Source organism: Lacerta agilis, chromosome 14 (assembly GCF_009819535.1).
Source record: "Lacerta agilis isolate rLacAgi1 chromosome 14, rLacAgi1.pri, whole genome shotgun sequence".
Taxonomy (NCBI): domain Eukaryota; kingdom Metazoa; phylum Chordata; class Lepidosauria; order Squamata; family Lacertidae; genus Lacerta; species Lacerta agilis.
In genome coordinates this window covers 8,891,393-8,946,032 of record NC_046325.1, presented here as the reverse complement: position 1 = coordinate 8,946,032, position 54,640 = coordinate 8,891,393, and the positions used below count along the sequence as shown (strand labels likewise).

Here is a 54,640-nt window from a genome sequence, read left to right as displayed (position 1 = left end):
ACCGAGAAAGCCTCAGAAATAAAAACGCAAAATAAATAGCAAAAACAAAAGCGCCAAACTTCATCCGTTCCGGAAGGCCGTTTGACTTCTGAAATGTTTGAAAACCAAGGCGCAGCTTCTGATTGGTGCAGGTGCCCTGGAAACAATAGCCAACAGCTGCATTGGACGTTCCGCTTCCAAAAAACGTTCGAAAACTGGAACACTTCTAGGTTTTTGGCATTTGAGAACCAAGGCGTTTGAGAACCAAGGTACCATTGTACACCTATCCTGGTTGGGCTGCACTGATTACCAATTAGTTTCTGGGCCCAATTCAAGGTGTTGGTTTTGGTGCTCGCTCTGACAGCACATATACTAAAGTGTTCGTTTAGACCAGGGGTCAGCAACCTTTTTCAGCCATGGGCTGGTCCACCATCCCTCAGACCATGTGGTGGGCCGGACTATATTTTTTAGGGGGAAATGAACGAATTCCTATGCCCCACAAATAACCCAGAGATGCATTTTAAATAAAAGCACACCTTCTACTCATGTAAAAACACCAGGCAGGCCCCACAAATAACCCAGAGATGGCATTATGCACTGTTGTTCTGGGGGACACAAACATGCCGTCTAGCGATAAGAAGATATCTGTGAAAACAAGTTTGGAAACATGAGGAACACAAAGAAGTAAGGCCATATGAAACTCTCTCTCTCTCCCCCCCTCTCTCTCATATCTATGCTTCAGAACTGAGACACAGCCTGATTTTAATTGGACCCAACACCTGTCCTTAGCAGAAGTAGTGATGGTAGGGGTAACGGGTCAAATAAGTTATGGACGCCAGTGTCTGACCACTAGGGATATTTTTCAGGTAAAATATACCATACCAGTTGGGAGGTCCAGGAAACCTCCTCCCACACTACATATGAACCAAATGAAATGATTTACATAAGAGAGGAGATGAAGTTGGGCAAATTTCCTCTATGCAAATTTCCATTACAGTATTCTTGTTTTAGTCTCCATTTATTAATTTCTGAATGACCTTTCACGTATGTCTCACAAGGTGTTTTACCAAAGTACCATAAAACAACTAATATAGTTTTTCCAGCTTGATGAAAACGTCTCTGCTGCAGGTGTTCATTTTGTATTATTTTAAAGCCTATCTTCTGTTGTGTTTTTTTCTGTTCTCTTGTTTGGTGGGATTTTATTTCTTATGTTTCAGACTTCCTGTGCCATCTTGAGAAATATGATTTAGTCCTGGGTGTAACTATTCCCAGTGCATATAATTTTAAATGCCCTGCCTTGCTTTTGTATGCTAACTTGATCCCATTTTATTGCTTATTTGTATTTGTTATTCAAAGCATTTGTATTTCATAGTCATAATATAAAATCCTATTAAAACAAAAGTACAAGGGAAGTTATAATACCACTCTATTCTGCCTTGGTCAGACCACACCTGGAATACTGTGTCCCGTTCTGGGTACCACAATTTAAGAAGGATGTTGACAAGCTGTAATGCAGGCTTCCTCAACCTCGGCCCTCCAGATGTTTTGGGACTACAATTCCCATCATCCCTGACCACTGGTCCTGCTAGCTAGGGCTCATGGGAGTTGTAGGCCAAAAACATCTGGATGGCCGAGGTTGAGGAAGCCTGCTGTAACATGTGCAGAGGAGGGCAACCAAGATGATCATGGATCTGGAAACCAAGCCTTATGAGGAACGGTTGAGGGAGTTGGGTATGTTTAGCCTGGAGAAGAGGAGACTGAGAGGAGATATGACAGCCATCTTCCAATATCATAAAGGGTGTCACATAGAAAGCTTGTTTTCTCTTGCTCTGAAGGCTAGGACCCGAACCAAGGGCTTCAAGTTACAAGAAAGGAGATTCTGACTAAACATCAGAAAAAAACTTTCTGACAGTAAAAGCTGTTTAATAGTAGAAGAGTCTCCCTCGGGAGTTTGTGGACTCTCCTTCCTTTGGAGGTTTTTAAGCAGAGGTTGGATGGCCATCTCCCATGGATACTTTAGGTGAGATTCTTGCATTGCAGGGGGTTGGATTAGATGACCCTTGGGGTTCCTTCCAGCTCTACAATTCTATGATCCTATGTTATGATTATTATTTTCCTTTTTAGTATGTTTGCATTTTCATAATACTCTTTTTAAACACTTTTTTTAATATATAAAAAGGATATATGCGAAAGCTGTCAATCCCGAAAGGACTGCAGTGTGGAAGATAATAATGTGTTACACAATATACTTGAACTTGTTAAGAGCTGTTTCTTATATAAGCAATCAAAGAGCCATAGGGATATGATCGCTGGGGTCTTAGACACTCCAGTTTACTAGAAATAGTAACATCTCAAAGATGTTTGCTTAGAGATGGTGGTTTTGTTCATCTCTGTGTTTCTGGTGTGATAGGGCTCTAAGGAATATAAATACATTTGGGGTTGAGGGAGACAGAGAGAGGCACCACACGGGGCCATATCCACAAACGATTCCGAGGGGATCATAGTGAGTTCAAATGCCTCATGTCAGGAGGAACCAGAGAGCATTCATCAACTCTTAAAAGGTCAGCATGTGAGAGTGCCTGAGCTGCGGATGAGGAGGAAGGGGAAGGGACAGGAGTGACACAGAAGAGGAGGAACACAGAAGAGACGAAGAAACTGTGACAGCTGAAAAGGTGAAGAAAGAGAGATGAGGGAAGAAGATGGAGGAGGTAGAGAGAAAAGAGGCAAGCTTCAAGGGGAATATAGTGCTGCTTCAGTGAGGACAATAATGAGCGGAAAAGAGGAAGAATGATAGGATGGAAGGGGAGCCAGAAAGCGAGAAAGGGGTGAAAAGGCTGGCAGGAATGGAAACTGTACAAGATGAGATAGGAGAGGAAACTCTATAAGGAAAGGGAGTGGACGGAGGAAAGGCAAGAAAGAGGGAGAGGGGGGAAATGAAGGCAGGGGAGAAGATGTATAGAAATCAAAGAAAGAGTTTCATCCTGTGATGAAAGGGAGCAACCAGACTCTTTGAGTAAGGTCTGCAGAACAAGAGACCTTCTGGGGTTCTGCAGACTTCTGGGTCTGAAGGTAGGGTTAGAGCTGACATAATGAAGACCATGAAAAGGATGTCAGGAACACCAGAGCTGAATGCAACAGTAGCAAATCGTGTCCTCCATTAAAAGAGGGCACGTGTTGCGGTGCGACCGGCAACCCGACCCAGTGTTGTGGGGGTAATTGGAAATCATGGCCACAACCCCTGATAGGTCAGTCCCATGTTGCTGGGGTGAAATCTGGCCAATGGGGCATCGTAAAATGCAGCAACGCGGGACCTATTTAAGCCCATGCAAGGCTGCTGAGCTTCCTCTTTGGGGCCTTTCACATCGGAACACCCACCCACCTCACCCTATATTTAGGGCTTGCGTTGACCTTGCTATGCCGTCGTGTATCGTCTGTCGTTGGGACAGGGGCACGGTAGGAATTTTCCCCACTTGGCTGATTGGCTGGTGCCATTTGGGTTTTGCCTGCCGCGACTGCGTAGCAATTAGTCACAACTTGTAAGTTGTGGATAGGCTCTGGTTCAGGTGATAGGTGTGGCACGTGATGTGGCCATGCCTATGCAAATGCAGGATATTCCGGTACAGGAATCCAGGGATTCATTGGTTTGTCGGTCCCCGAAAGGGGTCCGGCCGGTGCCTGAGTCCGGGGGACATCAGGACAGCTGATAGGTACCCCTACCAGCAGCTGACCCTGGTGTTCATCCTTGTCTGTCCTACGAACGTGGCTCTGGGACAGTGCTGCCTGCAAGGATGCAGGGAGATAGTAGAACCAGAACCTATGCAACCACTCACTTGGTTGTAATCAATAAAGTTGTGGCCTAAATTCTGCCAAAAACCAAACCAAATATCTGTCTCATTGTGTGAATTTATTTGGGGAAGGTTAAAGGTCTAAACATGCAAAAGAGGATTCTTGACTTAGGAAGAGCTGGACTCACCTTCTGAACAGATTCCATCTTTGGGGAGGCTTCTTCTCTCTGCACCAAGAGCAGATGGCCAGCAGACACTTTGAGATAAGGTGTCTTCCAATAATTTATTAAACCCAGTAGAAAGCTCTTCTCTTAACTCCCTAGCTGTGTTACCATTCTTCTTTGCTTTAGAGGCAAAGTCTGTGGTTGAGATATGTTTGTACAGGTACTAGAATAAAGGGCTGAGATCAGGAGTTATTGAAGCTTACCATCATTTCTCAAACAGAGAATGCTCTACCGGTAAGTTAGGCTGCAATTCTATACTCACTTGAATGGCGTCACAAAACATCTTAAGAGAGCCAGTGTGGTGTAGTAGTTAAGAGTGATAGACTCGTAATCTGGTGAACCGGGTTCGCATCTCCTTGGGCTAGTCACACTTTTTTGAAGTCTCTCAGCCCCACACACCTCACAAAGTGTTTGTTGTGGGGGAGGAAGGGAAAGGAGAATGTTAGCTGCTTTGAGACTCCTTTGGGTAGTGATAAAGTGGGATATCAAATCCAAACTCCTCCTCCTCCTCCTCCTCCTCCTCCTCCTCCTCCTCTTCTTCTTCTTCTTCTTCACACTATGTAGAAAATTTTCTGAAAGATGAGATGAAGCTGTTTGTGCACTAATTTGGAACCTTTCTAATGAACAGACTAATAGGTGACGGGTTCCTAGTGGACAGGACACTCACCTGAACATCTTGGTTACTGTTCTTCATTAAGATGGATAACCAGGATGCTTAGCATGCCCCGGTAGAGTAAAATTGTATCCTTTAATGTAAAGGTAAAGGTAAAGGGACCCCTGACCGTTATGTCCAGTCCTTTAATATATCTGTGTTCATTATTTATTTGGATTCTGAAGCATCCCCATTAACAAAAGCTTGGACCAAAAGGATTTGCTTATTAGTGTGGTGGTTAAGAGTATGATTCAGGAGATCCTTGATCTTTCTGTGTGTCCTCAGACGAGTCATTTTGTGACCTAGCTTGCTGAATTTGTCGTAATGTTAATACCGATAAAACACTTTGAGACCCTTGGGGTGGAGGGAAATGAAATATACAGAAGAGGAGTGGCTTGACGTATGTCCAGATTGCCTTTATCTAATCCCTGAGCAATACAGCCACAATATCTTCCCTCAAGTGGGACCTGCAACAAAGTGCTTTAGTGTATTCCCGTTCACGTCAATGTGAAACAGGGGCCTGATGTTGCTTTTAAGATCACATATAGTGTGTGGTGGTGGAGAAGGGGCACCTTTTTTCAGCCCCTTCTCACCCAAAGGACCTTTACCTGCTATGCTATGTGGTATTAAAGTATGCTGTGCTATACAGAGCAATACATTAGCAATCCTCATACAAGAAGGAAACCGACATTTAGGGCAGATCCACACCATATATTCAGAGCATCTCCAATGCACATTTAAAACATGTGACCACCCCACCCAGTCCTGTGGTTTCCCCCTCACAGAGCTACACTTCCCAGTACCCTTAACAAACTGCAGTTCCCAGGATTCTTTGGGGGAAAGTCATGTGATACAACTGTGCATTGGATGTTCTTGAAGTGTACGGTCTACATCTCCCCTAAGAAATTACACCGAGAGCCTGATTAGTTCATGACTCATAACTTTTGTTCTGCATGTTGTTGTTGCTAGTTCTGTTCTTCACCCCTTATAGTGACGCAGCACCTCCCATTAAAACAGCCTGGAGAGGCGTGGCTATGCAGCGTACCAATGCGATGCGGTTAAAATAAGACATCCCCTGAAAATAAGTCATACTGTGTTTTGTTGAGGGAAAAAAAATATAAGACGGTGTCTTATTTTAGGAGAAACACGGTACTTACTGACTATGCCCATGATTTTTTTTACATTACAGAGATGGAATACAAAAATCAAACTCCATTGACTGAGTTCGTCCTTGTTGGCTTTCCATACCCCAATAACTTGGTGGGTCCTTTATTCATCTTCTTCCTACTTATCTACTTACTGACCCTCCTTGGAAACCTTCTGATTTTGTTGGTTGTGGTGTCCAGTCCCCAGCTCCACAAGCCCATGTACTGGTTCCTTTGCCACTTGTCCTTCTTGGACATGACGGTCTCCACTGTGATTGTCCCCAAGGTGATTGCTGGGTTTCTAGAGGGTGGTGGGATCATCTCCTTTGGGGGCTGTGTGTGTCAACTCTTCTTCTTCCACTTCCTGGGCTGCACGGAATGCTTCCTCTACACCCTGATGGCTTACGACCGTTTCCTGGCCATTTGCAAGCCACTCCATTATGGCACCGTCATGAACCGTAAGACATGCCTCTTCCTTGCCATGGGTACCTGGCTTGGTGGCTGTCTTCACTCTGTGCTGGAGACAGCCCTTGTTTTCCGGCTGCCCTTTGGGTGGAGAAACCAGGTGAACTATATCTTCTGTGATATCCCAGCAGTGCTGAAGCTGGTTTGTGCTGACACGGCACTCAACGAGATCGTAACCATGGTTGATGTTGGCCTTGTAGCCACCACTTGCTTCTTTCTTATCCTGACTTCCTACGTGTACATTTTATCTGCCATACTGAAAATCCGCAGCACTGAAGGGCGCCGGCGGGCGTTCTCCACCTGCTCAGCTCATCTTACTGTGGTGGTGACTTATTATGTGCCACTTGTTTTCATTTATCTGAGACCAGGATCGCAGGATCCATTGGACGGGGTAGTGGCTGTGTTCTACACTTCGCTGACTCCACTTCTGAACCCCATAATCTATACTCTAAGGAACAAAGACATAAAAGTTGCCCTTGTAAAACTGACGGGGAGGACATTCTAGTATGGAACTCTGCGTGGTCCATGTGTGTAATGGATTGAAACACAGGCTGGTAGCTGCCATGGAATCCCTCAATGTGAGAAGCTCTTCTTTGTAAACAATTGTTTGCAGATGTAATCAACTCACAGGAATGGGGATGAACCTTGTGAAACATCAGACACTAGAGTGAGAGGTTTCATGAGTCTGGAGTCCAGCAGTGACCAGGACACCAAATCAGAATCTACAGGGTCACTGATTAGGTACCCAATGAATCTGACGTTGGGAGATGAGAGGCTGCTGAACCAAGGTCCATAGCTATTAGACATGATTGCTATGCTGGGCTTTCACAGTCAGAAGCACTAATGCTTCTCAATACCACTTGCTTAAAACCACAGGAGGAGAGAGTGACCTTGCGTTCTGGTCCTGCTTATGAGTTTCCCACAGGTATCTGGTTGGCCACTGCAAGAGCAGGGTTCTGGACTAGATGGGCTATTGGCCTGATCCAGCAATGTTCTTACATTAGAACCCGACCCAGGACCCTAATAAGAATCCTTCCACATGTCTTTCGTCCACTTCTAACGTATTTTAAAACCTAACGTGTTTACTCCCAGCCTGCTGGAAGACCTTGAGGTTACATGGCTACTGCATCTCAGTCAGGAACTGAGTCAGTAGTTTCTGAAAGAGGTTCCAAGATAGCACATCCTCAAGAGCACAACCCAGTTCACACTGCCCACAAAACTTGCTTCACTGGCTACAAAATAGTTTTCTTCTGGTTTTCCTTGAAGACTTCTGTTCTCTGTTAAATGTTCTCCATATGTGGTGCCATTTGGGCCATATGAGACCTGTCACAAAGCTTTCCACGGTGTGGCGATAACCACCAACGTTCATTTATTGTGAACAACTTGGGACCAGGATACTTGCAAGAGCCTCTCTCATTCCATTGCCCTGCCTAAGCATTGAGCTCAGCTGCTTTAAGCCTGTTGGTTGTGCCACAATCTCAATTAGCATCAGCCATGGGGAGGACCTTCTCTGCAGTGGGCTCCATTATGTGGAATCATCTTCCCTCAGAGCTTTGACATGTGCCAATGTTGATGTGTGTTTTTTGGCCATTGTGAAAAGCATACCTGTGCACTCAAGCTTTTCAAAGAGTTTAATGTCAGGTATAACACAATGCAGTTGCATCATCATCAGCATTTTATTTATATTTTTGTGATGTCAGCCTTTCATCATTTTTAACTTCTACACTGCCTTGAGGCAGATTGTAATAGGCGGTATATGACGAAAGAAAGAAAGAAAGAAAGAAAGAAAGAAAGAAAGAAAGAAAGAAAGAAAGAAAGAAAGAAACTCACCATCCTCCCCATTCTCTTATAAATATTCCAATATTATTTTCAGCGTTATCTCCCTCAGACCCCTCTTGCTGTTCTCCTCGGAGCATTAATACCGTTCCTTAGGATCCCAGCAAATCTGACTTTTGCTTTTTGCTTGACTCTTAAGCACGTCTGCATACAACAAAGAATGGATAAATCAGTGTATCTCTGGGCCATGCCAATTTTCCTGGTGTTCATTCCAAAATATTTTATTTCCTTGTTCTACATTAATCTGCATTTTAATACCCACACCAAATTTACATTTTAACTGTTGAATTTATCACAAAGTGCACACTTATAAAGTTTTTTTTATTTTAAATCTCAGTGTGTACTTTATCAAAAGCAAAGAAGAATTAGACACACAGGCTTTTAAAGTCCTTTTAAGCAGGCTGAGTTGAGGAAAAAGTGACTTGATTAAGGTCATCAGATGAACAACCGGCTGATTTGAACCTGGGGTTTTCTTGTCAACAGCTCACACTCTAGCTATGGCAACCTCAACAAACTAGTGGAGTGGTTCTCAAACTGTGGTCTTTTATTCAGGTGGGTCCACGCTGTGTGTCTGGGAAGAGTGATTGAAGCAGTGGCTGTGAATGGGGAGCACAGCACATTCACTATTCATCTTAATTTTTAATAGTACTTTTATTGCTTCTTTTCTTTCTTATATTGCATCTGAATATTTAGCATTGCATTTTATATTGCATTCTATGGAATTCATATGGCAACACAAGAAAAATACAATATAAGAAATTGAAGAAGTGATAAAAGTGGTCTATGAGTCAGTTGTCCACAAGCTTCATTCAGGTGGCCTGTGGCATGTCTACATTACATATTCAGGGGATGTGGGTGACGCAGTGGTCTAAACCATGGGCAGGCAAACTAAGGCCTGGGGGCCGGATGCGGCTCAATCGCCTTCTAAATCCGGCCCATGAATGGTCCGGGAATCAGCATATTTTTACATGAGTAGAATGTGTGCTTTTATTTAAAATGCATCTCTGGGTTATTTGTGGGGCCTGTCTGGTGTTTTTACATGAGTAGAATGTGTGCTTTTATTTAAAATTCATCTCTGGGTTATTTGTGGGGCATAGGAATTTGTCCCCCCCCCAAAAAAAATATAGTCCGGCCCCCCACAAGGTCTGAGGGACAGTAGATCAGCCCCCTGCTGAAAAAGTTTGCTGACCCCTGGTCTAAACCATTGAACCTCTTGGGCTTGCTGCTCAGAAGGTTGGTGGTTCAAATCCCTGTGACGGAGTGAGCTCCTGTTGCTCTGTCCCAGCTTCTGCCAACCTAGCAGTTCAAAAGCATGCCAGTGCAAATAGATACATAGGCGGGAAGGTAAACAGAGTTTCCGTGTGCTCTGGTTTCCGTCACGGTGTTCCATTGCACCAGAAGCGGTTTAGTCATGCTGACCACATGACCCGGAAAGCTATCCGTGGACAAACGCTGGCTCCCTCGGCCTGAAAGCCAGACAAGTGCCGCACCCCATAGTCACCTTTGACTGGACTTAACTGCCCAGAGGTCCTTTTACCTTTTACCTATTACCTATTCATATTGATTTTTTTAAAATTGTGTTTGTATTGTTTCTTTTATCTCTTGTATTTATTGCATTATAATTTAAATTCATAGGTCATAATACAATAAAAAATGCAAGGTAAAAATAAATAAAAAGCAGCAATAAAAATACAGTGGTACCTCGAGTTTCGAAGATAATCTGTTCCGAAGGCGCTCTCGTAAGTAAGTCGAAATCTTCGTAAGTCGAAGGCGCTATCTCGGAACGGTAAAAAAAATCGTAAGTCGAAAAAAACGCATTTAAAACTTAGTAAGTCAAGGTATCGTGCCGCCGCTTTCCCTTCGTAAGTCGAAAATTTCGGAAGCAGCGGCCATTTTTTCGCTTCCGGAGGTCATTCGGAAGTCAAAAAATACGGAAGTCGAGTCGCTCATAAGTCGAGGTACCACTGTACAACTAAGAGCAGTCCATCACAATGGCTACAAGAGGAAGTAAAAGCATTAAGTGGTCTATCAAGACCCTCAGCAATTTTTAAGTGGTCGGTGGGGGGGAATTGGAAACCACTGAGCTAGTGGGTTATAGTCTGAGTCACTCTCTTTGCCCCTGTCAGCTTAGTCAAAGCTGCTTTCACTTCTTTGTTCCGAAGTGTGTAAATGACTGGGTTGAGCATGGGTGTCACCACATTGCCAAAGATCTGCACAGGGGTAACCAAGATTTCACTTAGGGACGGCTGAGTATAGATCAAAGCACAGGGGCCAAAGAAGAGGGTGACCACAGTCAAGTGTGAGGCACAGGTAGAGGCTGCCTTTCGCCGTCCTTCCCCGGAACTCATCCTCAGGACAGAGTAGACAATGCGGACATAGGATGTGAGGATGAGGATGAAGCAGGTCATGGGCACAACACCAATGTTGGTGAAACTCACCGTCTCAATGATGAGGGTGTCGGCGCAAGCCAACTTGACGACGGGAAAGATGTCGCAGAAAAAGTAGTCCACTTCACTGGGCCCACAATAGGGTAGGGTGAAAGTCAAGGTCGTGAGGATGGTGGCATGGAAGGAGCTGGTGACCCATGTGCCAGCAGCCAAGATGGCACACACCTTCCAGTTCATGATGATGAGATAGCGAAGTGGGTGACAGATGGCGACGTATCTGTCATAGGCCATGACCGTATAAAGGAGGCATTCTGTGCTCCCTAGGAAATGGTAGAAGAAGACCTGGCATACACATCCGCCCAGCGGTATGACTCTGCTTTGCCCCCAAAGGTTGGCCAACATCTTTGGGGTGCTAACGGAAGAGAAGCCAATGTCAAGGATGGAGAGGTTGAAAAGGAAGAAGTACATGGGGGTGTGAAGACGGGAGTCGGTCAAGACAGCAGTCATGATCAATAGGTTCCCTAGCAAAGTGCACATGTAGAAGATTAAGAAGACAGGGAAGAGGATGTTCTGGAGACCTTCTGTATGGGGGATACCAAGGAGGATGAAATGGGTCACAACCGTGAGGTTTTCTCCATGGGACCTGTCCCTACAGAAGAAGGGAAGGGGGGAATACACCACAACAGAGAACAGGTTAATAAACATGGAAGCTGCAATCATAAAGCCACTTGCCAGGGATCAAGACCCACGGAGCTAGAAGATAATACTTTTTCTGGATTAAACATGCCTAGGATTGTCCTGTTAGTGAAACCAGTGGCACATGCCAATGATAGCACAGGTGCTTAATTATTTGGCTTTTCTCAGGTTCATCTTATTCTTCCTACTTCTTACACAGTGGAAAGAGTAACCACATGCTTGTAGTATAAAAAGGGTATGGCTTACTAGAGCAACAATATCTCCCTTTCCCCAAATGCAAAGAAGAAGAAGACGAAGAAGAAGAGGAAGAAGAAGAAGAAGAAGAAAAGGTTCCTTTGATTCCAACGAGGCAAAATGAAGCTTACTATTTAGATTGCTTGTTTGGGGCAGGATTGTGCCCTAGACATTTTAATTGTTAGAAAAATCTACTTTAAAGGGAGAAAAAAACTCAACTGAGACATACTGAGAACTCGTAAGCAAATATTATCTATAAGATCTCCTCGTTAAATAAAAATGACAATTTTCCCAAGGGAGAAAATAATAATAATCCCATTGTATTTAAATCTCTGCAGTATACCCAGCATTTCTCCTAGGGCGAAATGCAGGGAGAAAAGTTCACATTAAAACAACAACAACAACAACAACAACACAACAATAAATAAGTCTGATACCCTAACTCCACTTAAAGGTAAAGGTAAAGGGACCCCTGACCATTAGGTCCAGTCGTGTCCGACTCTGGGGTTGCGGCGCTCATCTCACGTTACTGGCCAAGGGAGCCGGTGTACAGCTTCCAGGTCATGTGGCCAGCATGACTAAGCCGCTTCTGGCGAACCAGAGCAGCGCACGGAAATGCCGTTTACCTTCCCGCCTGAGCAGTACCTATTTATCTACTTGCACTTTGACGTGCTTTCGAACTGCTAGGTGGGCAGGAACTGGGACTGAGCAACGGGAGCTCACCACATTGCGGGGATTCGAACCGCCGACCTTCTGATCAGCAAGCCCTAGGCTCCGTGGTTTAACCCACAGCGCCAACCGTGTCCCTCCACTTACCTGCACGTAAATCCCAATGAACCCAGTGAGATGTATTTCTGAGTACACATGGCTAGGATTGCATTGTTCCTGAGGTCTGGGTCTAGTCAGCACAATCCTAGCCATGCCTAATTTAGACATACAGTACCAGTACGTCCTACTGAAGTGCCTAAGGCTGCAATCTGAACCCTACTAAATTGGGTATCAGCTCCATTGAATTCAATGACTTAGTTCTGTGTAGACAAAGCTAGGATTGCTCTGTAAGCGTGAATATATACAGTACATGGTCACAAAATGGTTCTTTCCTCCCTATTCGCCATTGATTACTCTAAAAATGGCACATTATTCTTTTTGTTAAGGAATGGAAATGGGAAATGCTATGAATTCTGGAATTGTTTGTATTCCACCCTTCTCTCATATGACCTAAAGCTGCAGATGTTTCAATTGCATTTAAACCCTACGGAATTAGTTTCCCTTTCATTTATCTATGAGATGTGACAGAAGAGTTTGGAGTTTGGATTTGGACAGAGGTGAGGCATAAAACAATGCATTTAAAACACCCCCCCAGCTCCTTTTATCTGATCTGAATCTTCCAACATTCAGCTTTTTTGGATGCTCATGTGTTCTGGCATTATGAGAGGGGGAGAAAGATTTCTTTCTACCCTTAATTTTAAACACTCCCTTCATGTTGCCTTTTTACACACATTTCCTCTAAAACAAAAAAGTCCCAAATGTCCTTGAACGGGATCTCAGAAGAGAAACGAATACCATGTTCTGTCCTTCCTCTTCCTGGAGCACAAAACAAAACCTACTCTTTCCTCCAAACTGTCAATTTATTGGCTTTCACCCAGCCTGCTCCCCACACCAACTGTCCCCCCCTCCCCATTTACAGGTAGGTAGCCAGCCGTGTTGGTCTGCCATAGTCAAAACGAAATAAAAAATAAAAAAAATCCTTCCAGTAGCACCTTAGAGACCAACTAAGTTTGTTCTTGGTATGAGCTCTGCATTTTCAATCCCTTTTGTCTCTACTGCTGCCCATCTAGTGTAAGAGATCCAGGCGGGGAGACTTTGAGGGACAGAGTGCTTAGTCTTCGGACCACACTCAATTTAGGAGAACAGCCTTAATATTAAAACTCATCCTGTAGTTGGGGAGACAATTCCTCTCCCATGTCTTCTGCCCTCTGTTCCCATCAGCTTGGCACACAAAGGAAATTTCCATTTACTCTCCAATCCAACCAAAAGTTAAGAAATGAATGGAAACAATATGAAGACTATCTGAAAAAGTACTGCTCAAAAAATAATATGCTAATGTGCCTAGATTAGAGTGTGAGGTATATAAAGTAATGGATGAAAGATTATAAGCAAGGGATCTGAGAGGATACAAGGAACGCAAGTTGAAAGTATAGTATAGATTAAAGGAAATCGAGAAAAGGGTGGAGGGAAGGGTGAAGGGAAGAGGGTGGGTGAAGATTCATATGTATATAAATTCTGTATATTTTTATCGATGTACAATACCAGTTATAGACATATGGAACCTTGAATGTGGAATGTAATGATTGGTAAGCAAAATAAAATTTATTTGAAAACTAAAAAAAGAAAAAGAAAAAGAAAATTGCCATTTACTCTATGAACCCAATTATCTACACTGCTGAAAAGAGACATACATTACGGTTTACGTTCTCTGGGCACAGCTCAAGGGTGACACCGTTCCCAGACTACTCAGTGCTGCACCCAATTATAATTTCGCGCAGAAGCTTAATTTCAGTGCTCCTCCATAGCTTTCACTACCCTGGTATCTCAACAGTCCCATCTTTTAAATTGGTTTGAGTCCATCAGGACCCAGCTCCCTGCAGTAATGGTCCTTTGGGATACCAGTCCAAGATCTTCCAGGGGGTGAACAATTAAACATGTGTTGTTGTTTTTTAAAAAAACATTCCAGACAAGCATTGATTAGAGTAGACACAAGGGGTTCTTCAATGTTCATGAGCTCATTGATCTCTCTCTCTCTCTCTCTTCTTGCTTCTTGCAACAACTAGTTAGGCCTCATGCAATGATTGGGCTCCAGTGTGCATATTATATATTTTCTCTCTCTTTCGGTAATTATGAGGGGAAATAATTTCAAATGTTGCTTTTGAAATCAGATTTTAAAAACATTAGAATTTGCGTACTGTCCAGGGAAAGTTTAGAGTTTTAAAGCCTCTTCAATGATGGAGGCTTATACAATTATGTTAGGCATGAAGAAAGTGGATAGAGAAAAGGTTTTTCCCCCCTCTCATAAAACTAGCTCATAGACATCGAATGAAGCTGAATGTTGAAAGATTCAGGACACATATGCTATAAGAATTTTAAGGTCTCAAATACAGAATAAATATTCGTAAATGCACACATATCTAAATATATGAAACAAGTGTCTGAAATAGTATGGGAGAGCAATCCTGAAGCCATTTTGACTTTCCTGATGAACTCAAATATTCTTTTGCAGTAAGGGAGGCAAATGGGAAAAGGCTTCCAATTGTCTTTTTGCTTGCAAATCCTGTCTTAAGGGTGTATTTGTGTATGAATAGGGTGAGCCTGTGACCTGGATTCAGGAACTAAAGGGTTAAGCACCACAAAAGAATGGCCAGGTAATGCAGGCAGTGACCATTATCAAGTATCCTGGCAGACAGGATTTCTGCTGTAGACTGCCTCCTTCTGTGATGTGTGTAGGATTTTTTGGGAGGTGGTCTTGGGCTACAGGGTGGGCAATTTAAAAAGTCTGTATAAGGGCTTACACACCATTGTTCAAGGTTCTCCTCCCTCCTGCGTGTGGTGAGTGGGGACCGTGCTGCAACAGTTTAATAAAGATCAGGCTTGTTGTTGTTCAGTCGTTCAGTCGTGTCCGACTCTTCGTGACCCCATGGACCAGAGCACGCCAGGCACGCCTATCCTTCACTGCCTCCCGCAGTTTGGCCAAACTCATGTTAGTAGCTTCGAGAACACTGTCCAACCATCTCATCCTCTGTCGTCCCCTTCTCCTTGTGCCCTCCATCTTTCCCAACATCAGGGTCTTTTCCAGGGAGTCTTCTCTTCTCATGAGGTGGCCAAAGTCAGGCTTACTAGCCGCTTTTCTCTCAATATACTCTGGCTGGACTCTGTTTTCTCCTACTGATAGGGAACCCACTTAAGGACTCTATATGGGCTCCGGAAATATACCCCGAAAGGGAAAGGGAGCAGTTTTTCTTATAACACATAAAAGAAGCTCTCAGTGGCAGACTTTGGGCTGTGTGACGCTAAAATTTGGCACCCGTTGCTTCTCACGCTCTGTTCTACACTGTTGTTTTGTCACTCCCTGCAGCGCAGCGCCATAGCTGTCAATTTTCCCCTTTTTAAAGGGAAATTCCCTTATTCCGAATAGGATTCCTCGCAAGAAAAGGGAAAAGTTGACAGCTATGCGCAGCACCCAGTGTGCACCAGTCATGCCAATCTGTCTTAATTGATTTCGATGGCACAGCACTTAGACCAACTGTCAGGGGCCACTGGATTGTATGTTTGTGGGTGTATGTGGCTGCTGCCTGTGGTCAACCAATGAACTGCAGGTACCAGTGAAGAACTTTCTGGATTGATACTGCCCACCCAGGCTTCCCTTTATATTTTCTTTAACTAGTTCTTCTTCAGCTCTCATGATTCTTGTTGGTTCTTTCATGTTGGTAAAGGTAAAGGTAAAGGGACCCCTGGCCATTAGGTCCAGTTGTGTCCGACTCTGGGGTTGCGGCGCTCATCTCACGTTACTGGCTGAGGGAGCCGGCGTACAGCTTCCAGGTCGTGTGGCCAGCATGACTAAGCCACTTCTGGCGAACCAGAGCAGCACATGGAAATGGCATTTACCTTCCCACCAGAGTGGTACCCATTGATCTACTTGCACTTTTGACGTGTTTTCGAACTGCTAGGTGGGCAGGAGCTGGGACCGATCAACAGGAGCTCACCCCATCATAGAATCATAGAGTTGGAAGAGACCACAAGGGCCATCCAGTCCAACCCCCTGCCAAGCATCGAGGGGATTCAAACCACTGACCTTCTGATCAGCAAGCCCTAGGCTCTGTGGTTTAACCCACAGTGCCACCCGCGTCCTTCTTTCATGTTGAGCCCTGGTTTAATCCAGCTCATCAGTTCTGGCCAATGACCTGTCTCATATAGGTCCTGGTTTCTAGCTGCTGTCTCACCCCAGACTCTTGCTCATGACCAAGCTTCTTGTTGTTGTTCAGTCGTTCAGTAGTGTCCTACTCTTCGTGACCCCATGGACCAGAGCATGCCAGGCACCCCTATCCTCCACTGCCTTCCGCAGTTTGGCCAAACTCATGCTAGTTGCTATGAGAACACTGTCCAACCATCTCATCCTCTGTCGTCCCCTTCTCCTTGTGCCCTCCATCTTTCCCAACACCAGGGTCTTTTCCAGGGAGTCTTCTCTTCTCATGAGGTGGCCAAGCTTCCAATCTACACCACAGCTTCTAATCTACACCAAAACCATTGATTGCAAATAACTATTCCCCAGTGGAATTTATAATAACTATCAGTCTCTCTCCCCCCACAATAAACCATATTAGAAATGACACTGACTGGAATCTAATGAAACCGTAGGGCATAAACATGTTCTCAGATGTGTGTGTTCCCTCAAGAGGGAACGAACAAGGACCTGCTCTTAAACTCATTGAAGCTGCAGCATTATAAAGATACAGGGGGAGATGACATGGTGCCTCTCTTGGTCAAAAACATAGAGCTGATTATCCCCTTCAGCTATCCTCTATGCCCCACGCCAACGTTTTTTCCTTTCTGTGTCTCAGAAGAAACAAAGATGAATGAAAGGAAACCTGATTTGTGGGCTGACCTAGCCGCAGCATAGCTGAAAGCCTTTAAGGTGTTCCAACACCCTCCATGTACTCTCCTGCAGCAGATCACATAGCTTCAGGATTTCCTCTGCCTACTCATTTGCTGAAGTTATGTCTGAGTGAAGGTACATCTGGGGCACATCCAAAGAAATAGTTTGCACTGAGGGGCCACCTCGGCCGTTGGTAAAACATCAGGTGAGTATTCTGAACAGAAACAAACTGAAATGATATAAATGATTTAAGGTTAACAGCGACAAATTCGCTTCTCCCAGAAGTTCTCACCATTCCTCTCGGAAATACCACCAGGTTCTATAGCAAAGAGTTCATTTTGCCTGTCAGAAAACTGCATTGGATAGCGCCTCCCAGCTGCATTTATGGAAGAAGAGGGAACGAAGGACAGGATACGCATTTGATAAATAATAAGATTAAAAAACTGAGAATAGTATTTCAAGAGCTGTATCATGGCAAAAGCATTAGTGTGCTAATGTTGGATTATATGTGACTCATATGCATTGTTGTTGTTTTTCCAGCTTATCACTGAACTCCAATAAGCTGACTCAATGTGTTCTGGGCAGGAAATAACTGTTGAAGAGTGGGCCCTATGGATGTAGAAGCCCACTGAACTCAAGTGGAAAAGCCAGGCTATTTTTTCACATTTCTTACAAAGTGGTTTGTAATGGATACATAACTTGGTGAAAGGATGTCAGAACCACATTATTTCCAAGCCTTGGGTAAATGCATCCTTCCACACCAAATCTGACAACTGCTTTCCTAACTGCATGATGGACATGATGGCTGATTCTGACAAGGAGATTGATGTGCTTCCTATTAAGCCAATATTTTTTCCAGCCTTTTAAAACTGGCCTCTTCCTATTGCCTGTCGCTGGTTCCTACAGTTGAGTGTAGGGAGCCTTTCAGTTCTGTTCTGTTCTCTAATGCAGTTAGAAAGGAAACTCTCCTTCCTTCTCTCAGACAACAAGAGTGGAAAGCAGCACCTCTTTGTCTCTTGTGGTGCAGTCACCACCACAAATCCCGTTCTGTTCAGCAATGATGTGCCACCTGGGTTCATTAAAATAGTAACAAAGGTCTAAGTTGTTGCTGGGACAGTGGTGGCTGGTGCCCATTGGAAATGGTAGGGGGAAAGCAAGAAGACAGACAGTGGGTGGTGCCAGAGCCAATGACAGAGCGAACTAATGCAAGTTTTCCCTAGAACTCCTCTGGGCAAGACAGAGACAAATGAAGAGAAAGCAGGCCGGCCCTTGGATCAGTTGTGACTAGGAAGGCAGGCAGGTGGGCGTTGGCTGAGAGCAGACTGAGATAGGTTTGGCAGTGCTCCATTCACTTTAATGGACTTGTTTCCATTGTGCTGGGAGGAGGCCAACAACTGCTTCTATAGATCATGTCCTTCCCTAGGACTGTATAGGTGTCACCTACTTTTGGAAAACATTGTCATCTGTAGCGATATCTCGCCCTCTCATTCACTTCCGAAATGTTAATCAAACTTTATCTAACTGATATTAATATCTTACCAATGGAGTGTGCAAATGAAACAGCACCAACAGAATTCGTCCTCTCTGGGTTCCAATACCCACAAGAGTTGAAGGTCCCATTGTTTCTCTTCTTCTTGCTCATGTTCCTACTGACCCTGTCTGGAAATTCCCTGATCCTCTGGGTGGTGGCTTCAGACCTCCAGTTGCACAAGCCCATGTACTGGTTCCTCTGCCACCTGTCCATTCTGGACATGGCTTTCTCCTCCGTCGTCGTCCCCAAAGTGATTGCCGGATTCATCCCTGGCGGAAAGGTAATCTCCTTTGCAAGTTGTGTCTCTCAGTTATTTTTCTTCAACTTCCTCGGATGTGCAGAAAGTCTCCTTTACACCTTGATGGCTTACGACCGCTTCTTGGCCATTTGTAAGCCCCTCCATTACAGCAACATCATGAATTGGAAAGCCTGCCTTTGCCTCTCCTTGGGGACGGTGATTGGAGGCTGTTTGAACTCAATTATACAGACAACCCTCACTTTCCGTTTGCCATACGGGCAAAGAAATGATATTGACTATATCTTATGTGACATTCCTGCAATGTTGAAGCTGGCTTGTGCTGATACAGAGTTCAATCAGATGATGGTGTTGATAGATATTGGCAGTGTGGCAATGACTTGCTTCCTCCTTATCTTGACCTCCTATGTCTATATCATCTCAGCTATTCTGAGGATCAGCAGCAGGGAAGGGCGTCGCCGGGCCTTCTCAACCTGCACAGCCCATCTTACCGTGGTGGGAATATATTACCTACCTGTGGTTTATCACTACCTGAGGCCAGCTTCTCAGGACTCCATGGATCCTGTGGTTTGTGTGTTCTACACCACAATAACACCATTTTTGAACCCGCTCATATACACACTTAGAAATAAGGAAATGAAGACCGCTCTGGTGAAAAGGTGGGGTGGGAATGTCGTGTAAAGAACCTCCATGTGTGCAGTGCTGTTTTCTGTTCCTTTTGAAACATCAAGTCCAGTGTTAGAAACTGAGATATGAAAGCTAGGAGCTAAATGGCACATCAAATCTAGGTTATGGGTGGAACAACGGAATGTCTAGGTGCGCTTTTTTATAACAAGAATACAAAGTTGAAAATGAATGAGCTGCAGCTAAAATATTATGTTCATTTTTCACATAGTCTAGTCCTTCCCCTGCCCACCTCCTAATATTCTAGAGCAGTGTTTTTCAACCTTTTTTGGGCAAAGGCACACTTGTTTCATGAAAAAAATCACGAGGCACACCACCATTAGAAAATGTTAAAAATTTTAACTCTGTGCCTATATTGACTATATATAAAGTAATTCTCTTGAATAGGAATCAAATAAACACAATTTTTCCCACGGCACACCAGGCAACATCTCGCGGCACACTAGTGTGCCACGGAACAGTGGTTGAAAAACACTGTTCTAGAGGATCTCTTCTCCAGTATTCAGAGAATGACTAGAAGTGGAGAGGCAGAAAAAGGTCCTCCTTTCCTTCCACTCTGCAGTTTTAATCTGAAATCTTAGGCGCAGTACTGCACCCAGAGCTTAGAAACTGCTCACACTAATGAAATTCCTTGTTGCAAAATGTGCCTAGAACAATGGGAGTCTCAAACCCTGACCAAGTCAAGTCTGATTGGCTTCAACATGTGGGCCTAGGGAATGATCAATGCTTCACCCACCAGCCTTGAAAGAGACTGTGGTCCATCCCCTCCTTAAGAAGACCTCACTGGACCCAGAAGTGCTAAACAACTATTGCCCAGTGGCTCATTTTCCCCTTTTGGGAAAGGAGCTTAGAGGGTTGTAGCAGTCCACCTTCAAGCATGCTTGGAGGAGATTGAATTTCTGAAACTGGCACTGAAACTGCTCTGGTCATTCTGGTTGATGACATTTGCTGGGAGAGAGATGCAGGAAGTGTGGCCCTGCTCATTCTTCTTGATCTTTCACAGTTTTTATTTTTTATAATGTCATTGACAATTGTATCTTTCTGGAACAGCTCATGGAGGTGAACGCTGGGGGCATTTTAATTCATTTGATCTGCTCCTACCTCCAGGACTGTTTCTGGAAAATAGTTATGAAAGGTCATTTTTCAACACCACTAGATGTTCCATTTTGTCCCCTATGCTATTGAACATCTACATTAAGCTGCTGGGAGTTGTGATCAGGGGTTTTGGAGTGAAGTGCCATCACTTCAGCTCTTATCTCAGCTCTTATCTCTCTTCTCCATCTGACACTCAGCTCTTATCTCTCTTCTCCATCTGAATTTGGAGAGACAGCTGACTTGCTAGACAGGTGTCTGGAGGCAGTGATGGGCTGTATTTGGGTCAGAGATGACTTGGCTACAGTACTCCATACGAAGAAGAAGAAGAAGAGTTTGGATTTGATATCCCGCTTTTCACTACCCGAAGGAGTCTCAAAGCGGCTAACATTCTCCTTTCCCTTCCTCCCCCACAACAAACACTCTGTGAGGTGAGTGGGGCTGAGAGACTTCAAAGAAGTGTGACTAGCCCAAGGTCACCCAGCAGCTGCATGTGGAGGAGCGGAGACACGAACCTGGTTCCCCAGATTACGAGTCTACTGCTCTTAACCACTACACCAAACTGGTTCACTTCCAGGTTGGATTATTATCTGGAGCTGCCCTTGAAGATGACTCAGAATTGGTCCAAAATGCATCTGCCATTGGCTGGGGTTACCTTTAGAACTCATATATCCCCTGTTCTAAAACAGCTTCATTGGCTGTCAGTATGTTTATGGATGTCCATGTTAGTGTTTAACAACCTAAATGACTTATTCTCTAAATATGAGACATGCTTACTTTATCTCCACATACCCTACTGTATGTGAAGATCAACAGAGGGGGCCCTCCTGGTAGTTCCACCTCCCTGAGAAATTTGGGTGGCGGTGGCCCAGGAGAGGGCATTCTTTGTGACAGCCCCTAAGTTGTGGGATTCCATCCCAGCAGAGGTGCACCTGGCTTCTTCACTATGCAGCTGGTAGCAAATGCTAAAGACATCTCTCTTTTCCTTGGTTTTGACATCTGAGATGTGTGCATAAATGCACAGATTGGTGAAAATAACATGCAAAATGTGTCATATTAGGGGGCCATATGCTTTGTAGAGAGGTGTAAATTGAGGAAAACTGAATGCACAATGTTACAATAAATCCACGTAACGATGCTGGTGAATTTTCTGGTGTTTTTATTTATTTAAAAAGAATAATCGGAAACTGATGTGGGAACATGGGACTCATATTTGGAAAAATAAGAAACTGAGATTGATGTCCTGGGTATGCAGTCAAAATGGTCTCCAGCCTCTTCAGCAGCCTCTGCTTTTGTAGCTGGAATACACCAGGGTACTGCCCTCCCAGGTTCCACCCACCATTTGACCTGAATGCATCCACCATTGGCTACAGTCCCCAGTCAACAGTCCAAAGGTACAATGGTGCTGAATGAGGGACGGACACTCCTTTTATCCCCAAGGAGCAGACCTGAGGGAAGTCCTCTTGAAGACCCCTGGGTGTGCCCACCCCTAAACCCACCTGCCATTGGCCAATACACAGGTGGCTTGAATTCAAATTATCCAACTGCTGTGAGAGGCTCCTTCAGTCCTGCTGGGTTGTCAGTTCTGGCCAATAGCCCATCTCATAGCTCCTGGTTTTTGGCTGCTGAGGCCTGCCAGACCCCTGCCTGAAACTCAGCCTTTACACAAACAACATTGTTTGCAAATAATTGTCCCCCAGGAGAGTTCTTAACAAGAATCATAACTCAATGAGGGTTTGAGACCCACTGGCTCCCCTCAACTGGTTTAGCCAACCAGCTGAAGCTGTTTCCTGGGGTGTGGATGCTGTCGCATGCTGACAGCTTCTAGGAACCACAGGTGAAAGCTGAGTACAGAGTGGAGTACTGGAGAAGGATTATATAAATTGAGCTTTAAATGCATGCATGGAAACAGATGAGTGGTGCAAACAAATGTGAATTTGTGGTTACAGATTGTTATTCTTCATCTTGCAGACACCAGGTTGCAAATGACAGAAAAAAAGACAGTAGAGCTCAGGTGAGAATCCCATGCTCAAGAGCTTCTTACAAAGAGTGGAGATGTTCTTAACCGTTGGAATGCAAGACTAGGTTTTAGAAAAGCTCGTTTATTTTCTCTGTTTTTCAAGAAAACTAACTGCAATAAGAAGATCTCAGTTAGTTAAGTGAGCGCTGTGTTTTCTACTGCACAATTTCTTCACGCCAACTTTCACCTCATTGTTCCTCAGAGTGTATATGAGAGGGTTTAAGAGAGGGGTCAATGCTGTGTAGAACACAGCAACAATACCATCAAGGGAGTCCTGAGATGGTGGACGCAGGTAGTTGTAAACCACAGGCACATAATATATAACCACCAAGGTGATATGGGCTGTGCAGGTGGAGAAGGCACGTTGTCTCCCTGTGGCGGTGGGAATCCTCAGGATGGCAGAAATGATATACACGTAGGATGTCAGGATCAGGAGAGAGCAGGTAACAGCCACTACTTCAACGTCAACCGAAATCACCATCTCATTGAGGGTTGTGTCAGCACAGGCCAGCTTCAGAACAGCTGGGATGTCACAGAAGATGTAGTTCACCTGACTTCCTCGTCCATATGGCAAACGGAAGGTGAGGTAAGTCTCTACCACAGAATGCAGGCAGCCTCCAAACCAGGCGCCAAGAGAAAGACAGGTGCCCAGACGATGGTTCATGATGGTGCCGTAGTGGAGTGGCTTGCAGATGGCCAGGAAGCGATCAAAAGCCATCACAGTGTAAAGCAAGCACTCTGAACAGCCCAGGGTGTGGAAGAAGAAGAGCTGGGTTGCACATTCTACAAAGGAAATGTCCCCATTGCCCTTGAGCATCCAGGAAATCATCTTGGGCACCACCACTGAGCAGGTCATAATATCTATGATGGACAGATGGCAGAGGAACCAGTACATAGGCTTGTGCAAACGTTGTTCCAGTGCTACCACTAAGAGGATCAAGCCATTTCCAAAAAGAGACAATATATACATGAGGAAGAAGAAGGTGAGCAACAGGATCTTTAGCTCTTTGGGATATGTGAACCCCATAAGTTCAAAATGTTCAAGCACTGATGTTACATTTCCACACTCCATTCAGGCAATACTTATTTTTCTGAAACCTTTGCCAATCTACTGCCAATCACCCAGAGAGCTAACTTCTGCCTTTTTCTGCTTCAAATGTCACTATCCTAGCTCCCTATAGCACCCTCTTTCCCCCCTCTCCAGTAGCCCTTGAACAGAAACCGAAAGAACCAAAATGCTCAGTAAGACATTACTATTTTAGATACACGAGGATATACCCAATTAAGTTCTACTCAGACTGTACCTCTTGAAATTCATTTACATTATTCTCAATATATCTGCTTTGAACATGACTAACATTGGAAAGAACCTCTGGTATATGGGGAGGAAACAGCTATACAGCAGACCCCCCAACACATTTTTTTTCATTTTGTCCTTGAGAGCAAAAAAGCAGAAACATCCTGATTTTGAAACATAGACTATGAATGGGCTGTTGTTAGCTGGAATGTTCCTGTGATGGTAGTTTACTGTTCATTACATCACTGTTCATTACATCATTTTATCCCCCTTCCTCTGGAGCAACAACCGATGGCTGATATACCGATGGAACAAAGCAAAGGATCTTGAAGAGAAGTGCTGCCCTTTACTCTTCTTACTCCTACAAATAAAACAACTCAGTCTATCCAGATGTCACCTAGCATATAGAAAAACAGATACGTAGGTTTCAGTGGAGTGGAAAGAAGGCCAGTTAGCTGAAGATCTTCGGTGATAACCATCCTGTGCATGAATCTAGAAAGCTTGAAACAAAATATAACCTGCATTATTTTAACAGTCATTAGTACCCAATTGGCATACAAGATATCCCATCCTACTCACCCCCCTCCTCCTTAAAATAAAGGTTCTTTCAAATTCCCTTCATCAGCCTTTGGGTAAGAGATAGCTTTGTTGGCAATGAGTTATCAAAAATATTGGGCATATTCTTCTGATATAGTTGTCTGGGTTCAAAGCAAGCACCAGAGGAGCCTAGGCAATTGGCTTCCTCCCGAACACCTGTCCTCAGGTACTCATATTTATCCCCTACCTGCATTGCTTTCTTTTCCTTATCATTTTGCATGTCATGGGACATATGCTTGTGAGGCATATTCATGATGATAGAAGCTGAAATCCCAGAAGCCCTTATTAAAGTGTTACTTCCTTTGGGGGAACATGAAGGAACCGTTCCATGATGCAACCCTTTGAATATTTATGCACATCGCAATTATATTCATTTGAACACTTATTGGGAGAGAAAGTTGTTGTCCCATCCATATTTGACTTTCCACATTATAGCTCAGTGGAAAGTGGAGGTAACAAGGCGGCCATCTGAACACTCCACTGTAGCTCCAGCTGCCATGGCAAGTGCTGCCAAGAGCAGTAGAGAACGACATTACTCAACACACAGTAAACATTGCCAACTTCAGTAGCAAAATGCATAGTTCAGCTCACAGTACTGTTCCATTCGCATTCATTTCCCATCCTTCTGACCAAACAAGAGACAATTAGGGCATAAAATGAACCCCATCCCCCAGCAGTGATTGAATTAATCACAATTAAATAACTTATAACTATGTACCAGTTAATGATATTGGGATTTGACGCAGTCAAAGACAGGGATGACCTCAAATCTAAGGGATTCTCAGGCAACCATCTCTGCTGTTCTTCCCTCTGTTTCTGGGCCTTTCCTCTCTCCCCTTTCTCCCTTTCATTGCTGTGTCCTCTTTGAATTGGCCCACAGTCAGCCCTAGTATAGCATTGCATTGCCATTATACTGGACATATATATATATTGTGACACACCAGCCCAATCTCCATGAGCAGTGCGAGATTCCAGTGGTTCCAGATGCACTTGACCCAGAATCTGTGTTTCCGATTGGACAATGAGGCACAGTGGAGACTGTAGTGTCTTTGTGATATTTGGTTTATTTACACATATAAACAACCTGAGTCTGGATGGAGAGTGTGTGGAGCATTCACATTGCAAGAGGGTTTCTTGCTTCTCCCATTGGTCTCAGAACAGAGAAACCAGCCCTGCTCTTGGTCTCTCTGTTTCAGCCTGCCTCAGTCATCCCGCATGGTGCTCTTTGCCCCCTTCCTCTTCCTTGTCTCCACTAAAAGACTGTAAGGGATTTCCTCTCTCACCCACATCAGGCAGACTGAAATCCTAAACCCTTTCTTGGTCTCTGCCCACTAGCACACAGCTGGAGGAGGGACCCCAATCCTCTTTGTTGTCTGACACTTAATGCCCTCACTCACTAGGGGCTGCTGGCCTTGCTTGCTTTGCTCACCTGCTACCCTCCAACCCTTTTGCCACCCCGCTTCCCCCCATCTCACCAACCCCTTGTCCCTTTACACCTGACTGAACCTCTTCCCTTTACAACTCACACACTCCATCACGTATCTCCTCCCAGCTCACCCCAAATGCCTCCCCCTCTTCTCACAGCTCACCCCCAAACAGCTCTCCTAACAGCTTGCCACAACACCCACTCTTAAAAAAGAAAAAAGAAATAGGGAGGGGCTTCATATAATGGTTTTTTGAAGCAGCTCCTCCCTCCATTAGATGTTGCTGCAGCCATGTTTAATATAATTGGGAGAGGCATTGCACAGAGTGACTTGTGAAACGCTTCTCCCCTCTATTAATCCTTGCTGCAGCCATGTTTCACAGAGGGGAGGGGTACATAGCCCCTACTCTCCTCCATTAAATGGCTCACCTGGGTGGCTGCCACCCTGTTGTCATTTGGTTGACATACTGTAGGTATAGGCAGCCACATAAATGAAAACGTGATGGTAGCCTTGCATTTTTCTCTATGTAGAAAAATCTCTCTCTCTCTCTCTCTCTCTCTCACACTGATTTACCACTTTTTAAAATTTGGTTAGTAATATTTTGTATTGTATTTGATTTTTATTCTGTATACTGTTTTGAGGTGGTTGTCGTCGCCTTTGAGTTCTGTTTGGTATCCCGTTTTTATTTATTTTCTATGCACTTTGTATATTGAGTTAAGATTCCTTGATGCTGTGTTTGATTTTAATATTGCATATTGATTCGAGGTTTTATTTGCATTGTGTTTGATATGCATTTTGTACAAGGTTTAGATATTCTGTTGTATGATACTTGGCCATACTTTGTACAATGTTCTGAAATTGCACTTGATTTCTATTTTCTCTCATCTCTTTAAGAGTCTCTTGAATAGAGAGCAAGTTAGACATTCCCCAAATAAGTAAATATAAATATACATTTACATACATCTGTTAAAGCGACTCTCGCAGCATACCTGAAGGAGCATCTCCACCCCCATCATTCTGCCTGGACACTGAAGTCCAGCACCGAGGGCCTTCTGGCGGTTCCCTCACTGTGAGAAGCAAAGCTACAGGGAACCAGGCAGAGGGTCTTCTCGGTAGTGGTGCCTGCCCTGTGGAACGCCCTCCCTTCAGTTGTCAAAGAGATAAACAACTACCTGACATTTAGAAGACATCTGAAGGCAGCCCTGTTTAGCGAAGTTTTTAATGTGTGACATTTTAACGTACTGTATTTTTAATCTTTGTTGGATGCCGCCTAATAATAATAATAATAATAATCTCCAGACTGGGCCCAGTCAATCAAATATTTCAACCCAATTAGTTTCAACATGAGAGAGTTAAACACATTCCACTGTAATCTGTGGGACATGGATGTCACTGTGGTTGGATCCAGGAGTGGTATATTGGAATGATTGACATAAACATTTCAACATGGCAACACTCCAGGGCAATTCATTTGAGGAGACTAAAATGATGATAAGTGCCATTAAAATGAAGCATTCAATCATGAGGCTTGACAGCCATCTGTCAGGAATGCTTTGATGGTGTTTCCTGCTTGGCAGGGGGTTGGACTGGATGGCCCTTGTGGTCTCTTCCAACTCTATGATTCTATGAAATATGCAGAGGAAGAAATAGATGCTGTGATTCCTTTCACTTCAAGGGCAGAAGATGCTTGGGAAGGAGCACCCTGCATCTTGCACAATTGAATCCTCTGGTTAGCAGTTGAGAACAACATCAGCCTCTCCAGCTGTGATTCCTGAGTGACTTGCTTTCAAAGGCATTCTGCCTGTGATACTGGAGGAAATGAAACCATCATGACCACAGACAACCTTAAATTCACTCTATGATGGTGGCTATCAATACATTTTCTGTTGTGGTGGCTTTGAGTTTGAGTCATCTATTGTCACCTGATATACAATGGCAAGAGAGTCCTAGATAATATGCTCTTGTATTACGCACCTACCCCTCTTGTTCTGATCATACATCTTTATAATCTTCTTTTTGTTCCCTCTCTGCTCTCTCCTTATTTTGTGTCCCTCAGGTTACCAAGCCCTAACCGTTGGGGTGCTCTTGAGTTAATAACAGCTGAAACTCCAGAGGGCCTTGGAAGTTGGATTTTGAGGTGTTAACCACATGTTAACCACATGTTCTTATGTTCATGTTTTATTCTACCCCATTTCCAGTCCATGCTTTATATCCTATTATATTTTTTCCAAAACAGTTTATTAGAGAAAATTAGTATCTGAAAACATTATATAGTGCAATGCAGCAATACACTAAGAATATAACATTGGCGTCAATGCAAATATGTCTAATCCTGAGGACTATGATTTATGATGAACGAATCTTCAGTTTTTTACTGAAGAAGAGTGACTCAAAATATTTACTTAAAAATATCAATCTATTTTTTATTTGTTAGTAATAATGTAACAGAAATGCAAAACCTTTTAAAATAAAATAAAATAAAATTGTTTTTCAAACCAAGAATGTGGATAGTCATCAGGGAGATGCTAATACAATAATGGTAAGTAAAATTATACATATGTATATTAAACTAAAAACATATTTCAGGAGGACCATATTTATTTCTTCGGGGCAGGTAAGGAATTGTGCAGAAAAGCAAAAGTTATTCCAACTGTAAAACACCCTAGAACATGGCGGACACCCTGAGATTGCAAGGGATTGCACGGGGGCTTCTTCAAAGTAGAGCCACATAGTTTTTCATTTAATTATTTTTGCTTTTCAATCCTACCTTTCAACTGAGGAGTTCAAGGTGAAGTACATTCTCTTCTTCTCCCCCTTTCATCCTCTCAACAACCCTGTGAGGTTGCTGAGGCTGAGAGATGGTGACTGAGCCAAGGTCACCCAGTGAGCTTCATAGCTGACTGGCAACTTGAACCTGGTCTTCCAAGTGTTAGTCCAACACCCTAACCAAAACACGACCCCACACCTTAAACTGAGCATAGACAACACTGGCAGTCACCCCAGGTCCTACAGAACTGGTTGGCTAAGTTTCAGCCTATTCCATCATTGTTCCTGCTCCCTCAACCAATTCATCACATGATGAAGTCAATCCGACTTGAACTGACATTCTAAAAAGCAGCTAAAAGCTGTGTGAAGATAGGTGCTGTTTACTCTGCATTCCCACTCCACTTTTTCACCAGAGCGGTCTTCATCTCCTTGTTCCTAAGTGTGTAGATGAGCGGGTTCAAAAATGGGGTTATCGTGGTGTAGAACACGCACACCACAGGATCCATGGAGTCCTGAGAAGCTGGCCTCAGGTAGTGATAAACCACAGGTAGGTAATAGATTCCCACCACAGTAAGATGGGCTGTGCAGGTTGAGAAGGCCCGTCGACGCCCTTCCCTGCTGCTGATCCTCAGAATAGCTGAGATGATGTAGACATAGGAGGTCAAGATAAGGAGGAAGCAGGTCATTGCTACAATGCCAATGTCAATCAACATCACCATCTGATTGAGCTCTGTGTTAGCACAAGTCAGCTTCAACACTGCAGGGATGTCACAGAAGATGTAGTCAACGTAGTTTCTCCACCCATATGGCAAATGGAAAGTGAGGGTTGTCTCCATGATTGAGTTCAGGCAGCCTCCAATCACCGTCCCCAAGGAGAGGCCAAGGCAGACTTTCCAATTCATGATGTTGCTGTAATGGAGGGGCTTACAAATGGCCAAGAAGCGGTCGTAAGCCATCAAGGTGTAAAGGAGACTTTCTGCACATCCAAGGAAGTGGAAGAAAAATAACTGAGAGACGCAACTTGTGAAGGAGATGACTTTTCCACCAGGGATGAATCCTGCAATTACTTTGGGAACGACGACGGAGGAGAAAGCCATGTCCAGGATGGACAGATGGCAGAGGAACCAGTACATGGGCTTGTGCAACTGGAGGTCTGAAGCCACCACCCAGAGGATCAGGGAATTTCCAGACAGGGTCAGTAGGAACATGAGCAAGAAGAAGAGAAACAATGGGACCTTCAACTCTTGTGGGTATGGAAGCCCGGAGAGGACGAACTCTGTTGGTGCTGTTTCATTTGCACACTCCATTGGTAAGAGAGGCAGATTTAGGGGAGTGTGACTGGTTGGGTCGCATGGGACATGGAGCTTCAAGGGTGCTACCTGGGATTCTGCAACTATGCTTTAAAATGGAGTGTGAGAGATGGGGAGGGGGCTCTGAATTTTGGGGTTTCACAGGGCACTGCTGAAATTTGAGGCCCCAAGGTCTGCCACTGTTCGTAAGATACTTTGCAGTAGGTGGGATCATAAACTGGGGGGAATAACAGTGCACAATATTCAGAAATAATCCTAAACTACATAAATATGAGGATTTCATGCACATGAAGTTTTTGCCATGATCTGGTTCTTCAAAGACTATTTTGAGCTTATTTTATTTTATTACTTATTAAATCTTTAACGTCTTCCAGAAATGCATTTGGGAGCTATTTAGTCCAGTTTGCTGGTAGACACTGGCAAAATGACCTCTCTGATGAGATTATAGTTGTGCTATAAAATAATTGGTAGTATTACCTGAGGAATGGCTAGAATGTCTGGTGGATCATAGGATAATTCGATCACTTAACAAGACATCATTAGCAAAAGCTTGCTGGAGCTTAGTTGTTATTATATCATTGCAGTTAGTTTCTGTTCAGGAGACTGATGGCTATTTCACCAAGCTGTTTGCCTCAGACGTACCTTCACTCAAACGTCAGCTAGCTGAGTGTGCAGAGGAGATTCTGAAACTAACTTCCCTTTTCAGAGTAGTAGCTGCGTGATCCTCTGCAGGAGATTAAACAGAGGGTGTTGGAACACCTTAACTGCTTTCAGTGGTGTCGTGGCCAGGCAGGTCTAGAGCGCACAGATTAGATTTTCTTTTATTCATATTTGTTTCTTCTGAGATGCAGAAAGAAGGAAAAACCAGTCTGGGGAATACAGGTTGGCTACAGGATAGCTGTAGAAGATAATCAACTGAACGTCTTCCACCCTGACAGGCACCTTTTCCTCTCCCTCTGTGTCTTTATAATCTTGCAGCTTCTCTGGGTTTCATGCTCCCTCCTTGTTTGTTCTCTCGGGATATGTGCACATCTGAGAACATGTTTATGCCCTATGGTTTCATCAGAGTCCAGTGTGTATTATTAAAACTATTGTTTATTTGGAAGTTAAATAATTATTGTTGCTAGGAACTCTACTGGGGAACAATCATTTGCAAACAATGGTTTTGGCGTAGAGGCTTGGTTATGGGCAAAAGTCTGGGGTGAGACAGCAGCTAGAAACCAGGAGCTACGAGACAGGTCATTGGCCAGAACTCATTGGCTGGGTAGGACTGATGGGGAAACCAGGGTTTCAACATGAAAGAACCACCAAGAATACACAAACACATCAGAGCTGGAGAAGAACTGGTTAAAGAAGATGCAATGGGATGCCTGGGTGGGCAATATCGGTCCAGAAAGTTCTTCACTGCCCCTGCAGTTCACTGGTTGACCACATGGGGCACACACAAAACCAGCAACCACAGGTAGGTACCACCTGCACACTTACTACATAAACTGGACTTTAAATCCATGTGCACAGATAGAGGAAGAGATGTGTGGTATAACCAAAGGAGACTTTGTGGTCATGGATGGTTATTTCCTATCATGTGCACAACACATTGTAAATGGCATAAAGGGTTACAATAGAGTGAGGTGGGTATTCGATGCTCAGGTTGTGCACCATGGTGTCTGTCTTCTCTTGCAATGACCAGAAAATCAAATGTTCATAAACACCCAAGATCTACATAACAGTTGGACTGCATGGTTCTTTAACAATAAATAAATTAAACACACACACACACACACACACACACACACACACACACAGCAAACCAAAAGGCATGAAATGTTTGTTTCCTCCTGGTTTCAGCAAAACTCCTACTTAAAACCATCAAAGAATCATAGAATTGGAAAGGATCATCTAGTTCAGGGTTTCCCAGACATGGGTCTGCAAGTTCAAAAACAGCTGGAGATGCAAGTTTGGGAAACCCTGATCTAGTCCAACACTCTACAACACAGCAATATGCAACTCTCCCTTATGAGGATCAAACCTGCAACCTTGACATTATCAGCACCACGCTCGAACCAGCTTGTTAGAACCCTGTCATTTTGTACTGCACAGTTTCTTCAAACCCACTTTCATCTCATTGTTCCTCAGCGTGTATATGAGAGGGTTTAAAAAGGGGGTCACTGCTGCATAAAACATGGCAATGATGCCGTCAAAGGATTCCTGAGACGCCGGCCTCAGGTAGTTGTAAACAACAGGCACATAATAGATCATTACCAAGGTAATATGGGCTGTGCAGGTGGAAAAGGCACGGTGTCTCCCCTTGGCAGTGGGAATTCTCAGGATGGCACAAATGATATAGATGTAAGATGTCAGGATCAGGAGGAAGCAAGCCATGGCGACCAACCCCACATCAATGAAAGTCACCATCTCATTGAGGGATGTGTCCACGCAGGCCAGCTTCAGCACAGCTGGGATGTCGCAGGCAATGAAGTTCACCTGGTTTCCCCGTCCATATGGCAAATGGAAGGTGAGGGAAGTCTCTAGAGCAGAGTGCAGGGCACCTCCCAGCAAGGTGCCAGCAGAAAGGTAGAAGCACACACGGTGGTTCATGATGGAGCCGTAGTGGAGTGGTTTGCAGATGGCCAGGAAGCGATCAAAGGCCATCACGGTGTACAGGAAGCATTCTGTGCAGCCCAGGAAGTGGAAGAAAAAGAGCTGGGCTACACACCCTGCAAAGGAGATGGCCCCATTCCCTCCCATCAGCCAAACAATCAACTTGGGCACTACCACTGAGGAGACCATCATGTCTATGATGGACAAGTGGCAGAGGAACCAGTACATAGGCTTGTGCAAATGGGGTTCCAGTGCTACCACTAAGAGGATCAAGCCATTTCCGGAAAGACACAATATATACATGAAGAAGAAGAAGATGAGCAACATGGACTTTAGGTCTTCGGGGTACAGGAATCCTAGAAGTTCAAAATGTTCAAGTACTGATGTTACGTTTCCACACGCCATTCAGGCAGTACACATCATGGGAAAACAAAATACATGGTGTTGATGGTCACAACCAAGTCAGCATCTCTTGGCTGGATGTGTCAGCTCAGACCAGTTTATCCTGAGACGTTACCCCAGAGTGAACTATTTTGGGTAATGTTTAGAGGTTAAAATATAGAAATGTAATTTTAAGACACTTGTAGTCTAACAACCCCTTTAAAACAGCAATTATATACACTTGGTTTTCATGCTGCTCTGAAGAGAATCTGTTTCTGGATTGAAATCAATGCATTTTCCTAAACTGTACAGTTCCCTGTACTACTCTAAGGTATGGGAATTCACAAGTCTTGAAACCCATTATTCACCTGTAGTTCTTTATACATCAAACAAATCTTTGGGATAAAAAAAAATATTACAGTTCCTGGTCAACATTCCCATACTCCCATTGTTCTACCATGGTGGGTCTTGCATAGAAACCCTAGTGCTCCAAAACACAGCAAAATTAGGATTTGTAAGGTTGTGGTCAACTAAGTTCTACTCAGAGTAGAACCACTGAATGTAGCTAAGTTAGCATACCCATTACTTACAATAGGTCTATTCTGGGCATGATGAACATTGCATACAACCCATAATACATAAGGAGGTGAAAGATGCATAGAAGCTTCCAACCTAACATCTCATTCTATTCTGGAGATCAAAATAGCATACACTTCCTAATTCTGAAAACTATGCTATGAAGTGACTGTTAGTTGAAATACTCCTCAGACAGTACGTATTCTATCACTGTTCACTACATAATTTTATCCCCAGCAGGGGAGTAGCAAATGATGACTGCAATATTGAATGAAAGAATGCCCCCCATGGGTGTTATATTTATGACTCCTCATATGGCTACAGATGAACCAGTCTGCGATGGTACACACCCAATATTTGTAAAAGCAAGGCTACAAGGACCATCAGCTGAAGATCTTGGTGCAGATAACAATGGGAATAAATCTAGAAAGTTTTTTTTTTAATGCAATCTGCATGATTTTATCCATCATCAGTATAACATTTCTTCTTGAGATACCTTAGCATTTTAATCCTATTCTTTTACCCTCTGATCACTCCCCAAATTCCCTTTCTCAGCTTTTAGGAAGATACGACTTTGTCAACAATAAGCTTTACCATGTTATCAAGAACTAACGTATTCTTCTGAAATAGCTGGGCAGGCTCAAAGGAAGGACCCACCTGAAAGAAATGGCAACTCTAGCTTTGCAAGGAAAATACCAGGAAATTGACTTTCTCCTAAAGACCTGCCCTCTCATTCTCATCCCCCATATTTATACCCTGTGTGTTTCCTACTTCTCCTTTCCCCTCTGCTCTCTAGTCAAATTGCACTCCACAAGTGATGGGAAGTTATGCCTGTGAGACTTAGGTTGTTTTGAGTTAATGATGATAATGGCAAACTCAAGGGGCCCTCATTAAAACATGGCTGATTTGGAAGTATACAAAACGATCAATTCCATGATGCAATCACCCTGTGTCCAGTTATGCCCTTTGCAATGATGTTCTTCGGAGCACTTATTGGGAGAAGGAATATTGTTCCATCCATATGCATACCCTCTGAGTGTAACGATTTTCCAGGGAATGTCCTGGAATTAAAAAAAAAAAACCCATCCTGGCTTCTGATTTGTTCCCAGAATATCCCCTTTTCCTTTGGCAGAACTGCTGCTGTGAAGCCCTGGGAGGAAAATGAGCTGGCGCTTATCCTTAGCAAGAGCTGCTGCAGCTGCTGCTATGAGGGAGCATTCCATTGCCTGCCCATGGACGCTGCTGCCACCCTCCTCCCTTGGGCAGATTGTAGCAGCTGCTGGAGAGTGGGCAAGGAGGAGGAGTGGCGGCTGCAGCCAAGGCCCTGTCCCATGTGACACATTCACTCTGAAGGGCAAGCAGACGGCAGGGCTGTACTAGGTGGGAAGAAAGGAGGAGTGTAGCATAGGAAAAAGACACAGAGCCTTTTGAGCAGAAATGTGGGACACCCATGGGAATGCAGGAGAAGAAAAAGGTAAGGAGTAAACACTACACATATCTGGAGTAGGGACCCGGAAAGTGATACCAGCCAGCCAGTCCATGTAGCCTCAGACCCAACAGAACCACAAACTCTTCTGTCATTTATACCTTTCTTTGTGTTAGCTGCTCTCTGTTGTTCAGATCAGGCCTCACCAAAATGATGTAGCATTTAGGGGCGAAAATGCAAACCAGTAACCCAGCACCAGAAGAAAAGATGGAGAAGATCTCCACAGCAACCATGAATTTCCCTCTGGTGCTCAGGTAGGTGGGAATGAAGGAGAGCCAAACACTGCAGAAGACCAGCATGCTGAAGGTGATGAACTTGGCTTCGTTGAAAGTGTCAGGCAACTTCCTGGCTAGGAAGGCGACTGTGAGGCTGACAGTGGCCAGGAAGCCCATGTAGCCCAAAACACAATAGAACATGAGGACTGACCCTTCATTACAAAGAAATATGATTTCTTCCTTCATTGAGTGCATGTCCACATCTGGGAATGGGGGAGAGGTTGCCAGCCACAGGACACAGATTCCTACTTGAGCAATGGAGCAGGAAAGGACAATGGAATAAGCCAGTTCTTTGCCTACCCATTTCCTCATATTGGTTCCTGGTTTGGTAGCCATGAATGCCAAAACCACCAGTATGGTTTTGGCTAAGATGCTGGAGAGGGCCACAGAGAAGACAATGCCAAAAGCGTTTTGTCGGAGAAGGCAAGTCACCTTATTAGGTTTTCCAATGAATAACAAAGAAGAGAGGAAACACAAGAGGAGGGAGATGAGGAGACCATAAGTGAGGCTTCGGTTGTTGGCTTTGACTATGGCTGTATTGCGATGCTTAATGAAGATGCCAAGCACCAGAATTGTGATTAGAGAGAATAAAAGTGCAGAGGAAGTTGAAACAATGGCCAAGGTTTCATCAAAGGCTAGGAAGTTTGGTATCTTAGGAATGCATAGATCCTGGCCCTTGTTTGGATACTGATCTGCTGGGCAACTGACACATGTTTCCATGTCTGAAAACAAATAAGGAATTCATGACAATTTTAAGCAACCCAAGCATTTCTTGAGAATTTTCTCTTCATTAGTCCATCTAGCATAGAGTTTTCTACCTAAAAAGGTTTAAGAACATCAAGCCCAAATGCTTTTAACCTAGGGACATAAAAAATAAACCTCATTAATCAAATCTGGAATTTTCTACATGGAGGACATCTGCTCTTATAGTCCTCCTGCTTTTTCTTAGAACTACATAAAATGTACAGCAAATTAAGAAATAAATTACAACTGACATCTTTGGAGTCTATAAAGGCAAGTTTAATGAGACATTAACCCTCTTGTCAAACAACCTAATTCTTAGAATAGAAATCACCACCTCTAGGTAAAGGTAAAGGGACCCCTGACCATTAGGTCCAGTCTGACTCTCGGGTTGCGGCGCTCATCTCAGTTACTCGCTGAGGTAGCCGGCATACAGCTTCCGGGTCATGTGGCCAGCATGACAACGCCACTTCTGGCGAACCAGAGCAGCACACGGAAATGTCGTTTACCTTCCCGTCAGAGCGGTACCTATTTATCTACTTGCACTTTGACGTGGTTTCGAACTGCTAGGTGGGCAGGAGCAGGGACCGAGCAACAGGAGCTCACCCCGTTGTGGGGATTCGAACCACCAACTTTCTGATCAGCAAGCCCTAGACTCTGTGGTTTAACCCACAACGCCTCCACCCTAATTTTGTAGAGGTTGAAGGTAATATATATTTTTAAAAAATTCTTCAAGATGTTTTAAAGATAAAAATATTTTGATGTTATCTATAAACAATGAGATCAACACATCCATTTGATTTAAGCCTTCCCTCATTCAGCAGTTTAATAAACACGGAATTGCCAGCTAGCCCAGAGCTTTATAAAATAAATTGCATTGTTTGGTATTGTCTTAAGATGACACTGTCCACCTTTCTCATTTGAGACCATTCCTTCTGGACATGGATCACAATCATAGCAGCAAAACTTCTTTCCCTCCTTCTTTTTCTTCCCGTATCCAGAATGGCAGATGTGATTACATAAAGAAGGGGGTGGCACCTATCCAAAGAGGTAGGAAGAGATAAACATTTTGGGGGATTTATCTAGTATCTAATATCAGGTGATTTAACAGTAAATACGAGGACTAATAATGAGAAATATATGATCCATAAGTGCACAGGTGGCACATCCGGTGTGGTAAAAAGCTGCTGCTCTAAGCATTATACAAACTCAAGGAAACTGGAATATTCATACCTAGACCATCCACCCTTACAGCTGTGACAGAATTCAGTCTAATTTCACCTCTCAACCTAACTGTATTTTCTTCAAGGATTTCACATATGTTCTTTGTTGTGACTCAAGGAGTTGGCAATTAAAGGTACCCCATTACATTGGTTCTGTTCCTACGGTACCTGCAAGGGTCACTCTGAGAAACTAGTACTAGGAAACCACAGCATGGTTTTTGGGCTTTGGTGTCCCAATAGGACCCATTCTGTGTTTTGTTGCCATTTATCATCTGTATGAAACTCTTCAGAATCATATCCTCGGATCCGGAACACAGTGTCATCTCTATGCTGATGATCTGCAGCTCCATCCCTCCATTCCATTTGAATGAGAGGATTTGGTGAAGGTACTGGACAGGTGTCTGGAGAGAGTGATGGATTGGATGGGGGCAGCATCCTGATAAGAAGGAAATAATTGGGTATGTGGTTCCTACTCCTGACCTGTTTAGGGAGAGGTTGCACTCCCTCTGAAGCCAGATGTTCTTAAGCCTGGGAGTACTCCTTGAGTCTAACTCACCACTAGAGTCTTAAGTTGCTTCTGTGGCTAGGAGGGCATACTTCCACCTTAGACCTATTCACCAGCTACAACTGCTCCTAGATGTATGCACCCTGAAATTAGCATCATATAAACTCAAGAATATTACAATGTTCCTCCTCATCCCAAACAATGATATAGCTAGCTTAGTCTTCAATCTAATGCCACTAATTGAAGATTTGCCGCAGGGAATCCACAAACAAGAATGTTGGCCAGTGCTGGACTCTCTGGTAGCTGTTCTGCCTTCTTAGTGTGAGATGTCTTCTGTGCCTGTTGATTTTTTGGTATTGTGGCTCCTTTTTATGTACCGATAGATCTTACAGTATTTCTTATAGGACAGTGTTTTCTCCTAGATGGCTTATAGGCATAAAATAAAAATAAAGGGAATTTCAGTCTCACATGCAATACATTATCATGTATAAAGTCCAACAGGCAGGGACTTAGAAGCTGAAGGTGCAAACAAAGAGGAAAACTCACCCTTTCCAATAGAGGACGTCTCCATCAAAGTAGTATTCATGCAGATTGAAATCTTATTTTAAGCCAATATTTTCAATAGTGAATATCAAAGTTAATAATGTCTTAAGTTCTTTTATTGCATCCCATTTTGTGGATAACCACAAATTATGGCATTTTAGGGCCTGTGCCGTTATTTCCATACCTGAGTGAAGCGTCTGTGCCATTTCATTCGGTCCTCATTAATGGTGAGCTCTTTGCCAGGAGGGGCCTGAGGATCCAGCCTTCCCACTTTGACTCTGATGTATGATCTATTTGGGAAAGTGACCAAGTTGGTAATATCAAAGCCACCTGCTAACTCTCCATATTCATTGAATGTAATTTCATCCCCAGCACTGTTGTTGAATGAGATTCTCTGCAGGGATGAGTGGAGCTAAGTGGAAAGAGAATCAAAAAGTTTATAATGCATTCTAATAGTCTGATTAAGATTGTTGGATAGCATCCCAAATGGAATCCAATCCTTTTCCTCTAGGAGTTAAACACTTCAGTTCACAATGGCGTGCACTTGTTCAGTTGCACATACAGGAGGAGTGGGAAACGATGAATCTGTCTCAATTCAACAGTCAAGAGGCTTCCATAAAGAAATGTGAAGGAGATTTAAGCCTGTAGACCTGTTTGCTTGGGATCAGACTTTGTCAAAACCCAAGAAAGGGAAGGAATTTAAGAAGTCATGTAAGAGATGAGATGGGAGTTCATGTTCTCAAAACATAGGAACGCCATATGAGAACGTCTGACTGGACCTTTCCTTAGTTTATAGAGTGGATTTGAGAATTGGTGTTAGGGTCTGGACTGGAAGCAGAGGATTGGTTAGAGGCACCAGCTGGGGACCCCCAAGCTACCCCCAGGGAAAGAAGGTTTAGAGCCAGGGGATTGGTGGTGGGATGACAAGGAGTGGTCAATGGCAGAAGAGGGAGCAGACTAGGAAGAGGAGGTGCCAGGAACTGAAGAGGCAACAGGGTTAAGGGAGCAGGAAGAGGCACACAGCAATCTAGGCTCAGAGGCAGAAGAGGAGGATGTAGAGAAGGAGGATCTAGTGACAGTGATCAAATAGTTGCTAGCCTCTTCTGGGGTGCAGGTGATGAGGCCAGGTTGGGCTTTAGCACCCAGAAAGCCCTGGCATTGGGCAGAGAGGGAAAGATGAGGAGTCAGGGAAGGGCCTTCCAGGACATGCTCAAGTTGCGGAAGCTCCCTGATAGACTGCTCTTCTGTTTTCTCTTGGACAGGATGAGGACCCCTACAGAAGACAGTGTCTGGAGTTGGGGTCCTGGTTGTGATCCTTCAGAATTATGGGCCTGGGGCCATGCGTTCCTGGCCCCCAACTTTACACCACTGGGTAACTAGACAGGTTAGAGAGACAGGGACAATTGCGGAGGGATTTGGAGAGAAAACAGAGGTGTTTGCAGTGTGTAGGAAGTGGTTGTCACAGCTTCACTTACGTGTAGTTGTTGGTATACTGTTTTTTTTTTTTTGGCCAAATCATTTTTATTAAATTTTCAATTATGATTATCACATCAAATATTTCAATTTTACATGTAAATATGATCAAAATAATCCATATATATCCAAATATACTGCCAAATTATTAATTTTGTATGACTTTCCATGCTGCAGACTATCAGGAGTCTTAATGTTGAATTTCCCTTGCCTTCCATAGTCCTATTCAATATCTTCGGTTCCCTTTCTGATGTTGTCCTTCATTCTTCTTTCAGGCCACTGGGTTGATCCAACAAGTGAGATAAAACAGCCGAAATAATCCATTCTGTGTGGATTTTATGTTCGTAGTCTTTTTCTATAGATTGCAGCTCCCCCTGACACACTGGTATTTCTTAAGTCCGAATCCCAAAGTTCTTACTGCAGCAGCCGCCATTTTAACACAGTCCCGATAAAATCCAAACGTTGTGTTCTGCTTAATTTTTTCCGTTCCGTTCCCACATACCGATAAGGAGTTGAAATCTTCTTCCTCTTGGTCTTTCTTCTCTTCTCAGTGGCTGGATTATTTAGCAAAATACTTTTTCTCCTTGTTGTCTGAAGCATGTCCAAAACTTATTATCTAATTATTCATTTAAGTATTGGAACTCAAGCTCCAGCGGGGTGGCCTCAGGGAGGGCCGTATTCTCTCGGGGGCTTTCCACCCCAAAGCCCCTCCCCGCTCCTTCTTCCTCGGATTTCGGAGCAGAGTTTATGGGCATCCGTGGGTGAGGCAGTGTCTTCCCATAGTCCTGGGAAGATTTGGGAGGCTGCATACTCCCATTGCAGCATTCAATTGCCCCGTGAGAATTGGAACGATGTTATAATCAACCACCACCCGTCTGCGCTCAAGCAGAAGTCAGTTGTTGGCCTACTGTTGCCTATGAAAGCTTTTCATGAGAAGAGAAGACTCCCTAGAAAAGACCCTGATGTTGGGAAAGATGGAGGGCACAAGGAGATGGGGACGACAGGGGATGAGATGGTTGAACAGTGTTCTCGAAGCTACTAAGATGAGTTTGGCCAAACTGCGGGAGGCAGTGAAGGATAGGCGTGCCTGGCGTGCTCTGGTCCATGGGGTCACGAAGAGTCGGACACGACTGAACGACTGAACAACAACAACAATGAAAGCCTGTGTCGTCTAAAGTCCGTTTACTATAATTACACGAAATATTATAATTCCCATCACTGATACAATAAAATTACTCTAGGTTTATATTTAATTTCTTAAGTTTTATTCTATTATTTCTTTCCTGATAATTATATGCCAACACATAATAAAGCAATGCAGTGAATACAATGCAGTAACAGGAAAATATACCTGCCAAGGTTCTACATATTGAGCAGAGAGTTTTCCCATAGCCCTTCTTCCTTTGCGGTTGGTTCCAGCCAGCTGCTTTCTATTTAAGGCATGTGCCAAAGCATAAACAGCATTATAGATACTGTAGCTGTGCCCAGTCATGCTCATTTCAAAAAATGGTGCAGGAAGGCTCTCCAGCATCTCCTCTCCGGTGCACATGGTTGTTGATGGACTGGAATTTGAAAGTGAACAACTGAATGCAACTTCCCAGAAATCTTGGATAAAACCATCAGTGTCTGTTGAATTGGGATATATATTCTGAAGAAAGTCTTGAAAATTGTGAATCTCCTTGGAGTGAATTGCAAAGGAGATAGCACCATGATACATTCGTATATTAACAGCAAATTTTTGAAGGCTATCTAATATGAAATCAATTTGGGTAGTTGTAATCCAAACTTTTCCTTCACGGGACTTCTTAGGAAGAAATATGAGCTGAGTTATCTCCATTATATTTAAAGCATTTGACAACCATATAATAAATCTGCTTTCTCCATATACAAGGACTGCATTGGCACTGCTGGTTGTGAAAGCTGGTAACAGAATTCTTGAGTCATCTAGCATTTCTAGTTTGTTACTGTTATGATTTATATTGAATTGAAGTCTTTCTGTGAATGCAGAACAGATTCCATTCTGGAAAAACATTTTTTCAATTGTCTGTAAGAAACGGTCCCCAGCTTCGTTAGCTGGAGTGATGAGCCCGACCCATTTCCATCCAAAATGCAGAAGTAACTGGATAATTCCCCGATACTGAAGGGCTTCATTGGGGACCATGCGGTAAAAGGAAGGGAATGTGGTTCCATCATTTATGCCTGGTTCAAATGAACCATATGAAATCTGGAAAGAGCCAAAGCCAAACGTTTGTAAGTGGAACCAAGAACTCAATATATTCCAATTTATTTAAATATAAACACACAAACACACACACACACACACACACACACACACACACACAATATATATATATCCTAAATGTACAGGTTTAGGGACAACACCAACCCCAGCTTACATAGAAACAAAGAGATAAGTTTGCTCAATGGTTTCTTTAGATATTTACTGTTGTTATTATGACATCATCACAGCTTCATACTTGTACATATTGATTGTCTCCAAGTGGAGAGGAGCATTTATCAAGGCTCATGTTAATATACTAAGTGGATGATTAAACAAAACTCCAAGGAGACAGTGGAGTGATGGAAATGGTTGATCATGTGCTTTTGCTCTGTAACCTTTGTAATGATTGTGGGGAGCGGTTGATTGTCTATCTACTAAGAACTCTCTCAGGAAGATTTCCTGGGAAATCCTGAAGATCTCCATTAGATTGCATATGTTATTCTTCTCTGAGCACAAGAAACCTGATAATATAAAATATCAGTAAAATACAAAATACCGTACCCCCTTCATGGATCACTGCCTTGTTGTGGCGAAGGGGCTTGAATTACTCAGGGAAGCTATGGACAGGTCAAGATGGACAGGTCATAGTGGAGAGTTTGGACCAAACGTGATACACTTGGAGGAGGAACTGGCAAGCCACTCCAGTATCCCTGCCAAGAGAACTCCATGGACAAAGACAACAGGCATATAAAAGATATGACGCTGGAAGATGAGCCCCTCAGGTTGGAAGGCATTCAACATGCTACTGGGGAAGAGCGGAGGACAAGTACAAGTAGATTCAGAGCTGATGAAGCGGCTGGGCGAAAGCCGAAAGGATGCTCAGTTGCGGATATGCCTGGAAGCGAAAGGAAAGTCCAATGCTGTAAAGAAAAGTATTGCATAGGAACCTGGAACGTAAGAACCATGAACCTTGGTAAGCTGGATGTGGTCAAAAATGAGATGGCAAGAATAAACATTGACATCCTAGGCATCAGTGAAGTAAAATGGATGGGAATGGGCGAATTCAGTTCGCATGACTATCATATCTACTTCTGTGGGCAGGAATCCCGTAAAAGAAATGGAGTGGCCCTCATAGTCAACAAAAGAGTGGCGAAAGCTGTACTGGGATGCAATTTCAAAAATGATAGAATGATCTCGATACGAATCCAAGGCAGACCTTTTAACATCACAGTAATCCAAGTTTATGCACCAACTACCAGTGCTGAAGAAACTGAAATTGACCAATTCTATGAAGACTTAGAACACCTTATAGAAATGACACCAAAGAAGGATGTTCTTCTCATTATAGGGGATTGGAATGCTAAAGTAGGGAGTCAAGAGATAAAAGGAACAACTGGGAAGTTTGGCCTTGGAGTTCAAAATGAAGCAGGGCAAAGGCTAATAGAGTTCTGTCAAGAGAACAAGCTGGTCATCATAAACACTCTTTTCCAACAACACAAGAGACGACTCTACACATGGACATCACCAGATGGGCAACATCGAAATCAGATTGATTATTTCCCCTGCAGCCAAAGATGGAGAAGCTCTATACACTCAGCAAAAACAAGACCTGGAGCTGACTGTGGCTCAGATCATCAGCTTCTTATAGCAAAATTCCATCTTAAACTGAAGAAAGTAGGAAAAACCACTGGGCCAGTAAGATACAATCTAAATCAAATTTCTTATGAATACACAGTTGAATGGAAAAACAGGTTTAAGGATTTAGATTTGGTGGATAAAGTGCCAGAAGAACTATGGATGGAGGCTTGTTACATTATACAGGAGGCAGCAACGCAAACCATCCCAATGAAAAAGAAATGCAAGAAAGCAAAGTGGCTGTCCAATGAGGCCTTACAAAAAGTGAAGGAGAGAAGGCAAGCAAAATGCGAGGGAGATCGTGAAAGATACAGGAAATTGAATGCAGATTTCCAAAGAATAGCAAGGAGAGACAAGAGGGCCTTTCTAAATGAGCAATGCAAAGAAATAGAGGAAAATAACAGAATGGGAAAAACCAGAGCTCTGTTCAAGAAAATTGGAGATATGAAAGGAACATTTTGTACAAAGATTACCACAATTAAGGACAAAGGTGGAAAGGACCTAACAGAAGCAGAAGATATCAAGAAAAGGTGGCAAGAATACACAGAGGAATTATACCAGAAAGATATGGAGGTCTCATACACCCCAGGTAATGTGGTTGCTGACCTTGAGCCAGACATCCCGGAGAGTGAAGTCAAATGGGCCTTAGAAAGCCTTGCTAACCACAAGGCCAGTGGAAGTGATGATATTCCAGCTGAACTATTTAAAATTTTAAAAGATGATGCTGTTAAGGTGCTACACTCAATATGCCAGCAAGTTTGGAAAACTCAGCAATGGCCGAGGATTGGAGAAGATCAGTCTACATCCCAATCCCAAAGAAGGACAGTGCCAAAGAATGCTCCAACTACCGCACAATTGCACTCATTTCACATGCTAGCAAGGTTATACTTAAAATTCTACAAGGCAGGCTTAAGCAGTATGTGGACCAAGAACTCCCAGAAGTGCAAGCTGGATTTCGAAGGGGCAGAGGAACCAGAGACAAAATTGCAAACATGAGCTGTATTATGGAGAAAGCTAGAGTTCCAAAAAAACATCTACTTCTGCTTCATTGACTACGCAAAAGCATTTGACTGTGTCGACCACAGCAAACTATGGCAAGTTCTTAAAGAAATGGGACTGCCAGATCACCTCATCCGTCTCCTGAGAAATCTCTATGTGGGAAAAGAAGCTACAGTTAGAACTGGATATGGAATAACTGATTGGTTCAAAATTGGGAAAGGAGTACAACAAGGCTGTATATTGTCTCCTTGCTTATTTAGCTTATTTGCAGAATTCATCATGTGAAAGGCTGGGCTGGATGAATTCCAAACCGGAATTAAGATTGCCGGAAAAAATATCAACAACCTCAGATATGCTGATGATACAACCTTGATGGCAGAAAGTGAGGAGGTATTAAAGAACCTTTTAATTAGGTTGAAAGAGGAGAGTGCAAAATATGGTCTGAAGCTCAACATCAAAAAAACTAAGATCATGACCACTGGTCCCATCACCTCCTGGCAAATAGAAGGGGAAGAAATGAAGGCAGTGAGAGATTTCACTTTCTTGGGTTTCATGATCACTGCAGATGGTGACAGCAGTCACGAAATTACAAGACGCCTGCTTCTTGGGAGAAAAGCATCTTAAAAAGCAAAGACGTCACCTTGCCGACAAAGGTCCGTATAGTTAAAGCTATGGTTTTCCCAGTAGTAATGTACGGAAGTGAGAGCTGGACGATCAAGAAGGCTGATCGCCAAAGAATTGATGCTTTTGAATTATGGTGCTGGAGGAGACTCCTGAGAGTCCCATGGACTGCAAAAAGATCAAACCTATCCATTCTTAAGGAAATGAGCCCTGGGTGCTCACTGGAAGGACAGGTCCTGAAGTTGAGGCTCCAATACTTTGGCCACCTCATGAGAAGAGAAGACTCCCTGGAAAAGACCCTGATGTTGGGAAAGATGGAGGGCACAAGGAGAAGGGGACGACAGAGGATGAGATGGTTGGACAGTGTTCTCGAAGCTACTAACATGAGTTTGGCCAAACTGCGAGAGGCAGTGAAGGATAGGCGTGCCTGGCGTGCTCTGGTCCATGGGGTCACGAAGAGTCGGATACGACTGAACGACTGAACAGCAACAACCGTACCAGCACTATTTAAAACAACTAGAATGAACTCTAGCAATTCTTTACAGAAATCAAATTGTCCTTGTTACACACATTGTTGGATATGCATATTATGCTCCCTTTACTTTGTCCATTTCCCCACTCCATATATATGAATCAGTAGATTCCTAATACAATGAAAACATGCAATCTCTGTTTTTCAAAACCCATATTCTACCTGTGGCATCTTGAAAAGACCTAAGATGTTTGCCATGCACCAGGAGGTATCAGAGCTAAGGCCCCCAATGACTCCATTTACATTTTTCTGGAGGCCACACCTGTAGTTGGGAACAAAGTGTCGTGATTTAAAAAGCAGGTCCAGAGTGTTTCGGTAGGTCAGTTTTGAATCAAAATAGCTATCATAGATGTGGAACCCGAGAGAGACATTGGGCAACATCCTGGGATTCTTGTTGATCTCATCAACAGCAAACACCAAGGCCAGGATGTGTTGGTAGAACTTTGTCACTACCCTGCAAATGGAGTGAGAGTGGGGAAATTAAACATAATCTAGATATGAGAGACTCACCTGCCTGCCAATAAAGAGAGAATGAAGCCGCAAAGTTTATGTATTTATTTAGGCAATAAAATGATACTGTGTCATTAAAAAAGTTGTTATACATTTCTTTGATATCTTTAACAACACTTGTTGTTGTTGTAGAGATTTCTAATAAAACCTCTCCACACATATAAAAAATAAAATTCTAAAGCTACCCCCCAATAAATCAAAGTTATTTTCAGTCTGATACAGCATATAAGGAATAAATAAAATAATGCTAATTACCGGATACTTACAGTGGGGTATCAATCAAGTTCTGGGAAGGGTGTTTCTTGAAGGATAATTGGTCGACTATGTAATACATATGAGATGCCATTGCACCAATAACCAGGTCACCTGGCTCATACCACTCGTGTGGAACATGAACAGAACTATTCGTTGTGCATTTAGCACTTTGTGCTTGGGACACCATATTGGGGAGCAGCAGAAGCAGCAGGAGCAACATCCGGATGGCAAATACCCTTGTGTGCATGGACTCCCCTGCTTCTCTCTACAGTATTATTACTCTCCTCCACCTGATCTGAATAAGAAAAATTGGGTGGCAGCTGACTCTGTCAATTTGGTACGTTAAGGGACACGTATCCACCTTATCCACCTTATTGTTAACTTAAACACTGTCACAACAGAATGCCTTGAATGCCAAATAAGATGCAGAGGTTTGATAAGAAAGAGGGAAACTGATAACTGATAAGTAACAGAGACCAGCCTAGTAGTCTATGGAGCAATGAGGAGCTTATAATTATTTCAGGCTTGCTTGTCCCCCCCCCCTCCACTGTGACATCAGGAGGATCAGCCAGCTGGATTGATTACTGTAATTTTCATAATGATAGGGGAGAGAATCACTTGTGCAGTGTTTATGGATACTATGGCGCATCTGTAGTAGGGAAACTGCTAAAATATTACTATTATTAATTTTTCAATATATTTTTTATTGATTTCCAAATATTATTCCAATAGCAGCATCATTTTAACAATGATAATTTTATCTAAATAATGCAATTATGAATGCCAATTATTCAAATGTCAAATTATATAATTTAATTAAACTGGCCTTCTTGCATGCTAGATCTGATGGCTTCATTCTTCACTATTTCTGCGTTCTGCTATGTTAATAAATCTTGTTACATTCCATGCAAATAAAATAATCCCTTCTATAACAGCTACAGTCTTGTGATTTCTGTTTGTGTTGGTATATTAGAAAATTTATATGAAGTTTCATGTGAGGAATTCTAACTGCATTCCTTATTCTTTCCTGCGTGTGACAGGTTCCCCCCACGATGTTTTCCTGTCCATATATGCTATTGTATCCTTCCATTCCTACAGCTGTTGATGGTTCCCATCATGCCCTGGGAGAAGCAGTTATCCCACAGTTTCCAAAAGTCACTGCATCGCTTTGTCCTGTGATTCAGCTTCCAGTAAAAAAGCAGTGTTCACCATTTCTCCCAGCCTAGGAAGAATGGTCTGAACCCAGACTGCAGATAGTTACTAGTAATCCAATAACTTCTATTTCCGCAGCTGGTAGACTGGAAGTCGGATCTGCCAATGTACAGTGGTGCCTCGGGTTAAGAACTTAATTCATTCTGGAGGTCCGTTCTTAACCTGAAACTGTTCTTAACCTGAAGCACCGCATAGGTAGGGAATGAACCTACAAGGTCATCCAGTCCACTCCTTCCTGTGGCAGAATATCTAGAGTTGAGCTGGCTCCATCCTTTCCCCGCTTCCTAATCTGTTAGTACTGGGGTATCCAACAATCTCCCACCTATGTAACACTGATCAGGTGCAGAAGAGGCGAACTCATGGCGCAGAAGACCCCGCCATGGCACTCTGATCAACAGGAGGGCTCTTTCCCAGACTCAAGTCTCGGGCCCCGGACTCTGGGCCTTGGGCCCCTGAGAGCCTGGTGCCCCATACCCCTAGCGCCTATGGGTAAGACAGCCCTGCTCCCCCCCATTGTCTCTTTCACCACATGAAATCAGTTCTCAATCCAAAGATTTAATTCCTTGTAGCTGAATTATTTTCGCAGTTTCTTATCTCATCGTATCTAGCATGCGACTCTTGTTGTTTAGTCCTTTAGTTGTGTCTGACTCTTCGTGACCCCATGGACCACGCATGCCAGGCACTCCTGTCTTCCACTGCCTCCCGCAGTTTGGTCAGACTCATGTTGGTAGCTTCAAGAACACTGTGCAACCATCTTGTCCTCTGTCGCCCCTTTCTCCTTGTGCCCCCAATCTTTCCCAACACCAGGGTCTTTTCCAGGGAGTCTGTAGTTTACTCCAATTAACAGGATTACTTGTGCTTCCAGGAAAAGGATCGGAAGGGGGGGGGGTCATGGCAGCCAGAGTGCTCCATGCACCCAGTGCATTTGCTTGCCCTCACATTCCATGGGGAAGCGAGTGCTAGACCACCAGGCAAACTGGGGATGAGAGCCTGGTTCATCTTCCAAACAAAGAGGAATGCAGAAAATGAAAGCCCACCATAATTTTCTGGTTGCATGTCGAAGCTACCGGTCAGCTCCCACCCCAGTAACTCAGACATCACACAGTAATTTTAGTTTAAGGTTTTTGGCATAATTTTGGCCACAACTTTATTTAAATACAACCAATGTGCGTGTTTGCTTAGGCATTGGTTCCGACTACCGTCCCCCCAGCCATGGGACAGCTGACATTTGCTTTTGGGCAAAGTCAGAAAGGGTAAACACCTAAGGGAGAACACGGAGCCGGGCCACGAACCCACGGTTCTCCCCCAAATGCTCCCAAGGACTCTGCGTGGCCCTAGCCCCCCATTTGAGGTAGGGGTGGACAAAAGCAAGATGAGCCCCTGGATTCCTTTAACAGAATACCCTTTCTGCAGGGGTAGGCCCAGCCAATTCCATACCCCTGCCCAGCGCATTCAGGGGTAGGCCCAGCCTATCCATACCCCTGAAGCAGCATAACTAGGGGCAGGCCCAGCCTATCCTGACCCCTAGTCCAAGCAATTTTAACCAATGCCTAACCGCCAACCTTACAAGTAGTGACGATTTGCTACGCAGTAGGCAAAAACCGAGTGACAACAGCCAATCAGCCACTTGGACAAAGTTCCTACCAGGCTCCTGCTCCAAAACGGACAAGCCCATGACAGGCATAGCAAGGCCAAGCAGGACACACTTCCCTAAAGTTAGGGAGGGCGGGCGGGAGATCCGTTGCACGCAGCAAAAGTGAAACTTTTTGTTGTTCAGTCGTTCAGTCGTGTCCGACTCTTCGTGACCCCATGGACCAGAGCACGCCAGGCACGCCTATCCTTCACTGCCTCTCGTAGTTTGGCCAAGTTTCACAAACACAGGTTTCACAAACACAGGTTTTATAAGCAGCACCTGTCAATCATCAAAGTGGCAACATGCCCAACTCCCCAGCAACACGCCCCAACCAATCACCAGCTGTGGCCAAACCAAAACCGCCCAGCAACTGGGAGCTGCTCCTTTAACCCTTCTGCAACCCGTGCTCTCTTTTAAGAGAGAACCCGCTTTATCTGTGCTTGTCTATCTCCTGTGGTGTTGGGGGAGACATCCATTCTGTGGAACACAGAAACCAGGAAGTTGGAACTGCCAAAATCATTATATTTGTCACATCACAAAATCATAGATAAGGAATGAACCTACAAGGTCATCTAGTTCACTCCTCCCTATGGCAGATTATCTGGAGTCAAGATGGCCCCATCTTGCCTAATTTGCTTCTACTGGGGTACCTTTCACTCTCCCACCTATGTAAGACATTGTTTGCCATCACCCTAACAGAGTTGTGGCAGCAATGCTGGAGAGCATCCTAGCCTTATCAAGATGTGGAGACCCTGGATAACAGCATCAATAGACTTTACAAACAACTTTCGAAACTACACATCTGTATTCTCTGAAGCTATTTGGCATGCTTGAGATATTAATTTTCAATCTTGTTAGAAGTGTAATTCAGAAGACTAAAAGTCGTGTCCTATTAGGGTTAGTAATATCCAATGTGCTTCCCTTCAGATATTGTTGCATAACTCTGCTACTTATCCTTGTTAAAACTATTTAAAAAACAGGGGAAAATGGGTGTTTTAATTTTCTCCTTCGTCTATTCCCCAACTGCCTGGTGAGAGAGAAATAAAGATTGTAGAGTCCTCAACTATTTCAAAATGCATTTTGATTATGGTACCCCACTGTATGTTGTCTTCAAAACGAATTTGCAGATTATGTGAGGTAACTAATAAGAGACTTTTTATTAACAATCAAAAATCCATATATGTACAACATCCATCAACTGAACTTAACCATGTTTTAATTGACAGTCTGACAGTTTTGCTATTAAGAATCTATTTGATTCAAAGGTACAGTAATACATATCAGGGGTGTACGGAGTGTTAGGGGATGGATAGTAACTGTAGTGGAGAACAAGTCAGGCTCCTTCTGGGGTAGTTTGTCTACCTCTGATCCCCACCCTGCACTCAGTTCTCACCTGTGGATCCTAGAAGGTGTCAAGATGCAACAGCAGCCGCACCCCAGGAAACAGATTCAACTTGCTGCCTAAACCAGGTGAGGGCAGCCAATGAGCCTCAAATTCTCATGAGTTAGAAAATTTCTCTGCATACAAAGACAAGATCTGGCAGATTGAGTAGATGAGAGTTAAAGTTGGTCCAATGCTCAAAAAGGTGGCTACTCCAGGTGTTGTAGAGGGAAAAGAGGGGTAGATGGGTCTTGTAAACGTAGGATGGGAGCCCATCTAGGAGGAGGAAACTCTGAACCTAAACCACCACTGCTTTACAGCTGTACTCATTCCTGAAAAGGCATTGGGAGTAGACCCTGAAAAAAAATCTGGACCCAATTGTTTCTGGACATCTTTGGGAGATGAAAAAGGTAAGGAGCAAACTCTACAAAGATACGGAGTAGGGACTCGGATATTTATACTAGCCAGCAAGTCCATGTAGCCTCAGACCTAACAGAACCACAAACTCTTCTGCAATTTATAACTTTCTTTGTGTTAGCTGCTCTTTGTTGTTCAGGTCAGGCCTCACCACAATGATGTAGCATTTAGGGGCAAAAATGCAAGCCAGTAACCCAGCACCAGAAGAAAAGATGGAGAAGATCTCCACAGCCACCATGTATTTTCCTTTGGTGCTCAGGTAGGTGGGAATGAAGGAGAGCCAAACACTGCAGAAGACCAGCATGCTGAAGGTGATGAACTTGGCTTCGTTGAAAGTGTCAGGCAACTTCCTGGCTAGGAAGGCGACTGTGAGGCTGACAGTGGCCAGGAAGCCCATGTAGCCCAAAACACAATAGAACATGAGGACTGACCCTTCATTACAAAGAAATATGATTTCTTCCTTCATTGAGTGCATGTCCACATCTGGGAAAGGGGGAGAGGTTGCCAGCCAGAGGACACAGATCCCTACTTGAACAATGGAGCAGGAAAAGACAATGTAATAAGCCAGTTCTTTGCCTACCCATTTCCTCATATTGGTTCCTGGTTTGGTAGCCATGAATGCCAAAACCACCAGTATGGTTTTGGCTAAGATGCTGGAGAGGGCCACGGAAAAGACAATGCCAAAAGCATTTTGTCGGAGAAGGCAAGTCTCCTTATTAGGTTTTCCAATGAACAACAAAGAAGAGAGGAAACACAAGATGAGGGAGCTAAGGAGACCATAGGTGAGGCTTCTGTTGTTGGCTTTGACTATGGCTGTATTGCAATGCTTAATGAAGATGCTGAGCACCAGAATTGTGATTAGAGAGAATAAAAGTGCAGAGAAGGTTGCAAGAATGGCCAGGGTTTCATCAAAGGCTAGGATGTTTGGAATCTTAGGAATGCATAGATCCTGGCCCTTGTTTGGATATTGATCTGCTGGGCAACCGACACAGGTTTCCATGTCTGAAAAGAAACAAACAAAGTGTGACAATTTGAAGCAACCTTAACTAACCTTACAAATTTTCTCATCATTAGTCCATCTAGCATAGTGTTTTCTACATGAAAATGTTTCTGAACTTCCATCCCAAATGTATTCCCTCTTGATGTTTCAACAATAAATCTCATGTATGAAATCTGGAATTTTTACACTGAAGACATTTGTTTTTATTGCCTTCCTTCCTTTTTCTTAAAACCACATATACTGCACAGCAAAATGAGAAATACATTACAGCTGAAATCTTTGAAGCCCAGAAAGGTGAGGTTGATGTCATTTTCACCCTCCTATAAAAAAACCTAAGTCTTAAAGCAGAAAACACGACTTCTATTCCCCTTAACTTTGCAGAAGTTGGAGGTGAAATACATTTCCTACAATTCAAATAATTTTCTTCAAGCCATTTGAAATATAAGGTTACATCGAAGTTATCTATAAAAATGAGATAAAAGCATCAAGTTAATTTAAACCTTCCCTCATTCAGTGGTTTAATAACCATTTAATTGCCAGTGAGCCCAGAGCTTACAAAAATAAAATGCATTGTTTGGTATTGTTAGGTGAGGTTACAGAGAACCAGACAGAGGGCCTTTTCGGTAGTAGCACCCAATTTGTGGAACACCCTTCCATCAGATGTCAAGGAAATAAGCAGCTATCCTATTTTTAAGAGACACCTGAAGGCAGCCCTGTTTAGGGACATTTTGGATATTTAATGCGGTATTGTTTTAACATTTGTTTGGAAGCTGCCCAGAGTGGCTGGGGAAGCTCCGCCAGATGGGCGGGGTCCAAAAAACAAATTGTTGTTGTTGTTGTTGTTATTATCTTAAGATGACATTGTCCACCTTTCTCATTTGAGATCATTCCTTCCGGACATGGATCACAATCATAGCAGCAAAACTTCTTCCCCTCCTTCTTTTTCTTCCCGTATCCAGAATGGCAGATGTGATTACATAAAGAAGGGGGTGGCACCTATCCAAAGAGGTAGGAAGAGATAAACATTTTGGGGGATTTATCTAGTATCTAATATCAGCATATTTTACAGTAAATACAAGGACTAACAATGAGAAATATATAATCCATATGTGCACAGGTGTAACATTCGGTGTGGTAAAGAGCTGTTCCTCTAAGCATTATACAAACTCAAGAAAACTGGAATATTCATACCTAGACCATTCACCCTTACAGCTGTGACAGAATTCAGTCTAATTTCACCTCTCAACCTAACTGTATTTTCTTCAAGGATTTCACATATGTTCTTTGTTGTGACTCAAGGAGTTGGGAATTAAAGGTACCCTGTTACAGTGGTTGTGTTCCTACCTGCAAGGGTCACTATGAGAAACTAGTGCAAGGAAACCACAGCATGGTTTTGGGGCTTTGGTGTTCCAATAGGACCCATTCTGTGTTTTGTTGCCATTTATCATCTGTATGAAACTGTTCAGAATCATATCCTAGGATCGGGAACACAGTGTCATCTCTATGCTGATGATCTGCAGCTCCATCCCTCCATTCCATTGGAATGAGAGGAGGTGGTGAAGGTACTGGACAGGTATCTGGAGAGAGTGATGGATTGGATGGGGGCTGCATCCTGATAAGAGGGAAATGCTTTGGGTATGTGCTTCCTACTCCTGACCTGTTCAGGGAGAGGTTGCACTTCCTCTGAAGCCAGAAGTTCTGAAGTCTGGGAGTACTCCCTGAAATTAGCATCATATAAACTCAAGAATATTATAATGTTCCTCCTCATCCCAAACAATGATATAGCTAGCTTAGTCTTCAGTCTAATGCCACTAATTAAAGATTTGCCTCAGGGAATCCACAAACAAGAATGTTGGCCAGTGCTGGACTCTCCGATAGCCGTTCCTCCTTCTTAGTGTGAGATGTCTTCTGTGCTTGTTGATTTTTTGGTATTGTGGCTCCTTTTTATGCACTGATAGATCTTACAGCATTTCTTATAGGATGTTTTCTCCTAGAGGGCTTATAGGCATAAAATAAAAATAAAGGGAATTTCAGTCTCACATGCAATATATTATCAAGTATAAAGTCCAACAGGCAGGGCCTTAGAAGCTGAAGGTGCAAACATAGAGGAAAACTCACCCTTTCCTATAGAGGACCTCTCCATCAAAGTAGTATTCATGCAGATTGAAATCTTCTTATTTTAAGCCAATATTTTCAATAGTGAATATCAAAGTTAATAATGTCTTAAGTTCTTTTATTGCATCCCATTTTGTGGATAACCACAAATTATGGCATTTTAGGGCCTGTGCATTTATTTCCATACCTGAGTGAAGCGTCTGTGCCATTTCATTCGGTCCTCATTAATGGTGAGCTCTTTGCCAGGAGGGGCCTGAGGATCCAGCCTTCCCACTTTG

The 54,640-nt window shown here is 43.5% G+C and overlaps 7 protein-coding genes across 7 annotated transcripts; 2 read left to right on the top strand and 5 right to left on the bottom strand.

The window, feature by feature from the left end:
• Positions 1–5,831: 5,831 nt before the first annotated feature.
• On the top strand, positions 5,832–6,755 carry LOC117057345 (olfactory receptor 10G6-like). Its single transcript, XM_033168186.1, has one exon. It carries the CDS (start codon positions 5,832–5,834, stop codon positions 6,753–6,755), a length of 924 nt encoding a protein of 307 aa, XP_033024077.1.
• A 3,415-nt stretch (positions 6,756–10,170) lies between these two features.
• LOC117057344 (olfactory receptor 958-like) lies at positions 10,171–12,269 on the bottom strand. The gene is made up of 2 exons (XM_033168185.1): positions 12,220–12,269; positions 10,171–11,122 (listed from the first exon to the last, which is right to left on the bottom strand). Exons 1-2 carry the CDS (start codon positions 12,267–12,269, stop codon positions 10,171–10,173), a joined length of 1,002 nt encoding a protein of 333 aa, XP_033024076.1.
• Positions 12,270–18,549: 6,280 nt separating this feature from the next.
• LOC117057343 (olfactory receptor 10G6-like) lies at positions 18,550–19,518 on the top strand. The gene has a single exon (XM_033168184.1). The coding sequence runs from the start codon at positions 18,550–18,552 to the stop codon at positions 19,516–19,518; it is 969 nt and encodes a 322-aa protein (XP_033024075.1).
• A 3,242-nt stretch (positions 19,519–22,760) lies between these two features.
• Positions 22,761–23,687, bottom strand: LOC117057342 (olfactory receptor 10G6-like). The gene has a single exon (XM_033168183.1). It carries the CDS (start codon positions 23,658–23,660, stop codon positions 22,761–22,763), a length of 900 nt encoding a protein of 299 aa, XP_033024074.1. The 5' UTR covers positions 23,661–23,687.
• A 5,410-nt stretch (positions 23,688–29,097) lies between these two features.
• LOC117058963 (olfactory receptor 10G6-like) lies at positions 29,098–30,330 on the bottom strand. Its single transcript, XM_033170390.1, has 2 exons — positions 30,315–30,330; positions 29,098–30,002 (listed from the first exon to the last, which is right to left on the bottom strand). Exons 1-2 carry the CDS (start codon positions 30,328–30,330, stop codon positions 29,098–29,100), a joined length of 921 nt encoding a protein of 306 aa, XP_033026281.1.
• Positions 30,331–32,109: 1,779 nt separating this feature from the next.
• Positions 32,110–33,006, bottom strand: LOC117057341 (olfactory receptor 10G6-like). The gene has a single exon (XM_033168182.1). It carries the CDS (start codon positions 32,953–32,955, stop codon positions 32,110–32,112), a length of 846 nt encoding a protein of 281 aa, XP_033024073.1. The 5' UTR covers positions 32,956–33,006.
• A 2,160-nt stretch (positions 33,007–35,166) lies between these two features.
• LOC117057340 (vomeronasal type-2 receptor 26-like) lies at positions 35,167–46,791 on the bottom strand. Its single transcript, XM_033168180.1, has 5 exons — positions 46,616–46,791; positions 46,002–46,293; positions 38,543–38,770; positions 36,999–37,044; positions 35,167–36,068 (listed from the first exon to the last, which is right to left on the bottom strand). The coding sequence occupies exons 1-5, from the start codon at positions 46,789–46,791 to the stop codon at positions 35,167–35,169; spliced, it is 1,644 nt and encodes a 547-aa protein (XP_033024071.1).
• Between the last annotated feature and the right edge of the window lie 7,849 nt (positions 46,792–54,640).

What these genes read in the sequence shown, in the direction of transcription:
- LOC117057345 (XM_033168186.1), top strand. Translation starts at nt 5,832, where the DNA reads ATGGAATACAAAAATCAAACTCCATTGACTGAGTTCGTCCTTGTTGGC.
- LOC117057344 (XM_033168185.1), bottom strand. Translation starts at nt 12,269, where the DNA reads ATGTGTACTCAGAAATACATCTCACTGGGTTCATTGGGATTTACGTGC. An exon ending in TCATTGGGATTTACGTGCAG is followed by an intron (nt 11,123 to 12,219) that starts GTAAGTGGAGGG and finishes CTTCTTCTGTAG; the next exon opens with GGACAGGTCCCATGGAGAAA.
- LOC117057343 (XM_033168184.1), top strand. Translation starts at nt 18,550, where the DNA reads ATGTTAATCAAACTTTATCTAACTGATATTAATATCTTACCAATGGAG.
- LOC117057342 (XM_033168183.1), bottom strand. Translation starts at nt 23,660, where the DNA reads ATGGGGTTCACATATCCCAAAGAGCTAAAGATCCTGTTGCTCACCTTC.
- LOC117057341 (XM_033168182.1), bottom strand. Translation starts at nt 32,955, where the DNA reads ATGTTGCTCATCTTCTTCTTCTTCATGTATATATTGTGTCTTTCCGGA.
- LOC117057340 (XM_033168180.1), bottom strand. Translation starts at nt 46,791, where the DNA reads ATGGTGTCCCAAGCACAAAGTGCTAAATGCACAACGAATAGTTCTGTT. An exon ending in GTCTTTTCAAGATGCCACAG is followed by an intron (nt 38,771 to 46,001) that starts GTAGAATATGGG and finishes CTTTCCACTTAG; the next exon opens with CTCCACTCATCCCTGCAGAG. An exon ending in GGCACAGACGCTTCACTCAG is followed by an intron (nt 37,045 to 38,542) that starts GTATGGAAATAA and finishes AAGTTTTGCTGC; the next exon opens with TATGATTGTGATCCATGTCC.